The 72,089-nt window shown below is 44.9% G+C and overlaps 1 long non-coding RNA gene across 1 annotated transcript; it reads left to right on the plus strand.

Moving 5' to 3' along the window:
- The first annotated feature begins 402 nt into the window (after positions 1-402).
- Positions 403-45,855, plus strand: LOC123362888. Its single transcript, XR_006576624.1, has 3 exons — positions 403-518; positions 25,754-25,901; positions 45,659-45,855. It is a non-coding gene; the product is annotated as an uncharacterized LOC123362888 (long non-coding RNA).
- Positions 45,856-72,089: the final 26,234 nt, after the last annotated feature.

The raw sequence follows: 72,089 nt of genomic DNA on the forward strand, positions 1-72,089 counted from the left end.
CAGAGGAAGAGATTCAGGGTTGCTGAGTCAGCTGTACCAATCAGAATGATGATGCTTATGATACTCCCACTAAAGCCACAAATGCCAGTAGGGGGAGGCACTGAACCACAGCTCCACAGGAGGAGGATAGGAAGGCATTGTGACCTGGGAGGCACAGTCTCTTCACAAGCTATCCAAGATGCACGGCAGGGCATGCATCTGCCCTGCCCTCACCTGCTTCCTTGAGGGCACGTTTTGTGTCCACAATTGCACAGAGGGAGAAATCCCTGTACCTTTTCCTTGCCCTTTTGCCTGTGCTAGAGGGGGAGACACACAATATGCATAACTGCTCTACTATACTTCTTTCTTGATCGTTCACCATTGCAAGCTACGTTGGTGGGGGGACCTGACCTTTCCATGCTGAGCGTACCAGCCGAATGAGCCATATTATGTGAGAAAGGATGAGCTTGTGGTTGAAGCACTAAACTGGGACTCAGGAGATTGGCACTGTCGGGCTATCTGGGTGACTTTGAGTCACGGTAAGCTCTTTGGGGTGACGACTATCTCCTGCTGTGTGTGTGTACAGCACTTTGCACAGTGGGATGCAGACATTGGCTAGAAGGCTTCTATGTACCCACAGCCTGCCCAGAAGTGTGGGGACCAGGCGCCCCGCCCTGCCTCTTCTGCCTGAGGCCCTGCCCCGGCCAAGCCGGAAGCTGGAGTGGGCTGGGAGCTGCGGACCCTCCACCTACCTGAGGTGCGGGGGGGGGGGGGGGGGCGCGAGAGCAGCTCCCGGCCCATTTTCCCACCTTGCAGGCCCCCTGCCCAGGGCAGGAGGAGGGTTCATGGTGCAGCTCCTCACAGCTGCCTGTGCAGCTCTCACCATGCGCAGGCTGCGGCCTCCCAGCTAGGTCCAGGTAAGAGCCGCGCACAGGCAGCTGTGGGAAGCTGCAGACCCTCCTGCCCTGGGCGGCGGGGAGCCTGCGGGGTGGGAAAATGGGCTGGGGCTGCTCTGATCCCCCCCCCCCCCCCCAGCCTGGGCAGGTAGAGGGTCTGCAGTAATAAAAAAAAAAAAAGGTAATAATTGGAGATAGAACTGGAAGGGACCTTGAAAGGTCATTGAGTCCAGCCCCCTGCCTTCACTAGCAGGACCAATTTTTGCCCCAGATCCCTAAGTGGCCCCCTCAAGGATTGAACTCAAAAGCCTGGGTTTAGCAGGCCAATGCTCAAACCACTGAGCTATCCCTCCCCCTTGCCCCACAGCTGCCTGGGCTCCCTGGCCAGTCTTCAGCTACCAGCCTGACCAGGGTGGGGGCAGGGCCTCGGGGAGAAGAGGAGGGTCAGGGGCCCTGCTGAAAAATGGGAGAGCCATGGCCCCCCACCCCCCATATTCCCCTTATTCCAGAGCCACTGTTCCTGGTAATACAAATAATAAAGAAAAAAATGGTGTTGCCCCTCGCTCAAAGTTAGCTGATGGTTGGGCCCAACTGATGTGCTTTTGCCCTCCATTCAAAGAAATATTTTACATCCTTCTCATTCCAGGGGCCTGGTACGAGAAGAAAATAATTAGAGAAAGCAAAGGATGGTTAGTATTTATAAAATAACACGGTATGTGTGATATCGTAGCCTCTCTCTCCCTCCCCTGCAATCCCCCACCATGAATGCGCTGCTATTGAAATATTTAAACTTAATACTAAAAAGAATGGGGGGGGGAACAGGTGAAAGGATTTCTCATTCCACTAAATTCACCCTTCCCAGAACCAACTTTATATGCAAACAGACTGGCATTTTCTTGACCCTTCTACATCTTAGCGAAAGCTGGCTTCCCAACTGGGGTCTTGGCTAGTCAAGCTGCTTTGTTGAAGTGCTAATGACTCGCAAAGACAGAGCGTAAGGTCTGTGGTAATCTCGCTGCGCCATACAATAGGACTAAGGCATTTGATAAAACTCTCTACCTCCACCAATGTTATTATTAGATATCCCAAGCTAAAGCAGTTCACAGGAACCAAACATCTGCCCTGTCAGGAATAAGTTTTCTTCGGACTCTAAGTCATAGCAAAGTGGCCACAACACGTAATAAAAATCTCTCTGCTTTTTTAAAATCCCAGAGATGGATCACGTTATTTTATCTCAGTGTTTTGTTTCCTGGCAGCTCTGATTCCAAAAGCTCCAAATCCCTTCAACCAGGCTTCAATCTGACTCCCACGAAAGCTCTGGCTTTTGATACATTGATCAGAAGATAAGACTACAACAAAGTGGATTTCTCACACGTTTGCATGGTAAGCACCATGCAATCAAGCAAACACAATCTCTCTAAAAAGGCAGAGGAGAGTGGAAGGGAAGCAGAGTGCCATCATGTCTGGAGCTTTGTCCTTCAAATGCATTCTACTCCAGGAGACAGGTTGGGTATTGTTCCTGAAGTGAAATACAATTAGCAATACAGAATATTTATACCATTATAAGGATCTATATTTTTCATGTATATAGGTCCTTCCATCCCAATGTATACATATGTACAGCATCAGTGACATGCAGCCAGAGTGGAACTACCCCCCCAAGCAGGAAATTGCACAGCAAATATTTTAATATCCACACACAAGGACATTTTTAAAGTTTTCTCTGAAAGTGCTCATGGAACACAGCGGCAAAGTGTGTGTGTCATGTCACCCCTCCTTCAGAGGCTCATTTACTACAGAATAATTGCCTACTACTGTTGCCAGCCAATGGAGTTATTCCTTTAGCTCAAGTGGTAGAGCTGTGTCCTGTGGTGCGGAAAGTCCTTGGCCGAAACCCTGCTGCTGCTGACTTATGGTAGAGGAGAAATCATAGAAATGCAGGGCTTGAAGGAACCTCAAGTCATCTTGTCCATCCTCCTGTACTGAAGCAAGATTGAGTAAAGATCCCTGACTGATATTCAAAAGCCTCCATGGATGGGGATTCCACAACTTCCCTTGGTAACCTGTTTGAGTGCTTAAATATTCTTTTAGTTAGAACATTTTTCTAATATCCAGCCTAAATCTCCCTTGCTGCAAACTAGCCAGATTACTTCTTGACCTGCGCTTGGTAGACTTGGAGAACAATTGGTCACCATCCTTTTTATAACCACCTTTTCCATATTTGATGACTTATGTTGCTACTCAGCCTTCCCTTCTCTAGAAAAAACACGCCTAATTCTTCCAGCCTTCCTTCATAGCTCATGTTGTCTTATCCTCTGATCATGTTTTGTTGCCCTCTTCTGAACTCTCTCCAATTTGTACAAATCTTTCTTAATGTGCAGCACCCAAAACTGAACACAGTACTCCAGCTGAGGCCTCACTCATGCGGAGTAGAGTGGACCAATTACCTCCTATGCATGTAATGTCATTACACGGAAGCATCCGGCACGAAACACATGCTCCTCACGCAGCTGTTGTTGACACACCATTGAGAGAAGTACAAGGGTCTATAGGCTTCTTGGAAGAAGTCCATGTTGAGGTGGTATGTTAACAGAGAGGGTAGACGGCGGGCACAAAGAGGAGTGCAAGACCAGGGCCCACGTGAAGCCAAGAGTGACAAGTGGCAAGAGGACTCAAAGGCATGGCATGTTGTGTCGCTTGGGCAGAATGAAGGGGACAAGATGAAGAAACACCGTTTGGGCTGGTGGCGAGCCACCCCTGGATGGACTCTTCACTCCCACTGCCTTCACCACTGGTTGAGGATGTTCATCTTTGCATCAGAGCTCAGCCCTGGGTTAGGTAAGTAATGTCACCCCCTTGTCTTTACTCCTAGACTGAAAAATATCTTCCTAAAGATGGGTGAGTGGGGGCTGGGCTATGTGAGAGGAATTGCACTGCTCATACAAAACACGGAGAGATCCAGAACCTCAGCTGGTGTAAATTGGAGTAGTTCTGTGGACTGGAAGAGAGCATGGGATTGCACAGCTCTGTGGACTGTAATGGAGCTGTGCTGATCTCCACCTATTGACCAGTTCCTTTCCTCCTTCTCCTGAATGTGCAGGTCCACAGGCAGACTCTTGAGCTGAAGAAGTATGTTGTTTATTTGCTGCTTCAGTGAGTGATCAATCCACTGAGACAGGGCACAGCATAGCGTTAAATACAAGCACAACCCCACATTCAGGTGCTCGCCTTAAATACACTGTTACCAAGATTCATTCAATATTCTAGAAAACTTTTTCTGCCTAGCACTAAGATTAGTTTGCTAACTCAGTTGTTTATCTGATTGGATGGCTGACCAAGTTGTGTACCTGATCAGGTTGCTGGCTCAGCTTTTTACCTGGTTGTTCTCTTTCCCTGCCAGGAATCTTTTTACATGTTCCAATACCTAAAATATACATTCTACATATTACATCCCACACCGCCAGCTGAATATCTGACCCAGAATGGCTGTCAACCTTGCTTCCTCATCATTAGACCAATACACCCAGGCATTGCACATCCCATTTTGTCTGCTCTCTACCCTTCATTTTACTCTCAGTCCTGCTTTATTCTTGTAGTCTCGATGTCGTATGAAATCAATTTCACAAGGCTGTAAAAAGAAGTTAAAACGTGCAACATAATTGTTTTTTTCCCTACATGAAGGCGAGTAACTGGACAATACAATTTCTTGGTAACGATCCTTTCAGTCTCGGAGTGCTAGTGCCCTTCCCTTGCCTATGCTGAATATTGTGAACAAATTGGGTTTTATTTATATTTGGTAATAAACGCCAGTCTAAATACTCCTAATTAATGTCCTACTAGCGGTCTGTAAGTTCACTTTCAGCAGCTCTTGCCCCAAGATAGAACTAGACAACCTGATGGAACTAGGAGATGGTGCAATTCTTGCCCTTGAAGATCATCCTTAGTTTGATTGCAAAATCATATAAGGCAGTGATACAAAAGAGATATTAGACTTCCCTTTTCACTCCCCTACCTGCAAAAGATTGTTCGCTACAGTATATTTTCTGATTCTTTCTCCAGTGTAATTTTAAGGGTAAAATTTCCAGAATAACCTCAACTCAGCTTCTAAGGTTGCATGCTCAGGTTTTTGTGCGTTTGATTTTGGTTGCCTTCCTTTTTTACATGCTAAAAAATCTGACATGTAGTGCTGGCAATAGCAGAGGCAAATAATTGTAGTCCATTCATGAACTCAAAGCAGCATGAGCAGGCCTGTGAAGCTTGAAGATGGTCATCCAAGTTCTGGGGAGGGAAAAGAACTTGGACATCCACAATGTGCTCAGAAAATTAGAATATGGAAATGTACAGGCTGCTTTTGAAAATTTGAATAAAAATGTCTCTAGTGATGGAGCTTCCACCACTTCCCTCAGGGCAGGGGCGGCTCCAGGCACCAGTGCTCCAAGCGCGTTCCTGGGGCGGCATGCCGTGGGGGGCACTCTGCCGGTCGCCGCTAGGGCGGCAGGCAGGGTGCCTTCGGCGGCTTGCCTGCGGAGGGTCCGCTGGTCCCATGGCTTCGGCGGACCCTCCGTGATTGGGGCGGCAAAATGTCTAGAGCCATCCCTGCCTCAGGGATTGTTAAAGACTCATAAGATCTCACTGTTAGGAAGTTTCCTCTTAATATTCAACCCAAAATTACCTTTTGTCTGTTTTGCATGATATTTAGCATTTGTATTGCACTTTACAGACTAATACCTTGTATCTACATAGAGCCTGGCCATCCATGGATCTCCAAGAGTGCAAAAGAGTGGGTGTTATTCCCATTTCACAGATGGGTAAACAGTGAAGTTGAGGCCACACTTCAAACTTGAGTGCACCAGAGGGTAGGCAGTTACATCCAATATATAGGCACCTGTCCAATTTTCATGGGCCCTGAGCATTAGCAGTCCCCATTGTATTCAGTGCAAGGCATGAGTGGTCAGCGTCTCTGCAATGATTTAATGCTGTAAAGCCTTTTTGAGATTGAGAGCAACATTTTCACTGATGTTGGATGCCTCCATTTTGGGTGCATCTTGGCACCCAAAATCAATGGCCACTTTTGGAGACTTTGGCTTTTGTTCAACAGAGCATTGTTTGGTGTCTCTCGATAGATCTTGCTTGTCACATCAGTTAGCTCAATCACACTTTGGGTTTCTTTCCAAAACAAAAAGGCTAATGTTAAAAACTGCATTAAAAATATGGAACCTTGAACCTCTAGGATCACAAGTTCAACTCCAGCACGTTTAAGTAGCTACAGAAGGTTGTAACCATACAGTGGCACATGTGAACGGAGTTGGTAGACTCTGTCCAGTTCAAAGTATACAAGTGGCCACATCATGACAAGCAGTCACCTCACTAGCTGAATCAGCTGAGAGCCAAAAGATTCAATGAGCAGTGAAATCGGAACTCCTAGGGCTGAGGTGGGGGTGACAACACAGGGGAGTTTGCATTGTTCTTGCCTCTGTTCTGCAGATGAAGAAAGGACTTCAGCCACCAAGGTTGTCAATCTAAAACTAAATCCACGTCCCTCTTCAAATCTCTTTATAAACTCTCTGTGTTTTTAAGTAATAACATTAACAAAGTTGGCTTGGCTGAATGCTTCCTGTCAGGATAGATATTCTGCATCTGCTGTAAACTGATGATGACACACAGATGTGCATCACATTAGGAGATAGCAGTTTGCCAGCTCTCCGAATTGCCGTTAGTTTATCCAGGACATCAGATTCTCAATGATGATTGCATGAAACATTTAAGCGTGGCAATAATCAGAATAGGCATTTTTAAAATGACACCTGGACACCTTCTGTCTCCTCCCTGTGCATGTGTCTTTGAGATGGAGCCGCTTATTTTACTGGCAAGAACTAGTTTTCTATCCTATTAGAGTGCAGTGCTCATGCAGCCATGGGAGAGTGAGATGGAGTCTCTTCTGCCTTGTCCATCATCTGCAAAAACATCAGCTAATCTCTGATTGCTGGGTCTTTATTTCCTTCATGAATGGGAGAGGTAGAAAGCGGTGCCAGATTGGTGGATCCCAGGTTTGGATTTGACTTGTAAATGAACTGCAATTTGAATACTTGCTTGATTGAGTTTTTCCAGCCCCCTTGCCTTTGGACAACAGGTTCCTAGTGCCATGAAGATGCAACTGGAGATGGGCCTGGGAAGAAGTGCACTGGCCCTGCAAGAGTGGAAGTCGGCCACATGGGCCTAATCAGCCTATTAGGCTGCAGAGCGGGGAGATTTAGGCTGGAGGAAGTTAATTGGAGGGAGGCTCACCTGTGAGAGAACAGGCAGGGCTTCTACAAAGCCAGGAGGAGGCTGCAGTCACTCCCTGGAGGAAGGGAGGTGTGCTTGGAGGCTACCGAGGCAGGTAGCCCACAGTTACTCCCTGGGAGGATGGAGCTGGCAAACCTGGGGGCAGGGGGGGGGAAACCCAGCCAGGTAGGAAAGGCTCAGGGAAGGTTCAAGAGGGAATAGAGCTTGGCTATTGGTTTGAGGGTCCCTGAGCTGGAGTGTGGTCCCAGGTTCCACTGCCAGCCACAGGGGAAATGGCACTGGCTGGGCAGGGAATGGGAAGGTTGCCTAAACCTGTTCATAAGAAGGGACTTTGATACTCCCCCAGAAGGGGAAGCCACTTAGTGACCTGGCCCGAGGCTGCAGTCCCCGAAATGAGAGACGGGCCACAGAGAAAGAAAGAGACTGAGTACAAGAGCCAGAAGGGACATCTGCCTGGCCAAGCTAATCCCCAGAACCACCAGGAGGTGGCACCGTCCAGCGGTGAGTAGAGCACCCCAACCACGACCCAGCTCCAAGCGTGCCTGAACTTTGTGGCAGTTGGGATCTGGATCCATTTATCGCATCGCAGGCCCTTATGTCTATCATGGGCTGAATCCAGACCTGATCAAACCAGAACTCTGGAGGAATTAAAATCCAGATCCAAACCCTAAGCCTTATTCCCTCTCAAATGCTTTACCGGTACCCAAACCCAAGTGGCAAGAAGTCCTACCTAACACTGATTACAGGCAGAGGACTGTTCCATATTGACAGATATGCGAATGCGGGTTGGGGAAATTGTTCTGCATATTTAAATAAAAATGATTTTTCTCCACTTCAGTGTCATTTTCACTGTTAATTTGTGATGCTTCGTAATGCAGGTAGAAAAGGCTCCAACATTCAGTCCTCCTGGAGTTAGAGGAAGACCTGTTTCATAGGCCAGATTTACAATAGAAACTTTTGACAGTATAATAGTGTTGCGTAGGGGTGTGACTTTTGTGTTGTGACTTCTCTATATGGGCAAAAGCCATAGTGCAGGCACATGTAACCCCTTGGGGCCATGCTCTCTAAACCCCTTTAAATCTTTTTCCTAAGGGGAGAGGGGGAGCAGTGAGAGAAAGGAGGGAAACTCCAGGGGGTGGCTCTGGAGAAGGAGGGAGAGAGAGGGGCAGCCGGCAGGCCCTTGCAAAGGAAGCAGAGAGAACCTGCCTGAGGCCTGAGGAGGACAGGGCCGATCGGGGACAGCCCAGGACAGGAGCCAGGAGCAGCACTGTGCCAGGGGGAAATCGCCCGAGAAGGACAGGCCGGAGCCGGACCCAGTATCACGGCTGCCCAGGGCTGCGTGGGGCTGTGAGTACTGGGGCTGGTGACTCTGCACTGGGAACAAGGAGGGAGGCTGTAGCCAGTTAAGTGGGGAGGGGGTCGCTCTGTGGGGCTTTGCAGAGAGCGGCAGAAGAGGGCACCCGAGGGGTTTGCTGGGGAGAGTTCACTGGCGCCGAAGACGACCAGGAGCCCCCAAGACTCACCACTGGACTGGAACTTTGCTCAGGCCTCCTGAACTCTGTGTGCAGACACATTGCTCAGTGTCTGCCCTTCCAAACTGTGCTACCACTGGGCCTGTGGGGCCTTGGCTTGGGTGCAGCCCTGTTTTCCTGCTCCCCCTATATTTCCCCTTGTTGTTTTTCTCCTCTCATCCCTCTGTAAATAAATATCTCCCTTTCTTATATAGACTGTGCTTTTCCTGTGGGTGGGTGTGTTCACTCTGGGGGGTTGGAACAGGTGCCCCTGGGGGGGAAGGGATTTCTCCTGCTGCGTTCCTGCGTGCGCTGTCTCTTGGCCAGGGCTGCCTGCAGAACAGACTCCATCTTGGCCACAGGGGCACTAAAGTTACACACAGTTATACTGCCATGAAGTGCTTTTGCTGATATAGCTTACGTTAGCTGGGGAGAGCAGTATAAACTATAAGGCAAAAATACTTTTTTGCTGGTAAGCTGCATCTACAACAGGAGAGCTCGCTGATCTTGCTCTACCCATAAACCTTTTCTAGTGCAGAGTAGGCTACAGATCCATAGCCTTTTAAGTCCAGAATCAGCTCGTCTGACCTCCTGCATTACTGCAAAAACAGCCAGTGACTGAAGCTGGCAGGAACAGCTGCAGAAGAGTTTAAGCAGGGACCATGATGTCGTCATATTGCTGTACAGAGTTTTCACTCTGGACATGCTCACCACTGTGCTGGCTGGGTGTTTGCTCCAACCCACTTCCTCCCTCGCTATCTCTTCCCTTCGAGCTCCCCTCCTCCCTCTGTTACCTCTTCTCTTTCCCTCTGCCCTGTCACCCCTCTGTGCCCACACTCCCATCCCTCGTCTTTCTCTTTAGCTGATCCCCACCTGCCAAAACTCCACAGCACAATTTTAGAATAAAACGGTGGCACTACCATGCAGTATACAAGCCATCCCTCTGTAAGCTACACCCCTCTCCTCTACCCTTCATCAGTTTTTTTTTAATTTAGGTTGTAAGCTCTTTGAGGCAGAGATTGTCTTCTGCTCTCTTTATGCCCTGCATAGCATACTGAGTCCCATTCTTTGTAGGCTCCTACGCACTACTGTAATACAAATAAAGCCTGTTCCCATCTGAGTCTTCCACCACCTGTCTCTGTCCACCCGACTGTCTCTGCCTGGGTATTCTGTGCCCTGCCCCTCCGGTCAAGTCTCAAAAAAGACAAAGCCTCTTCCAGGAGTAAAAAAGGCCCAACTGTAAGTCCAAACGTCCTCTTGGGCCATTCTAAAGTCTTCAGGTCCTGCAGAGATTTTCCTACACTCTTTCTTCCCCAGAATATTTTCTGCCCTGGCATCCTTTCCCCCCAAGGACTCCGGCAATTTACTGCAGGGATCTCCCTGTTCCTAGCAGGCCCTATCTCAACCCCACATGAGTCTGATCTGCTCCCTCTTCCAGTGTGGCTTCCCCAAGCCTTTCCCAGAGAGGCAGCTCCTCTTGTTCTTCTCCACTGGGTCTTCTCCCCTTGACTGAGTTCACAGTTCTATTTAAATAGTCTTCATCCTGATCCCCCACAGCTGGGATCTGTCATTATAATTTAGCTCGATCACATCCAACCGGGATCCCTAATTATCAGCTACATCACCAGTGGGACTGAGGGATAGCTGCAAAGTCACACACAAGGCTGACCCCAGCTTGTCTTGAAGTGTCAGTGAGCTTATGAAAGTGTCAGTGAGCGGTTCTCACACCAAGAGAGAACTAAAGCGGAGCAAAGTTGCTAGTTTTGACTCCCAGGGATCCATGACAATCTTTACTTTGGTTTTGGTTCATGTGAGTTTGCATCTCTAGTTTTCCTTTGAGTTTTGGACTTAAGCATTGAGTTTGGGGTTCGGACAAGTCAACTGAAATTGCCAGGTTTCGACAGGCTTGAGGCTGAAACCATAAGGAGCCACAGAGCCCTCCATGGCTTCAGTCTCTGCCATAAACTGCTCTGAGTTTGCTTAAAATTGAGTTCAGATTTGACAGCGAATGTTCACAAACCTAGCCGAAGGTACCAATGATACCAAACTCTTTCTTTTTGCAATGAAATACAATATTTTTCATAATGCTCCAGAGAGTTATTATTGCTATTGATATGGGAGGGTAGTGGTGGAGCTAAGGCATATTAGGTGACTCCTCTGAGGCCACCGAGTGAGCCAGAAGCAGGAAGGGTGAGAATTCAAGAGTCCCTTCTTAGCCCTACAGCGAACCCGCATCCCCAGTCCCACTTGACCAGGCTGAACCTGGTTTCAAGTTCTGTTGCAATAGTCGCGTGCAGCTCTGGACAGAGCTTCACTTCATAATCAGACACACACGCCAGTGCCTGGAATACGCCCAGTGCAGCACCCAGAGGGAATCCGTTGCTTCTGAACTTAGAAAGGAAACTAACTTGCTGCTCAGACTTATTAGAACCATTGTGTCCTTCAGCTGGGATTGTTAAGGACTGATCCTTTCATATGCCAGCATGCCGGAGGTGCCTATGGGGTCCCCCTTACAGTAATACCTGCGCATCTCATAGTCTTTAATGTATTTATCCTCACAACCTTCCTGTGAGGTAGGGCAGTGTGATTATCCCCATTTCACAGATGGGTATGAAAGAACAGAGAGACTAAAGCCCACAGCCTCAAATCAGCGGGCGTTAGATGCCTAAATACCTTTGAGGATCTGATCCTTATTGACTTGCCCAAGGTCACCCAGGAAGTCTGGGAGGGACCAGGGAATTGAGCTCAGGTGTCCTGAATCCAGTGCTATCAGCCTAACCCCTTCACCACTCTTTCTCTCCAGGATGGAGACAATGCACAACAGGTGAATAAACAGACAACCAAGTGAAAAGCAGGAGGACAAGGTAACAGTGGAGGCAGGTTCACTTGCATAGTTTAGTTGTCATGGCGGTCACCGTAGTCCCAATCTAACTAATAACAAGATACCAATAGTGACAGGAATAGAGGAATAGAGTCACAGAGGTCTTTGTCGTCTAGACACAGGCTGACCAGTGCCAGAGGGACATCAGCACAGCAAAGATGGATTTTAAGAAAGAATTTAAAACAGGTTAATTTGGTGGCTTTCCTAATTTGACAAGGGAGTTCTTCCCATCACAAGGTATCATGTAGCCATTAAAGACAATGGAGTTTTTATCATTCAGAGATAGGCCAATGCTGTGTGGTTTCGAAACCCGCCCTTCCTTATTCAAACCATCACTCTGCAAGAGGTCCATCTAGGTGATCATAATGGTCCCTTCTGGCCTAAAAATCTATTAATCGAAGGCCAGTGAAAGTACATTCATGCCCCAAAATGAATGCATGGAGGAAGATGGCCTATGCAGACATAATACATGTGTGAAGACAAATGAGGGAGAAGGCATGAGAAAGCAAGTGTTACTGGTCTGCCATGGAATCTGTTTTGAGGGACTATATCCAGGACATGATTTGGTGTGCTGAAGACTCAAGAGGAAAGTCTGCCGGACTGTGCAACAGGAAGTGCTGCTTGCAGACAGTTCACAGAGACTGAGCATCATCTGTCAATGCAGATGTGGGGGTAGGAGAGGCAGAGATTGGGGGAGTATGAAAGGAGCAGGAGCTAAAGCAAGAAAGTGGCAATAGGATGGAGAGTCCTTTTTTGGAACAATAAACCATCAGGATAACTGGATGGTATGCGCTGCTAACTCTGTATTAACTATGACTTCCTCTGTTGAGTCTAGCTTGGCACACAGCTTTAGGTGCCAGAGTTTCCAAAGAGCTCAGGGAGAGCTTTCCCAATGCTCAGCACCCACAACCGGGACCGGATTTGGTAAGAACTCAGAGCCCAGTGTTGTGCGTTCAACAAGGCCCCTGGTTTTGGAGCTGAACTGGGCCACTGCACTCTTTTAAACTTGCTGGCTATGCTGGGCCATGACCAAAACAGAATAAACAGCCGCTAGAAAGATCCCAGCCCCCTCCCACCCAGCCAGTTCAAACAGTGCCATGCGGGGAATGCAGAAATGTCTCTAACAGAGACATGCTAAGCCACAAACCTTGGAGCTGAACTTCCCCAGAGGTGTTTGCATCCAGCATTTGGGGGTGGGGTTCAGATCTAATCATTTTGCATTGTGCAAGGAGGAAATTGCTGAGATTCAACCACAGATATCAAGGGGGTGGGTGAAGTGGATCCAGACGCCTGGATGAAACCTAGAGCCAGCTGTTGTTCTCTCTGCAAATTGGCCTTAACTAAATGTGAAACAGATTGGGTTTAAGGTTGCTAAATCTTTTATTTTTGTCTAGACTTGACTGCTTTCTAGTAAAGTGCATGCAGGGGCTGTAAGCTGCATAATGTTATTACTGTTTGCCGAAAACAGGCATTTTGCTCTGATAGGATAATTGAAATTCGAGCTGCACTTTATACAATTTGACATTAATTTTGGTTATTTGTGGGATGAAGTTTGCCCCGTGCAATGAGAGCCGACAGTAAAGGAGCACACTGGAAATGGAAATACACAGCGCCATTAGGTGCAAGGCTTGATTTGTAAATCACGCCGATGGGAATAAAACGGGGGATGGGAATAAAAGTGGCAAAGCTCAGCTTTTCACATGTTAAATAATTCAAGAGGGAAAACATTACAAGTTCACCACAAAAGCTGGGAGTGTGAAAACAATGGCACCTGAGCGAATCAGGAATGCCAAGCTTTGATTAAATGTCATTTCAGTTTGATTAAAGCATAACATCAAGGTTGTGCGTTGCTTACATCTGGGATGAAGCATGTCATTTCGGTTTCAAGTTCTGAAAAAGTCAAAGCAACCCCCAAGCCTGGGAAAGACAATCCCCAGAATGATAGTAGAGCACTCTTTAATTAGCAGAGAAAGGAACGGCAAGATCCAATCCCTGGAAATTGAAGCCAGCAAAGCTCAAAGTGGAAAGAAAAGACACTTTTTTTTACCATTGAGGGCAGTTACCCAATGGAACAGATTCCCAAGAGAGATGATGGATTCTCCATCACTTGTGTCTTCACATTGAGAATGGGCGTTTTGTAAAAAGATACGCTCTAGTCCAGCTACTGGGCTCAATGTGGGAATTTCTGAGTGAAATTCGATGGCTGGAGTTTTCCATGAGGTCAGTTTAGATGATCATAACGTGGCCTTAAAGCTATTAATCTAAGGCCAGTGAATTGTACTCATGCCATAAAGTGAATCGAGAGGTACCATGCATATGAGGACAGATGATGTGAGAACTACAGAGAAAGCAAATGTGCTAGGACTGTCCTGTTGTACCTCTGATGGCTACCCTGCCATTATTCTTTCCCCCAGGCTAACAGATGGAGGCTGTGACACCAGTCAGCAGGTTTACCTGGAAAAGGCTCTGAGATAGCTAGAAAAACTGTCACTCTCTCGGGGTGGATCAGCTAAAACTGAGTTTGTTTTGATTAAGTTTGTACAGGGTCTAGCACTTGATTGAGGTTTCTGGGCGCTACCCTATTTAAGTAACAAATTAAGTAATGTTTGTTGTTTGTAATGGTGTGGTAGCTGTGTTGGTCCCAAGATATGAGAGAGACAAGGTAGGTGAGGTAATATCTTTTATTGGGTCAACAGAATAAATATCCATTAATATTTGTTGTTTGTATTACAGTAGCAATAATCATCCAGCTGCAACCATGATCGGAGTCCTAGTCGCTAGGCACTCTACAACCATGTAAAACTTGTCTGCACGGGGACAGCCAGGAAAATTAATCCAAATTAACTAAAGGTGTGAATTTGAAGTGGATTAATTAAACTGCATTAAACCCCTATGTTTACACCCTCATTTAGAATTAAAGTGGCCTTAATTTGGTTTAGTTTAGTTCATTTCCAAAACGAATTAAGCTAAACCATATTAAGGCCACTTTAATTCTGAGTAATTGCACCCACACAGGGATTTAACTAATTCACTTCAAAAATCACACCTTTAGTTAATTCAGATTAATTTTCCTGGGTGTCCCCATATGGAAAAAAAGCCTAAGCTTATTATTATCTGTATTTCATTATTATTTGTATTTCATTAACACTTAACTGAGATCAGGGCTCCATTGTTCTAAACAGGGTACAGACACAGAGTGACAGACGGTCCCTTCTGCAAAAAGCAGAGATGTTAAATATAAAAGACAAAGAAAGGGTAGGGGAAAAAGAGTATTATTGGCCTCTTATTGCATAGGAGGAATTAAGGCACAGAGAGATTAGATCATTAGTTTAGGATCACACAAGAAGTCTGTATCAGAGATAGGACTTGCACTCAGCTTTCCAGAGCCACCATGCAATGCCTTCACCACTTGACCATCCTGCCTCTCTGCTAAATAATAATCCTTGGCAGTGGATATTCTGATGAAGCGCTTTGGACAGTGCAGAGCTTTGAGAGGACCACATCCCACTTCCAGTCTCCATCTGTTCATCCAGTTTCAGTTAAGCCCATTAGAATTAAAGGGACAGTTAACTTGGAAATCATATTCCCATCCGGACAACATAGACCTACTGTTGTTTTACAACTAGCACCTGGGACTTCCATCACTGACAGATTAACGAGAAGACAAAACTTTCTTAACGGGGTTACCTGTAGTCTGATCAGTGTTTGGCCATATATAGTTGGGGTTGGTCCTGCTTTGAGCAGGGGGTTGGACTAGATGACCTCCTGAGGTCTCTTCCAACCCTAATCTTCTATGATTCTATGTGCTGATTCCATGTTTAAACACAGCTGATGGCTTAGCTTCAGGCTCTATAACCCTAGATCTGTGGGTCACTGCCTTATAATTTCCCAGAAGTCCCCCCAAATTTTCTTCCGATGATGACAATAGGACATTGCTTTCACTGTTTTTATTGACGTTTTTCCCTTTCCATCCCCTGTTCATGCTGGTTTGTTGTTGTAGGGTTGCTCGTGAAGACCAGGCAGTGCACACTGGTTGGTTGTTATGGGGTCATTCATGGAGCAGGCATGTTATTTTCAGGTTGCTTATGAGTGCTGGGGTGCACGTGCTGGTTTGTTATTGCAGGATTTCTCTTGAGAACTGGATCACTCATAGTTATTTATTTCTAAATAGCTTTTTGTTTGCAGAAATAAGTATTTTGACTATTCTGTAATTTGAGAACCCTGTCTCCAGCCATAGAAAGGGAGGCCCTCCTAATTTGGATCCTGTCTTTTTAAGGAATTACGAATCTGCTTGTGCGTAGAATAAGAGAAGCATTTTTTTTTCGAGATGGAAACAGGTTTTTAAAAGCCTCAATAAAATATTAACGTTTTTTAAAAGTGCAGGTAATACATATTTTCAATTTCTCATGGCAGCATTCATCTATGTATATTATAGGCAGTATATAATATCCTGAACCGTTTCACTATCAAATGTAGTAGCCGTCACAACAGAGGAAGGTAGATCTCACTGACTAGTAGAATCTGAATGCCTGAAGTCATTTATTGCCTGAAACACACACACACACAATTTCCAAGCCAGTTAAAATATGTACATTTCACTTAAGAAAAGAGTAATGCTAAATTAAGCTTTGCATCTCTGCCAAGGTCAATAGCTCCACAAAAATGCATCTGGATTTCAGGATGGATGCAGAATACACAAAGGGCTAGGCTATATCATCTTCATTCACACTAAGCGGTACCTTGCTCCATGAGTAGTGGAAATCAATCAGCCAATTTGTGAAGGAAAATAATTACCCTATGTCAGTAAGCAGGGCTTAAATTCTCATATACTATTTCCTGGAGCCTCCCCATGCCCCTTCCCATTCAGTGCTTGGAACTTCAGCTTTGTGGAGTGAAAATATTTACCAGAACTTCATTCTGGAGGGCTCTGGCTGAATTTAAACCCCGTTAGTAAGGGTGGTAGATTCAGGTCCATTTATAGAGACTGGATTTCTGAAAGTGTTGGTCCAGATCCATTTATGAGGAAGCAAAAAATAAGAGGGGTAGGAATTCATTTTTATAGCTGTATTACTGTTCCACAGAACTCATGTGAGATAACCTTCTGATAAACTAAAACAGAACAGTGTAAAGGAGAAAATTATTAAACAAAAGAAACTCCCAAGTGAACTCCCAATAAGTTCAGAACAATCAAAAATCCAACGAGTGTTGAAAGGATCACCTAGAACCTCATGGAACCGTATGGGTTCTACAATATCCGGTAGAATAGTTTTTGCTCAGTACTGGGGAAGCAGGGTTTTGTGTTTTAGCTTTGACCTTCTGCAATCCATCTAAAATAAATTGTGATATTCCAAAGTCTTCTTGAACTACTCTGAGAACCCAAACTTTCCCCAATTGTCTTTTCTCAAATATGCTACATAAATGGAAGTCACCCGTATCGGCTTAAACAAGACTGGTTCTGTAAGATAATATCTAGAGGTTATGTATCACTTTGTTTTGGCTACCAATGTTCATGGAATCTCATATTACATTCATGGACGAGCTTGGTGATGCTGCTTGAAGTTCTAAAAGCTTTGGGTGAAGCATTTCACTTCAGCTGAAATGCTTCATCTGAGCTTCCATGGAGAAGGACAATTAGGAAGGCTCATGGTTCCTAGAATTGGTAAAATTAACAGAGCTAATTAATTTGTTTAGTAGCTGAATGGAAAGCAAATGATTGACAGTAATTAGTCTCTGGAGTTGCTAGCAGAGGAGTTAATCAAATCACCCATACCACAATTGATTAGACACATCATTTATCAGTTACTCTGGCTAAATACTTCACTGGCATTACTTTTCTCCTTTACAATGTTAGTCTGGTGCCTTTACAAGGCAGAGAATTACTTAAAATGAGTAAAAAGTCCAGCAGACTGAAGGTTACAACATTGTTGTAACTTGACTTGAAAACATTAATCTCATGGGAGAGACGTGCAAGTGGCTAGAGAAATGGGATAACGGTCAATTGTTGGATGCTACGTTTTGTGGAGTTAAGGGAGTAGCAAATAGCTAACACACAGATAAAAGTGGAAATGAACATGATAGTAAGCTAGAGAAGCCCATGATACCATATGCAATCCAATTCTAGGGTTATTTTCTTACCAATCAAAATATTTTTTTCCATCTACACTATTGCACAACTGGCCAGGTGCATTGTGAGCTTTATTTTATTTCCGCTTTACTTTCTCCAGAGCATTGTCTATTGAAGGTAGGAAACCTGACTAAATGGTCTGGTTCCAGTATGGCAATTCCTATGGGTGACCCAGTTCATATTAAATAACAACCTACAGGCCTTGAGTTTCTTCTTACCTACACAGCTTATTGTTGAATAGGGGAGGATTGAAACACTGAGTCTGCAAGCAGTAGAGAGTAACTTTAGTGCACAGAATGGCAAGTTCCCTATGTAAGGAGTACATTATCCTTCTGCGGGGGGTGTCAGTGCATAGACTCATAGACTTTAAGGTCAGAAGAGACCATCATGGTCATCTAGGACCTCCTGCACATCGCAGACCACAGAACCTCACCCACCCACTCCTGAAATAGGCCCGTAACTAAAGCCACGATTTAGTCATGGGTATTTTAAGTAAAAGTCATAGACAGGTCATGGGCAAGAAACAAAAATTCACAGCCAGTGACCTATCCATGACTTATATCATAAATACCCTTGATTAAATCTTGGGGGAGGGGGCACTGCAAGGAGCCTCGGGGGGTTGGCCTGCTGCGGAGGGGAGCCGTGTGAGGCCAGAAGTGTCTCTGGCCACTGGTGGGGGGGAGCCCTTGGGGGCCAGCGGCTGCTCTGGCCATTGCCAGATGCTGCTACGGCTGCCCTGGGACCACTGCCGGGGACCACCATGCTGCGGCTGCTCCCACTGCCCCAGGACCGCTGCTCAGGCAGTTCCCGGGGCCAGCTGCTTCAGTGGCCCAGGGGTCAGCCACACTGGCCGCTGCAGAAGACACGGAGATCACAGGAAGTCATGGAATCTGTGACTTTTGTGACCTCCATGACAAGACATGGAGCTCTACCCATAACCTCTGGCTGAGTTACTGAAATCCTCAAAGCGTGTTTTAAAGATTTCAAGTTACAGAGAATCCACCATTTACAGTAGTTTAAGCCTGCAAGTGACCCTTGTCCCATGCTGCAGAGGAAGGCAAAAAACCTCCAGGGTCTCTGCCAATCTGACCTGGGCGGGGAAAGCCTTCCTGACCCCAAATATGGTGATCAGTCAGACTCTGAGTACATGGGCGAGACCCACCAGCCAGACATCTGGGAAAGAATTCTGTGTAGTAACTCAGAGCCCTTCTCATCCAGTGTCCCATCACTGGCCATTGGAGATATTTGCTGCTAGCAGTCACAGATCACACGCCATTGTAGGCAGTCGCATCACACCATCCCCTCCAGACACTTATCCAGCTCAGTTTTGAAGCCAGTTAGTTTTTTTTTCCCACAGCTTCCCTTGGAAGGTTGTTCCAGGATTTCATTTCGTCATCTAATTTCTAGCCTAAACTTGTTGATGGCCAGTTTATATACATTTGTTCTTGTGTCCGCATTGGGGCTTAACTTAAATAACTCCTCTCCCTCCCTGGTATTCATCCCTCTGAAGTACTTATAAAGAGCAGGCATCCCTCCCCTCAGCCTTCTTTTGGTTAGGCTTAAACAAGCCAAGCACTTTGAGTGTCCTCTCATAAGGTAGGTTTTTCATTCTTTGGATCATCCTAGTAGCCCTTCTCTGCACCTGCTCCAGTTTCAATTCATTCTTATTACATATGGGAGACAAAAATTGCACACAGTATTCCAGGTGAGGTCTCACCAGTGCCTTGTATAATGGTACTAACACTTCCTAATCTCTACTGGAAATACTTTGCCTGATGCATCCTAGGACTGCATTAGCCTTTTTCACAGAAACATCACATTGGCGGCTCATAGTCATCCTGTGATCAACCAATCCACTCAGGTCTTTCTCCTCCTTTGTCATTTCCAACTGATATGTCCCCAGATTATAGCAAAAATTCTTGTTGTGATTCCTAAGAACATGACCTTGCACATTGCACTATTACATATCATCCCATTTCTATTGCTCCAGTTTACAAAATCCCTGAGGAACTGCACCGGTAACCTCCCTCCAGAATGACAGTTCACCTTTCAGAATGACCTGTTGTAGTCTTCCCTTTAACAAGTTCCTTATCCACCTTTCAATTTTAATATTAATCCCCATCTTCAATTTAACTAATAATTTCCCATGTGGAACTGTAGTAGTAGTAGGCATCGTTCAGTCTCGAGAGACCATGGGTAGGCACCCTGAGATGCAAAGAATTTACTCTATTGGTTTTATGGCAGCTGAAGAGACCCACTCGAGAGAGACAACCTCTGCCACATCTGTCACATTTAAAGGTGATGCTTCGGCCCTTTGGGTTCTGCCTTCTGCCAGATCTTTTTTCCTCTCCTAAGCTGGACGGCTTCCTCTCGGAACTCCAGAGACCTTTGTTCAGCTCTTAGTTCCAAAGGCTGCGGTCCTGAGTGTGATCTTCCCAGTTATCCACATCCACGTCCATTTCTTTGAGGTCTCACTTGCAGACATGCTTGAAATGCAATTTTGGGCATCCTTTGGGTCTTTGTCCAGATGCCAGTTTGCCGTAGAGGATATCCTTTGGGGTGTGCCGTAGAGGATATCCTTTCGGCACACATGCCCAAGCCAGTGGAGGTGTCTCTGTTTGAGGAGTATTTGCATGCTGGGTATGCTGGCCCATTTGGAACTGTATCAAATGCCTTACTGAAATCCAGGTAGATTAGTTCTACTGCATTTCCTTTGTCAAAAAAGTCAGTTATCCTCTCAAAGAAGGAGATCACGTTTTTTTGTAAAACCATGTTGTATTTTATCCCAATTACTGTTAACCTCTATGTCTTTAACTACTTTCTCTTTCAAAATTTATTCCAAGACCTTGCATACAATTAAAGTCAAACAGGCCTGTGGTTTTCCAGATCATTCCCCTCTTCCCCCCCTTCTTAAAAATAGGAACCATATTAGCAATTCTCCAGTCTCAGGGTACAACCCCTGAATTTACAGATTAATTAAAAAATCTTGCTATTGGGTTTGCAATTTCATGTGCCAGTTCCTTTAATATTCTTGGATGGAGATTATCCAGACCCCCGGTTTAGTCCCTTAAAGGTTTTTGAGTTTGACTTCCACCTCCGATGTGGTAAATTCTATCTCCATGTCTTTGTTCCCATTTGTCACCCTGCCACTACCCCAAGCTCTTAATTAGTCTAATTAAAAACGGAGGCAAAGTATTTGTTCAGGTGTTGGGCCATGCCTAGATTATCTTTAACCTCCACCCCATTCTCGCTGTCCCACTTCCTCTTTCCTTGCTTTCTTTTTATTGATATGGCTATAGAACCTTTTACTATTGGTTTTAATTCCCTTTGCAGGGCCCAACTCTGTTTGGCTTTTGGCAGTTCTCACTTTACCCCTACGCTTTCTGACCCACCAAGAGGTAGCTTTCCTTGCTGATCCATCCCATCTTCCATTCCTTGTAGGCTTTCTGCTTTCTCTTAGGGCATATCTACTCTGCCACTCTAGTCGATCTAATTTATGTCACTCAGGGGTGTGAAAAAGACAGAGAGCTGTCCGCCCTGGCCATCTGTCAGTGAAAAATGTTCTCCTGCTGACATAGCTTCCGTCTTGCGGGTGGAGTAATTATGCAGCTGTGCCAATGTAGCGCTTCTAGGGTAGACCTGCCCTCAATCACCTGTTTGAGATGCTTGCTCATCCAGATTGGTCTGGAACCCTTCCCTATGATTTTTTCCCTTGGCTTGGGAGGCAGGCTTCTGATAGTTTCTGCAACTTTGACTTAAAGTAATTCCAAGCCTCCTCCACATTCAGATCCTTGAGTTCTTCAGTTCAGTCCACTTCCCTAACTAATTATCTTTATTTCTTAAAGTTTGGCCTTTTGAAATCTAGGAGCCTAGTTGCAAGATCTATTTTTGTTTATCCTTCCATTTAGTTTACACCGAATTAGCTCATGATCACTCAGTCCAAGGTTTTCCCCTACAACCAGTTCTTCTATGAGGTCCTCACTACTCACTAATGTCAAATCTAAAATGGCATCCCCTCTTGTTGGTTCAGTGACTACTTAGTGAAGAAATCTGTCAGCTAGCAAATCCAGGAAAATCTGGGCCCTACTATTATTAGTAGCACTTATCCTCCAATTTATATCTTTGAAGTTAAAGTCCCCCATAATCACCCACTCCCCAATAGTATTAATTCCATTGAAAACATTAAAGAGGTCTCTATCCATATCCAAATTGGATCCTGGTGGTTTGTAGCACACCCCAAGCACCATCCCAGGGGAGCATCTAGTAGCTTTCTTCCCCAAAATGATTTTGACCGAAACAGACTCTGTCTTATCCATTCCATCACTTCTGATTTATTTACAGTCTATCACATCATCAGTACACAATGCTACTCCACCACATTCTTTCTTTCTTTCCACATTCCATTCAATACCTGTACTCCAGTCATGACTATTATTCCACCATGTTTCTTTTATCCCTACTCTAGTGTAAATTAAAAAAAGCTGGGAAGAGGCAGTGATGTGATGGACCATGAAAGCAGAAAAGTGTCTTGATTTTTAGAACTAGCAGCCACCCAGGGGATATTGACTGATCAGAAAGGATGAGGTTGGGCTGAAATTCAGGATCTTTTGCATCAGCCCAAATGTGAATTTTTTTTAAGCTGGAGGAAAAAAGACCTATTGAGCCATTTTTCACCTATCAAAGAAAAAAGACCTACAATATCCTTTGCTTAGAAAAACTAAAGGTTCTTTTTCTTAATTGGCCTAAATAATTCAAAACCAGCTGAACACCACAAAATTGGTAAAATAGTATCTGACGTGTTGTGGGCTGATGCCCTTGGCTCTCTCTATGGGGCAGTGCTGGAGAGAAGACCGAAGTCAAGACTTCCTCTCATCCCAAGCTCAGCCCATAGTGGGGCCACATGGATTGAAGCCCCACATGGCTCAGGAACTGTTTGGAGATTTGTTTCCTTCCGAGGAGCTGTGGGCGCTGTCCGGGGTTCTCTGCTCGGTGTCCCCGTCAGGCTCCCTTCTTATGACCCTTTGACTGCATTCCTGTCCCTGTTCTTTTATTAGTTGTCCCCTGCAATTAGTGGGTTTCTGAGGCCCTGTGGAACCTCCCCTTAGGCTGGGGGGGGATCCGTTAGCATGGGGTGGGCTTCGCCTGCCCCGTTTCCCGGAAACCCAATAGATACAGTAACCTGTTCCAGACCTTCCCCTCTCTGAGCCAGTCAGCAGAGCTGGCTACCCTGATGGGAAGGAAGGTGGTCTGTGTGTACTGGATCCTGGAAAGGGGTCTCCCTTCCTGACACCACAGGGAATCATGGGAGGAATTGAGCCCCAATGCCTCCAGTGTTCTCCATGGTACAGTTTGGCTTCCAGAGCTCTCGTTATCAGTGGCTGTGTCTAAAGGTCACATCTAATTATGTACTGAGGGCTAGAAACAGCCATTCAGAGGATCTCAAAGAGGTTAGAGAAGTACTGTACCTCCTTCCCCCCCCCCCCATGCATTGGCATGATTGCATTGCAATAAATGGAAATAATAGCCTAGAATGCCACTCCTGGTGCTTTGCGCCCGGCCTGTGGCCTTGATGCGTTTTGGCTTCTGTCGTGCCTGATTGCTTCCTTCCCTTGAAAAAGGGACACTCATCAAGGTGAGGTCGCTCTTTTGTGACTGCCCTTCATTCCACATTTTCCCTGTCTGCTTCTGCCTTCTGCACAGACCCTGCCTTCACATTTGTTGAGGGACGACTGACCAGAAAGAAAAGCAGAACATTAAACTTCTTGTTGGAGGGCTGCGTGTGTGTGTGTGTGTGTGTGTGTGTGTGTAGGGGAAAAGGTTATTCCCTCCCATTTTAAAATTGTGAACGTTCTTGTATAAAAATGACAAACAAGTGAGAGCAATTAAACGTGTGGGTAGGGTCGGAGCTGGTTGGGCTCCTATGACCCCGGCTATGATTCTGTCATGGAGGTCACAGATTCTGTTATTTTAAGAGATGGCTGCGAATGCTTTGGCTTCCGCTACAGCCTCTGGCGGTGGGGCTCAGGCTTCCTTACCGTGTTGTTCATGAGGTTTCCATGATTGTTTATTGCCCGCGACTTTTAATCAAAATACCTGTGCCAAAATCGTAGCCTCGCCTGTGAATAGGTTATTGCATAACTATCCATGAGGGAATTTCTCGCACCTTCCTCTGAAGCATCTCATTTTGACCACTTGCTCTTTGTTGTAGCACAACTGCAGTTGCACAGACTCAGGTCTGTCTATGCGGCAGCTGGGAGTGTGCTTCCCGGCGTGGGCAGACAGACTCACACCAACACTGCTCCAATTAGCGTGCTAAAAATAGCGGGGTGGCCTCGGCAGGACCAGCAGCAGCTGACCCCCCGCCCCGAGTACATACCTAGGAGGCTGGATGGGATTGTACAGCCTGGGCTGCTGTGACCACATGGCTCTTTTTAGTGCATTAGCTGGAGCAGAGCTAGCACACATCCATCTGCTCACGCTGGGAAACATGCTCCCAGCTGCAGTGTACACGTACCTGTAGAGGCTCCATCATGCTAGGCATGGCCATGAAGCATAGGCACCAACTTTCCCCGACTCCATCCTTTCCCCGCCCCTGCTCTGCCCCCATTCCAACCCCTTCCCCAAAGTCCCCACCCCAACTCCACCCCCTCCCTGCTCCTATTGGACCCCTTCCCCAAATCTCCGCCCTGCCCCCCCCTTCCCCGAGCGTGCCACGTTCCCTCGCCCCCCCAGCACTCGCTGGGCAAATCAGCTGTTTCGCAGCAGAAAGCGCTGGGAGCTAGGGGGAGAAGCAGGATGCGTTGCATCCAGGGGAGGAGGCAGAGCAGAGGTGGAGGTGAGCTGGGACTGGAGGCAGGGCAGGGAGCTGCCGGTGGGTGATAAGCACCCACCAATTTTTCCCCATGCGTGCTCCAGCCCTGGAGCACCCACGGAGTCGGCGCCTATGCCATGAAGTGCTTACAAATGGGGCAGGCAAGGCAGAGAAAGGATGGCAGGGATAGATCCTGGCCAAAGCTCACCCATCGGATGTGTGGCAAATGGGGGAATGGAACCCAGGGTGTTCCCCTGCATCCCAGTTCAGCAAGTATCAGACTGTCGACTAGAAGGAAGACTGTTCTGCTCTGCTCTGGCAATCCCTATGCAGATCGTGTTCAAAATTAGACTAAACTAGCTGCCCCATTGCTCCTGGGAAGTGGCTGCCTAATGTAAATAGAATTTAATAGCATCAGGAGTTGTAATTCAAGCAAAGCAGACAATCCCAAAGCCCTGGCTGTAATGCATTCCTGGTAATTACCCACGTGAGCTCTGGAGAGCGACTCTGCAAGTCATCTGGGGTTAGTAACTTCACATCCAACTAAACGCGGCACAAGTCACCCACAATGGATGGCTCTTGTTTTCCGGCTGGGTGCTGTGGTGAACGTGATAGAATTGGAGTCTGACATGCTTTGCAATTCCACTCACAGCTGTCTAGAACTGGGTCTGAAGGGGAAAGTAATAGGAGGTTTAAGTAACTGAAGGGTTAATGTCATTTTCATTTAAAACTTCTAATGTCTTTAAATTACACTGTAAAGAGGTGAGACAACCCCATGGGCTATGGAGAGAATTCTAGCTGTAGAATTGCAGGGCTGCCTTTTTAATTGAAAGCTGTGCATCTTGCTGTCACCTCCTCCTACTGGAAGATCTTGGGCGTGACTTCACAGCCCTATAATTGTGGTATCACATTCATTAGGACTGTCCTGGGAGACACTTACTCAGCAGAATGTTTTTATTTCAGGATCACTTGACATCTATTGTTGTTCTATGGCACACATTCCTTCATCAATTAGCTACAAAAGTACTGCAGGTTCAGGAAAGACAGGGGATTGCATGGGGCCATTAGACTGGTGTGTACAAGGGATATGTCAAAACCCCATAATAGAATCATAGAATATCAGGGTTGGAAGGACCTCAGGAGCTCATCTAGTCCAACCCCCTGCTCAAAGCAGGACCAATTCCCAACTAAATCAAATCATTATTAAATCATTATTATCTTCCATGTATATATTTAATCCTAAAAGGCAGCAATGCACCTTTACAGAAATCAGTTCATTAGCCAGCAAGAAAATGCAGCCACCTCTGTGATGGGACACATCGCCTGTTGAACAGAAAACAGAAGTGCTACATCACAGCTGGGGAGGAAAAATGAAGGCTGCTGGACCCAGCTGAAATTGCAGAAGGAATTTAAGGTAGGTGGAATGTAGAACTAGACATTGGCAAAGATATTGTGGGAAACACCTCTTGGGGCTGGTCTACAGAACAGGTGACCGCAGAGTAACCTACAGTGGTGTAGCACTATCTACATGGGACATTGGTGTGTGGCAAGCTGGTGGGCCGTAGTAACTTGCTATGTAGGCAAGCCCCTTTTCTAGCAAAGAGCAATATGGGATGTTATTATTTATTGTGTTATTACAGGAGCACCTAGAGGTTCTAAACCCACATCTCTCAATCCCAAGTCTAGTGCTGTACCCACCAGCCCCTCTTTCTGTTCTTTTTATGGGCAAACATGGTCAAGAGCTCAATTGCATGTTTCAACCGTGTTGTCAAACACCACCGGTGTGGTGCTCTGCTCTGTTCAATGCTGCGTGTGTGTGTTCCCTCTGTGTGCTGCCCCGGCTCTGCAAATCACTGCCTGAGCAGTCCCAGAGAGAACCCCCAATGACCACAGACTCCGATAAGGTACGAAGGCACCTGGCCAGGTTTATCGTCAAACGAAGCACAGTAATTGTTTCTCGCAGACACTACAGGACATACTACGAATATGTGTCCCCTGATGATGGACACAGCTCAGTCAGTGGCAGGACACTCCATTGCCCCCCTAGGCAGGACAAAGACACCGCCCCAGGGATGTATTCTTATACACAGGGACAAACAAGTTACACATCACTCCTGACGTATTGAGGTGCAACCCCTCTACGTAGCAAGGTGCCGCTTCTCACCTTGTACATGTTGGCTCGAACAAAACAACTCTATCCATCATATTTCCCTTTTGCCCCTGTCTTTAGGATGGGTCAGCTTTTTCCTTGTTATGTGTGTGGAGTGTGCAAGTATTGGAGTGTTCTGATATCTGGTGTCCAGTACCTTTTAGGTAGGTATCTTTTTGCAGCATCAGGCCTTTCCTTGTCAGCTTCTGTGAGCAGGGCGTGCCTCTGGCTCACAGCTTAACTTTGCTTTATGTTAACAAAGTCTTGACTGTTACTTTAGTTCAGGCCTTAGGCCTCATACTGGGCCCCTGATACAAAGGTTTATGTTTCAGGGCCTCATCTTACTACAAGCCAAAAGATGCTGCCCACCAGCAGCCCAGGGGCTCTTGAAATCATGTTGGGGCATTGTTTCAGTATGAAATCTAACTACTGCATTATCAACCTCTCTTAATGCACCATGTCATAAACTGAGAGACAGGGTAGTACATCTCCTTAGATACTCTAAAGAACAAGAACTAGGACCATTTGCTTGTGTTGTTTATCTCTTCAGGGTCAGGACTGTCTCATATTATGTGTTTTTACAGAATATAGAAAATCAGGGCCTAGATCTCATTTGGAGAGGGGGTGTGGAGGCATATACATAGCTCTCCAAGTTCTAAACTTTCCTTTGAAAATCTCCAGCTGTGCGGCTCCAAAGAAGTTTTGAAAAACATGACTTGTGTAACTGCTGCTGAGTTGCCTGAGTTTGCAAAGAGCCTGAAACAATAGCTCTGAGTGTGAACTACCCTGTGCTTCTCCATGGGTAGTAACTCAGATCCCAGTGATGACACGATAAATGTCAAGAGTATTTACTATTTCACTGCTCCTCAAAAAGTGTGTAAGAAAGGAGAGGATGCATCACATAATGAAGATCTACACAACCTATTCTGTTCACTCAGGGTAGGCCTTTAATAACACACAATAAGTAAAATGGGGGAATGACCAGTTTCATTTTCCTGAAGGAGGGCTCAGCTTTCAAAAGTTTGGGAACTGTTGTCTTAATCCAATAGTTGTAGGTCAAACCATTGGACTGATTTATTGTGAAATTATTTCATTCCAATCTCAACCTCTATTGTAATCTGGAAAAAAAAAAACATCAATCAGAAATGCCCTAGCTTGGCTACAATATTACAAATAGTTTGTTTTCTCCCTCTCCTGTTCGGCTGTCTGCAGATGACTAGAAAACGCCTCTTGAATTTGTTCCTGGCATTGCACGATGCATGCTGAACGGCATTTTGTTCCAATTGGCTCTGAGGAAATCTATATATTTTTAGCCTGATTGGTCAGCAAAATGGAATGCATGGAGAAACAGCACAGCATTTATATATAACCTGAGAAGAAAAAAAGGTAGAGTTCTATTTTGCATGCAACAAAGACCCAGTGAATGGAGAAAAACCTTGAAATAGAAATGACTCTGAAAGCGATCCCTTGCGGTTTGTAAGTAAGTTCGCTCACTACTTGGTGAGCCTCTGTGGCCAGCAGGGTCGGCTCCAGACCACAGCGCGCCACGCGCGCGCGTGGGGCGGCATTTTCCGGGTAGGGCGGCAGGCGGCTCCGGTGGACCTTCTGCAGTCATGCCTGCAGGAGGTCCAGCAGAGCCGTGGGACCAGCAGACCTCCCGCAGGCATGACTGCGGAGGGTTCGCTGGTCCTGCGGCTCGGGTGGACCTCCCGCAGGCATGACTGCGGATGCTCCACTGGAGCCGTGGGACCAGCGAACCCTCCGCAGCTGCAGGAGGTCCACTGGAGCCGCGGGACCACCAGACCCTCCGCAGTCATGCCAGCGGGAGTCCGCTGGTCCCGTGGCTCCGGTGCACCTCCCGCAGGCATGACTGCTTGGGGCGGCCGAATTCCTAGAGCCGCCCCTGGTGGCCAGCCATGGCCTCGCAGCTCTCTTGCCGGGCTAACACCCCACGTTTTTGTGCCTGGTGACTCAGCCCTCCAGCTGGGTCCCCGTCTTTAGTTCACTCTTTCTGAGGTCCCCATTGTCCCAGACAGAGTTCAAAAGTGTCTTAAATACAAACCAAAACCTTTCCTCCTTCGCTGGGGTGCCGCCTCAGCCAGTTTTCGGCTCAGCCTGCTGCCCCCTTACAATGGGCTCATGAGCCCCCTTCTTAGGGGGGGCAGCAGGGGCACTCACTCCCATCCTTGACTTTGGGTTCAGCCCAGGGCCCTGTACTGCACAGTTACACCAACTCCTTTATCCGTATTCCTGTTTTCCCTGGGCCACTTCCTACCTCACCTCTTTACTTCCCCTTTCGCTCTCCCAGTCTCTTCCCTGTATGAGGAGGATCTCGGCTTCCCTGCCTAGAGAGCCTTCCTTACTGACTCTCTTCCCTACAGCTTCCTTTCCTGCTCTGAGCTTTTCCCTACAGATTCAGGACCCTACCAGAGCAGTCTTACTCCCCATCTAACTTTTCCCTCCAGCTATTTCCCCAACCTGAGCTCTGTCAGCACTCAAACCAGGCTCCTTTTATACAAGAATCACCTGGTTTCTCACAGGCCAGGCTCATCCTGCAATCAGGTTTGACTTAGTCCCAGGTTCTCCAGCCCAAGGGCAAGTCACCCTGTTACACAGTTATTCAGAGAAGGACCTTCACCCACTTGGAATAAGAGAGAACATTAATAGAAACACATCTGCTTGGCTGATCGCTCTTCTGTGTCCCTCAGCTCTTGTCTTCTGCACTTCAGGCCTTGTTGACATGGGGAAGTTATACCAGTATAAACTAAAGTATGAATTTAAATGGATAGAGTTATGCCAGTATAAAGATATTGGCTTAACTAACTGGTAAACACTTTTCTGTGAAGATAAACCCTCAATCCAGCTTCTCATAGGAACGTAGGAACTGCCATACTGTGAGGGCTGACAGGAAATTTCCTATAAAAACTGTTGTTTGCAGATGCATCACAGTCATATGAGTAGGGTGACCATATTTTCCTAATGGGAAAACAGGTAATAATTGGAGATATACCAATCTCCTAGAACTGGAAGGGACCTTGAAAGGTCATCAAGTCCAGCCCCCTGCCTTCACTAGCAGGACCAATTTTTGCCCCAGATCCCTAAGTGGCCTTCTCAAGGATTAAGCTCACAACCCTGGGTTTAACAGGCCAATGCTCAAACCACTGAGCTATCCCTCCCCCTGCTGAATGGTGCCAGCCCTGGGCCCCCTGCCACCCACCCACCTGGGGCTGGCCCAGCCTGAGCTACTCTCCTGAGTCCTCCCTCCTGCACAGCTGATGACAAGAGAAAACGGGACAAATGCCCAGTTTTGCCAAAAAAAGTCGGGATGGCCGGGACAGGGCTTAAAAAAGGGACTGTCCAGGGCAAAATGGGACTTATGTGTGATGGGCTGGGTCACAGAAACCCTCTTGGGACTGTCACCTGATGTGCTGAGACTACCTCTAAGCCTGTTTTCTCTGCCAGTTTGGGACTTCAGAACACTGCCTGCTTGAGCCAGACACACTAGCCTGCTGCAAACACAGGCCCAGGTCTGAACCACATCCCACAAAAGCAGAAGACTTAACTGAAAACAGCTTAAGAAGTTCTCCTGTCTCTAGCACCCAGACACCCGGCTTCCATTGGGATCCAAACCCCAAATAAATCCATTTTACTCTGTATAAAGCTTATACCGGGTAAACTCATAAATTGTCTGCCCTCTATAACACTGATAGAGAGATATGCACAGCTGTTTGCTCCCCCAGGAATTAATTTCTTACTCTGGGTTAATTTATAACCACAAGTGATTTTATTAAATATAAAAAGTAGGATTTAAGTGGAGCCAAATAATAACAGACAGAACAAAGTAAGTTATCTCTCCTCCCAAAGTTAGTTAGGCGAAGAGAGAGCTCAGTGGTTTGAGCATTAGTTTGCTAACTCCAGGGTTGTAAGCTCAATCCTTGAAGGAGCCATTTAGTGATCCAGGGCAAAAATCTGTCAGGGATGGTACTTGGTCCTACTGTGAAGGTAGGGGGGTGGACTCAAGGTCCTTTCCAGCTCATTTTTTTTGTTAACCAAGCAAAATAAAACAAAACTCGCAAGTCTAAGCCTAATACATTAAGAAACTGATTAAAGATGTCTTGCATCCGAAGAAGTGGGTATTCACCCACGAAAGCTCATGCTGCAAAACGTCTGTTAGTCTATAAGGTGCCACAGGATTCTTTGCTGCTTCTACAGAACCAGACTAACACGGCTACCCCTCTGATACTTGATTAAAGATGAAATCTCATCCCCAGAGATGTTCCAATAAGCTTCTTTAACAGACTTAACTCCTTCCCAGTCTGGGTCCAGCAATTGCTCACATCCCCGTGGTTACTGTCCTTTATTCCAGTTTCTTTCAGGCATCTCTTTGGGGTGAAGAGGCTATCTCTTAAGTCAGCTGAAGACAAAATGGAGGGGTTTCCAGGGCCTTTTATATTCTTACTCTTGTGGACAGAAACCCCTTTGTTCTCCTGTGCAAAATCACAGCAACAAGATGGAGTTTGTAAACACCTGGGCAATTCACATCTCTTTGAATGATTCAGCTTTTTGCAGACTAACACCATTATTTACATGTTAGTTTGATCATTCCCAGGAAAGCTCAGATGTGGATTGGCATCTCCCAAAGTCCATTGTCAGTTAAGTGTTTCTTGATTGGGCACTTACTGAGAATAGTCCTTTCTCCAGAAGCTGACCAAATGCTTCACTGAGGCTACTTAGAATCAAACACATTGAGATACAAGTACATAGACAATATTCATAACTTCAAATACCAAAATGATACACACATACAGAAAGCATAATCATAACCAGCAAACTACAACCTTTCCATAGACACCCCACTTGACCTCCTCTGTACAAGACCTGATGCAATTACAGGACCCTGGTTGCAACAATGATCTATACGGTCACAGTTCGTATCAATAACGTCACAGTATGGTCACCCTACATATGACTCACATGATGCACTGTGGAGGTGCAGCAAAAGGGGAAACCATAGTGCGTCATGGGAAATATAGTCCAGTCAGGGAGCACAGCCCATAGAAGGGAGTGGGAACATAAGCACCTGAACTACAGCTCCCATGTGGTGCCACAGAAGCATTTCAGAATAGAAAATTGTAGTTTTCAACAGAAAGTTCCAGATTTTTGATTTTTTCCATGGGGGGGTGGGGATCAAATTCCAACCAGCTCTACATATCATATCAGACCAGTCCAGCATCCTGTCTCTGCATTAACCAGCACCTGCTGTTTCAGTCCCCTAATATCATGACTGCGTCATGGGTCATCTAACCTAGTGGTCAGAACAGGAGACAGGAGTCAGGCTGGGTCCAATACCAGGAAGTCAGAGTCCAAGACAGGTCAGAGGACAAACCAGGGGTCAGGAGACAGGCAGGGTCAGGTTACCAGGAGATCAGCAGCAGGCAATAGGAGCAGGTATCCAGGAGCGCCGCCAGCTTTTTTGCCGCCCTAGGCGGTGGAAGGTCCCAACCCTGAAATGGCATCCCCGACAGAGGTGGCAGAAGGTCCGGCCGCCGCGGTCGCCGCCCCCCAAATGTTAGCAGCCTAGGCGACCGCCAAGGTCGCCTAATGAATTGCGCTGGCCCTGCAGGTATCACAGGGGAAGTAGTCCAGAGAAGGGAGAACCCACTGGCATGGACAACTTTCTCTTCCTATTCTGGGTTTATATAGGAGCTGTGAACCAATCAGGATGCCCAGCATTCTGCCAATCACATTCCAGGACCGGGTCCTCTGTCAGAATTCAGCTCCTATTCTGATGATAGCTAGGGTGGCAGGTTGGAGTGTACTAATGTCAAAGCGCCCTGTGGACCAGCATTCAAGACCCGTGGTTCCTGACACCTAGAAGCTTAACATCTTATGTGTTTCATGAGATAGAAGAAAGCGATTGAGCCTTATGGGATTCTGTAGCTGTGTCTTTGAGACAGAGCTGCAACTTCCTGTCACGTCCAAGCACAGTGAAAGTCTGTTCACCCTTGTTTACATAATAACCCCCCACTAATAGTGCTGAGCAGGATGTGAATTCAGAACCACAGCACAGACCAACACAACCCGTGCTAAGTTAGTGATTCCATTGGCTGGCAGCAGTAGAAGGCTGTTATCCACTAAGTGGACTAGCTACTAGAATAGGACAATACACATTAGATCTCTGAGTTGATTCAGTTATGCCTCATTCAGTGACGAATGCCGTGGGCAGATCTCAAAAGGTGAGCATGGGTGTTTTTTTCTTTGCCATCACTTAAGTTAGAATATCCACCAACACAACCAAGCATGTCTTAGGGCTATATTCTCACCTGAGACAGTGAGGGGTCTAGACTTAGTTACTATTGGGAACAGTAGTTTGTCAAATTCTCAGGCACATTGTTCAGGAATGGTAGATTTGAGACTGAATGGTAATTGCTGTGATTGTTCCCGCTGAGTGAAGATTTTCTTGAGTACTAATGAACTGTAACACATTTCTAGAGTGGCCAATAGAAAACCCTTACACGAGCCATTCATTTTCATGATCAGAAACTATAATTTCTACCCCACTCTGTCAATATTAGAATTGAGTCAAGAGTGGATTTGTAAATTGTGAATGGCTTTTCAATTTGTTTGCATCCCCACCTCGTTTTCCTCGCTTATCTGTGAATGTTTACAGAAATGATTCTTTATTTCCATGACTATTTGAGGAATGGTTGTTCTCTATGCACATACCTATATTTACATGTCCATAAGGTTATTTACACAGAAATATTTGCACTTAAAGGGCTTTCTAACCTAGCTGGCAAAAGCATAATAAGATCCAATGGCTGAAAGTGCACATTGGACAATTCAACCTGGAAATAAGATGCACATTTTTAATAAACATGAGAATATCTTCCTAAGGGATACTATAAATTCTCCATTATTTTAAGTCTTTACAGAGGCTCCCTGACTTACATAAGCATTCTGACCAGAACGCCTTGCATAACTCGAATTTTGCGTAAGTCAGAAATGTATACCTGACAATTACGCAAACAACAACAACAACAAAACAAACGAAAAAAAACCCAACCCCTCCTATTTCTAGCTTACGGAACTTTTTCCATAAGTGCAGATTTGCTTAAGGTAGGTTTGCTTAACCCGGGGGGCATCTGTAAATCAAGATCAAATGTTTTTCTAAAGATCTGCTAGAGCCCAACCAGAAGTTCTTGAATCACTTTGTGAAATTACATAGCTGTGATTATAACAGTCCATCTCCTAGTGGCATTATGATCTATCAGGTGTTTTCCATCTCTGGATTTCTATAATAAGTGAAAATTATTACTTACCATACTTAGAATCATAGAAGATTAGGGTTGGAAGGGACCTCAGGAGATCATCTAGTCCAACCCCTTGCTCAAAGCAGGACCAATCCCCAACTAAATCATCCCAGCCAGGGCTTTGTCAAGCCTGACCTTAAAAACCTCTAAGGATGGAGATTCCACCACCTCCCTAGGTAACCCATTCCAGTGCTTCACCATTCTCCGAGTGAAAAAGTTTTTCCTAATATCCAACCTAAACCTCCCCCACTGCAACTTGAGACCATTGTTCCTTGTTCTGTCATCTGCCACCACTGAGAATAGCAGAGCTCCATCCTCTTTGGAACCCCCCTTCACATAGTTGAAGGCTGTTCTCAAATCCCCCACATTCTTCTATTCTGCAGACTAAATAAGCTCAGTTCCCTCAGCCTCTCCTCGTAAGGCATGTGCCCCAGCCCCCTAATCATTTTCATTGCCCTCCGCTGGACTCTCTCCAATTTGTTCAAATCTCTTCTGTAGTGGGGGGCCCAAAAATGGATGCAATACTCCAGATGTGGCCTCACCAGTGCCAAACAGAGGGGAATAATCACTGACTTATTGTAAGCCATATAATTTTTTCCCCTTATGCAGTGAAAAAATCAAGTCATCTTCCACCTCCAGCGCTGTCAAAAGGTGAATTAATTTAATTGTTCACATTAGTCTCTTTATTCAATGGGGAGGCAACGCTGAAGGTAGAGCACCGGAGTAAAGCAAATGTTACTAAACCCATGTTATCAGTGTGTTAAACATGTAGTGTGTTGTCTTGCTTTGCTCTGCTGTATCAACAATTTAGTCTCCCATACTTTATTCATACAAAAACTCATCTGGGTGAAGAGAATTTGACCGAGATCTAATGCAAACCAAACTGTGTCAAATAGATTTCTTGGACACTTCTGCGGATACACTGTGTGTGTGAGACCCAGCGTAGCTAGGCTATGAAGCCTAAATGTGAAGCCTGAAGCTATTTGTAAATAAATGGTTTATCTAAAAAAAAAAAGAAAGAGAGACTGCATCAAGATTTTCTGTTGAAAACGACATATGTGTGGAATGTAAACAGACGAATGTGTGGAATGTTCAACAGTGCCGATAGGCAGAGAGGCCGTGACTTACATTTATATATCACCTTTCATCCAGAAGGATCCCAAAGTGCTTTGCAAGCAAAATTATATTTAGGAACCCACTACTGAAATGGAATCGCTTCCAGGGTGGAGCATGGCATTTAGGAACACTGAACAATCTGCTAGCACAGGAAGGGAAGAAGAATTCTGTACTGCGGGGAAATTTTAGGTAGCATGGGCATTGTGGGCCTGTGATGGAGTACGTACCCCCCACAGGCCCTGAAAGGGTTAGTGTGGGCCTGAGGGGCCAGTTAGGGTACTTGGCTGCACCTGGAGGGAAAGCCAGGATTAAATGAACAAAATGCTCAGCTGGGCCAGAGTAGGTTGGATTATAAAGACAGGAAGCTGCAGGGAGAGAGTCTGCAGCCACTGTCTGGGAGCAAAGAGAAGGGGAGGGGAAAACCAAAGAGGGAGAATAAATCCTGGGGTTCTAGCCCAGGAAAAAGGGTCAGCCCCAGAGGAGCTGTGGGGAAAGGAAGCCTGAGAGAGCTGGATCGGAAGGAGCCCAGGGAAACAGCAGCAAGGGGTGGAACTGTGCAGATCGTGGCTGCTTGTTATAGGGTCCCTGGGCTGGAACCTAGTGTAGAGGGTGGGGCTGGGGCTGGGTTCCCCCCACTAGTGTCACAGGAGCGTTGGGGACACCAACCGGACAGCTGGTCCAGAGACTCTGTTACCCGAGAAGGGGAGGAGTATAATGACCTGGCCAGAGGGCTAAGTCATGAAGAGGGAAGCCCCTGAGTCTTGGGGAGAGAGAGAGGGGCCACTGTGCGAGGAAGGGGGCGTCAGACCTGAGTGGAGCTAATTCCCAGATGTAACTACAAGGAGGCGCCCCTAGTGGTGAGTGAACCCCATGACAGGGCCACATTCCCATGGGATGTATATTAGCATAGATCCACTGAAGTCAATGGAGCAATGTTGATTTACACTAGCCGAGGATTTAGACCATCATTTCTTTTTTATCTTTATGTTATTTAAAAACAAAATACAAATAAAATGTCATGAAGGTGATTTTTTTTCTCTCTAAATCTTTCCAGTTTTAAGGTATTGCAGCTTTTTCTACCAGTTGGTAAAAACGATCCAGTATGTTGGCAGAGGATAGCGCTACATTCCTCTCCTATTGACTGTTTAAAAATAGTTCTTCTTTTCTTTATCCTGGGGGCAAAACAATCATTTAGATAATTGAGGATATAAAAGTGATTTTCTCTGAAATAACTACAGTTTAAACCACTTCCAGATAAGAGTGAGGTCACAGAGAGCATCTGGTAAAAGGCTCCCACAAAAGCTTGCAGGGGGAAGCTGAGCAGCTCAGAGACTTTCTGACCTGGTTAAAACACTCTCTGAAACTAGGTTCTTTTGTGTTTCCCAAGCTTAGGAATGAGCATTATTTTCATAGAATATCAGGGATCAAAGGGACCTCAGAAAGTCATCTAATCCAACCCCTTATTCAAGGGAGAACCAATCCCCAACTAGACCCCCTAAAGAATTGAACTCACAACCCTGGGTTTAGCAGGCCAATGCTCAAACCACTGAGCTATCCCTCCTTATGGAGAAAGAAAGGAGTGGTCTTCCTTGAAGCTGATGGAGTTTTGCTATTGACTTCCATGGGGCCAGGGTTTAATCTGTTTGAACTTCAAAGTGCTGGTGAAAGGTATTAGTTCAACAACCCTGTGGCTCATATTGCCCAGTCCTAGAATCATAGAAGATCAGGAGGTCCATCTAGCAAGTTTGCAGATGACACTAAACTGGGAGGAGTGGTAGATACGCTGGAGGGTAGGGATAGGATACAGAGGGACCTAGACAAATTAGAGGATTGGGCAAAAAGAAACTTGATGAGGTTCAACAAGGAGAAATGCAGAGTCCTGCACATAGGACAGAAGAATCCCATGCACTGCTACAGACAAGGGACCGAGTGGCTAGGCAGCAGTTCTGCAGAAAAGGACCTAGGGGTTACAGTGGATGAGAAGCTGGATATGAGTCGACAGAGTGCCCTTGTTGCCAAGAAGGCTAACGGCATTTTGTGCTGTATAAGTAGGGGCATTGCCAGCAGATCAAGGGACGTGATCATTCCCCTCTATCTGGCATTGGTGAGGTCTCATCTGGAGTACTGTGTCCAGTTTTGGGCCCCGCACTACAAGAAGGATGTGGAAAAATTGGAAAGAGTCCAGTGGAGGGCAACAAAAATGATTAGGGGGCTGGAGCACATGACTTATGAGGCGAGGCTGAGGGAACTGGGATTGTTTAGTCTGCAGAAGAGAAGAATGAGGGGGGATTTGATAGCTGCTTTCAACTACCTGAAAGGGGGTTCCAAAGAGGATGGATCTAGACTGTTCTCAGTGGTACCTGATGACAGAACAAGGAGTAATGGTCTCAAGTTGCAGTGGGGGAGGTTTAGGTTGGATATTAGGAAAAACTTTTTCACTAGGAGGGTGGTGAAGCACTAGAATGGGTTACCTAGGGAGGTGGTTGAATCTCCTTAATTAGAGGTTTTTAAGGTCAGGCTTGACAAAGCCCTGGCTGGGATGATTTAGTTGGGGATTGGTCCTGTTTTGAGCAGGGGGTTGGACTAGATGACCTTCTGAGGTCCCTTCCAACCCTGATATTCTATGAAAATAATGCAAAATGCTCATTCCTAAGCTTGAGAAACACAAAAGAACCCAATTCAGAGAGTGTTTTAATCAGGTCAGAAAGACCCCAAACAACAATTCAAAGTTGAATTCTTTAACCGGGTGCTAGATTGTGCGATAGAGTCAGTTGAAGAATGTTTCATGCAGCTCAAGAAACACAGCAGTATATTTGGGATGTTGTACGATATTCCAAAAGTCCTCACTATACCTGAAGAAGACCTAAACCAGCAATGCAGGGCACTAGAGACAGTGTTGACACATGATGACATGCGCGATATTAATGCGAGTGATTTAGATGATGAACTGAAAGCCCTTTTAAGATACATTTCAGCAGGATCAACTCCAAAGGCTGTTCTGGAATATATGTGCACAAATAAGATGATCACCCTCTTTCCAAATGCTTTTGTTGTTCCATGCATACTTCTAACATTTCCTGTAACAGTTGCCAGTGGAGAACACAGCTTCTCCAAGCTGAAGTTAATAAAAACACATCTACGCTCCGCAATGACACAGGAGAGGCTGGTCGGCCTTGCAACCATCTCAACAGAGCATGAGCTGGCCCAGATTGTGGACCTTCAGCAGGAAGCAGTTCAAACCTTTGCAACCAAGAAGGCACGGAAAGCACCACTTTGATTATTCAAACAGATAAAAATGCCAGTGTTTACTACGCAGACAAGAAAAGTTACATTTACTGTTCAGGCGTTTGAAAGTTAAGTGTTACTTAAAATTTTAAATAGCTAAAAGTAGCCACTTTGACCAATTTCTCAACACAAGGAGGCAAAAAATAAAATGATGGTTATTTATCACACAGCTGTCATGGAACATATAAGACATAGCCCCTGCCTGGAGCATCTTCTGGTCTGAAATGTTGTGGGTATCTTCAGGTGCCAAAATGTTGTGGGCTGACCCTGCATGAGGCAGGCATTATTATTAATTATTGTTATTATTATTCAAATTTTACAGATTTGGAAAACTGAGCCATGCAAAGCTAAGTGACATGCCAAGTCACACATGAAGTTTGGGGGTAAAGCTGGGATTAGATCACAGAATTAGCCCTCCATTTCTGTTAAGTACAAGTATGTGTACACTTTGTCTTGAATGACCCTAGTAGTAATACTAATTACAGTACTGCTCAGTGCAGGAAGTTGCCTCTTGGATTACACTACACAGAATCTTCAAGAGGAAGATGAGTGTATACGTATTTATACAGGAAAAAAATACAGTATGCTGCATTATTAGCAATAAACCTCATGGTTCTGTGGAATTCCTTAGAGGAACAAAATTCTAAGCCTACAACATAAACCACGGCCTTCATTAAAGATTCATATAGCTCCGAAGGACAAGAAAAGAAATCAAAAGGGATAATAATAGTTAATTAATCTTTCTGAGAACATGTAGAGATCTTTTAATTATCAGGATGCAGCAAACTATGTCCATTGTGAAAATCCCCTGGCTTTTAAAGCAGTCGATTCGGAGCCTGCAGCTTTTACAGCAACGCCTCGCCAGAGAGATTAAATGTTTAGTGCCAACAATGTATTATTGATGCTCTTTTGACAGCACTTCATGCCTCATTTGCTACCAAAGTTATCAGATTTTAGTCAGTGGCCAAAGACTAAATTGACTCTAAAAGGGCTGCTTTAAGGTGTTGATACATGAGATTAGAACAATTCAGAAATAATCGTGAGCTTTTCTTCACCCAGTGCTTAAAGTAGTGGTTCCCAACCTTCTCTAGTGAACTCACTGCTCATTTAAAAAGAAACACTTGAAGTAACTATACCCTTGAAACTATTTCCATTTGCGTCTGGCTCATAGCAGGTAAATCATCTTAAAAGGTGCCATCAAGTGGTTGCAGGACTGCATTTAAATTGGATGTAACTATATAAATAAATGAACATGAATTAAATGGAGGAATGGGGAGATTATGGAATCTGATATTAACAGACACATTTTCCTGATTTATTTTAATTATAATGAAAACTCTCTTTAAAGTGTATTGAAACACACCAGCCTTGTGCTTCTGCCTGGGAACCAGAAAGTGAAGCTGAGTAACTTCTGTATAAAGTCTATCCCAAAGTCACCAGCATTGTGATAGGTACCATGTTAAAAGACTGTCCCTACCCCAAGGAGTTTACAAAGTGAGCAGAAAAGACAGTGGGGAAAAAAGGGAAATATGATCAGCCCCATTTTTAAATGATTGACAAAGTGGGTCACAAAGAAACTGAATGACATCCTGAAGATCAGTGAGAGACCTGGGTATTGAATCTAGGATGTTGAGGGTCACAGATACTAGAATAGGTCACCTGAATCCCAGTCTTGTTCCTTAACTCCCAGATCATCTGTCCTCTCCACTGTAAGCCACTTCAGTAGGACATGCACTGCATAATGCAGGACATTCCATCTAAAATGGTGGATTGCCACATCAAGCAGTCGCAGCTTCAGTTCCTTCAGGTCCCGACAGTGGGAGAATCCTCCGTGTCGGTATATTTTCAGTAGAACTGGTGTATACACTCAAACCCACTAACCCTTTGGTCCAGAGTTTCCCCCTGCAGATGACAAGCTGGGTTGTCCACTCACACATACTAGGAGTGAGGCTCAGGCTGTCACATTTCCCCGTCCCCTGTTCCCCCTCTGAAAGAGGCTCAGTCATTACCTATGTTTGGAAGGGTTACAGAAGCTGCATGCTGGCTCCCAACAAACAAGGGAGAATCACTGGTGTAAAAATGCATAAACAAGAGTAGAGTTTGGTCACCGTCTCCTCTCTAAATCCCCAAAATACATTCTATTTCACAGAAGAATTCCTGTATCCCAGGGCATTTTAAGCTGTGTCAGCAGCAAAAGACTCTCAACTCCAATGCCTAAGATCATGGGAAGCTGGACGTGCAAGGCTAGGTTACCTTAAAATATTGGGATGCCTAACTTCAGCCTGAGCCATGGATTTTTCTTTTATCTCACCATACTGGACTGGTGACAGAGGACATCATAACAGGCCAACCCATAACAGAGTGGTTTGCCTACTAAACAGACTTTCATGGCTAGTACAGTGCATACCTTATGGTTTATTGATGGCAACATTTCCTTTGATATAGTCCTTAAAAGGCCCCCTGTTGACCTGCTAATTTTGTATCTTGGCATTTGGAAACCCTTGTTATTAAATAAAAAGCCCCACCCCCCCTTTCCTCTTTGCATCTGAGTTTCAGGAAGCTAAATCAATTGCCAGTAATTAGAGTGCTATTTCTAACTGTGCCTAAATCATATTTGATTGGGGCTATTGTGTTAGCTCTTACCATGGACTATATTTCACTGCATCTGAATTATTCCAAGTGTTCCTCTCATCCTCTCACTTTCCTTGAATTCAAAGATGAATGTCTTGGTTTTACACAACGGTATTATGAAAACCTCCATCTCAAGACTAATATGTCTGCAAGAATCATTTTTCATGTAATGTGTGGCCTGATGAAGAATTATTATAATGTTTTAGGGAGATTAGTTCATTTTCACTCAATTTCTGCATTCCCATTCATCACTCCAACACTGCCAGGACTTCCAAAATAGTCTATGGGGGGCAGAAAACTTGGGCATGATATTTTCTGTCTTGTTATCTATCCCTTTCCTAATGGGTTCCTAACATTCTGTTAGCTTTTTTGACTGCCGCTGAACATTGAGTGGATGTTTTCAGAGATGTTTTCCACCAAAAGCAGTAGGTCCTGAGAGGTAGGTGGTCTAGTGAGTACCCATGTATGTGTGCTGGCATTTGTTGTGCATTCAGTGCTATTTCATTGTCACTTTAGAGACAACCACTGAGGTAGCACATCCTCCTTTTTCACCACTCTCAGTACCTGTGTATAGTTATTGAGCATGTTGTCAATTCTCAGCCATTTTTGAGTCTTCATTCATTTTAATTCTCTCCTTGTGCATTAATTTATATCTCAGAAAAAGCTGAATGGAATGTAATGGAACAAAGAAAAGGCACTTCTTTAGCCTGAGGGCTATTCCCTGCTGACTAGCACAAGCCTGCTGCAAATGCCCTTCTGGCATTAAAATCTATGAAAAATGAAGCTTTCTCTGAGGCAACACCTACACTTCAAACCGTTGTGTGTAGGGTACATGTAGCTACACACCACAGTGAAAAGCAAGCAGCATCCGTGCTGTGGTGTGTAGCTAAACGTGCCAGTGAAAGGCTCTGGCAGAGGAAGGGAGCAGGGAAAGGCTCCAGCAATAGGTAGCTGGCAGAGCCTTTCCCCGCTGCCTCTCCTCTGCCAGAGCCTTTCTCCACTCCCAGTCTTTTCCTGTGGTAACAAAAAGGCAGCAGACCTGCTAAAACTAGCAGTTCAGACCTGGAGGCACAGCTTGTGTGGGTGGAGAGTTGTGTCAGGTATATACTAAGGTACACACCCTTCTTCTTTACTCACCTACATTTTGCCTTACCATCAACACTGCTATTTATACCTGTGCTCGGGGGGCAACCCATCCTTGTACTCTACACACCTAAGTAAACATTTCCAAGAATACTTTGTAACAGACCGTGTCAGACAACCGCAATGCTGGGGCTGCTGCCAGCTCTCATCTAGGCTGTTTCTGATTTCTTACATTCTGCCTTTTTTATAAGAACCATGCCTCCATCTCTCCTAATGGTTTAGCAGCCTTTTCCGGTACTAAAGTCTCCCAGATTCTGAGAATTACCAGTCAGTACAGGCACCTGAGTGCTGCTCATTTCCCTCAGTCTGCTTCCAAACTTGCCACCTGTCGTACTACTTGCTCCAGTGGTTTGGACACGATATTGTCATCTTTGATTAAGGTGTTTCATGTCTCTGAGGACAAGCTATTTATAAGCTGGCCGAGAAGAATGGAATCTTTTATAACAGTGCACTGTTCATATTTCCCAACTTGCTGTTAACCCTACCGATCTCATCACCACAATATCCTGGTCTTTTTCTCTTTGGTGGAGCTAAGAAAGCCCTGCCAAAGTTAACCTACTGCAATGATGCTGATGCATGCACAGACTTCTTTTGGAGCTAGATATGGGCTCGCCCTTCAATTCTGCTGTGCAAAATAGCCCGGCCTTCCTCATGACTTTGCCAAAGTTTTTCATTTAAGAACTCTGTCGGAATTCTTCACTGATGGATCTTCACTGGCAGCTTGCTGAAAGAACACTTTTGTATCAGCATCTAGGAAGCATCCAGAATCTTGCTACTTTTTCATCAGTCCATTCACTTACCTTTACATTAGCTGATGTTTTCTCATAACATCTTCAAACTTGCAATCTGGAAGGGTATCCACAGATGTTATTGCCACCAGCTGTAATCAGAGGCCAGGAGAACACTTAACAATCCAACTTAAATAGCAGGGAGGGAGACTTCTACTACAAGTTTCAGTGCTCAAGGTGAGTGGTCTCACAAATTATCCCTTCCAGCCATGCTACAGACCTATACATAGTACAGAGAAAGCCCTGATGGGTGATCTCTTTATGTCACTGGACAGGGGCCAGATGACCATATCTATCCTTCAGTGGCATTTAATGCGGTGACTCGTGAGGTACTGTTCACCTGCCTACATGGGTTGGTGGATGAACATGGAGTCACTAGAGGCTGAGTCTGCTCATTCCTGTTAGATGGATCCCAGACAATACAGAGAGATGTCCAAATGGCCCTTACATGCAGAGACCCACAGAGATCCACTTTTAAGGAAGGCCACCATGAAACACCATGACATCCGGCTTTATAGCACCTTATCCCATGCAAGCTCTGTGGTCCTTCAGCGATGCAGTGAAATGCCTGGATACACAAGCAGACAGACTGGCCTGGGTAAAGAGCTCCTATCTAATGTTTAACCCAGGCAAGACAGTGGTGGGCAGAATTTTAAGAAATTGCTGAAAGGGCAACATCACTCATTAAAGATATCCGCTCTCCCTGCTGGTCCAGCTGGTGTGCAAACTCAAGGGTCCTACTCGCTGCTCCGACATACCCAGGAGCAACTGTGGCTAGAAATATGTTCTTTCACTTAGGGCTGGCCATCACCTAGGGCTGGCCAAGCAGTTATCTCTGTTCCTTTCTGACAAGCAGCTCACCAGGCATCCGCTGTAAAGGTCTGGTTCCAGGCAGTCAGGCCTGGTGGTTGGAGCAATTGTTGAAGCTGGATGTAGGGTTGGGATTGGGCCGGGGTCTGCACTGAAACCGGGGCCCAGGGACAGCCATGGGTCAAAACTAAGGTCAGAGTCCATAGGCAAGCCAATCAGTGTCGGAGTCAGAGTCCAGATTCAGGCCAAGGCTGAAGCTGGGTTGGAGTCAGTCCGAGAGCCTGAGGGTCAGGAGGTGGATGGGAGGCTGGTGTGGGTCAGTAACAGGGCTGGAGCAAGGTCAGAGTTGGGCACGGACGAGGCTGGAACAGGCGGGAACAAGGATTGGGCAAGGCCAGGGCAGGAACAGGAGCCAATCAACAGCAGGCTGGAAGCCTGGGGAGTCTGTTACACTGCAAGATAGCAGGAGGGGTCCTGGCTCGGGAGAAGGGTCCATGAAATATCTGTGCCTGAGAGTCATCCGACACCAGCCCTGCCTATGGACAGGCTGCTGCAGCATGTCTGAGGGCTGGGTCACTGCAGGCTGTGCTGGAGGGGTGAGTAATGGCAGCTGAGTGAGCAGCCCTGGTCTGGCTGTGGGTTTGCTTCACATCCGCTACTTCCTTCCTGGGCTACTGCGGCTCCCTGGAGCTTGGGCTGAACCGAGGCGAGGCAGGCCATTCGTCCGGTTTTAAGTGGGATAGTCTTGGTTTTGTGCGGTTTGACCCCGATATAAAACCAGACATAGGTTACACAGAGGACGCCATTTTGAAGAGTTTGCCATCCTGCCCCCACCAGCATGACCTCACACACGCAGTGTGTAAGATTGCAAGACGGTGCCACACGGAAGCCGCCATTTTGAAGGACGAGGTCATGCCAGCAGGGGCAGAGTGGCACACTCTTCAAAATGGTGCCTCTGTGAAGCGTGACCTTGGAGATACGATGTGTGCACGATCAACCAGCTGGGGTGAGGTCAAACAGGCAGAGGTGGGGTCTCGCGGGCAAGGGTGGACCCACTCCGTTTTCAGAAGCACTGGAACGTCTGGTATTCTGGGATGCATCAGTGGCTTCCTTAGCCAAAGAACCTAATGCAGCAGGCCGAAGCCCACCTTCTAAGCCAAGCAAACCAATGTGAACAAACTATGCCAGTGCTCCACACTCTGCTTTGGCACCAACTAGATTCACGTCCATTTCAAGGTCCTTGACCTCCTCTCTAAACTCCGAAAGGTCGAGGGCCAAGTTATCTCTCGGACTGCCATCCTCCTTGCAATTTACAACAACTAGAGCTAGGGGTTTCTCACAGAAGAGCCTGCTTGCACAATCGATCTGGCTCAGCCTGAATCTCACTAACTTGGAAAATACTGAAAGATGCATCCTGTTTGAATGAGATTTCCCCCAAACAATTGTGTTGTAGGACCTCCAAACAACCATCAGACCGCTATCACTGCAAGAAACTATCTTAAAGATTTGGGGAGGAAAAGTTCTACCTTCTAGATAAAAGTTACATATCTGGCATCCCAGTGAGAGCTCTGATACTGTAGTAATTAGTGCTAGAAAAATACCCATAAATAACTAAGTCTCAGCTCTGTAGATAAGCTGTGATAACAGCAACAGGTAGTGAAACTCTTACCTTGTCCACTCTGGTCAGAACGGTCCAGACTCATTTATCACAATAGTCACAAGTCTCAAAGTAAAATGAAAAGTCACTTTTCATTGTACAAGCAGGGAGACATGCACCATTAGACAAACAGGAAGAGTCAAGAGTGGAAAGTACCCTGGAATTTTAAAATGCTGTTTGTTGTAATAAATGTAAGGTGTTATATTATCCAAGGTTATTTTATCCCAGGTATTAAATATATGAGTCTTAATCTTAGTGTTATTATTTGTATTACCACAGGGGACTTAGTCGTGGACTAGCACCCTATTGCGCTAGGGGCTGTACTAAAACAGAAGAAGAAGAGGGCCCACGCACCAAAGAGTTTACAATCTAAGAGTAAGATAAGCCACAACAGGTGGCTACAGACAAACCGCCAGCGGAGGACAAGGAAACAATGAGACAGTACTGGTCAGCATGACAGGCTGTGGTCTCAGCACACCACCAGCCTAACGGTTGTTAAGTTTTTTGTAAGCATTGTGGAATATGAGAGTGTTCCTGTAATTTGGGACTATGAGAATCATCTGTGTGTCATGTAATATTTAATATCTATTAATATGACAGTAGCCCAGAGGCCCATTCTGCTAGCCAGTGTACATACACATAGAGACAACGGGTGCCCCAAAGAGTTCACTGTCTAAAGAGACAAGACAGATAAAGGGTGGCAGAAAGGAGGCGTTACTATCCCAATTTACAGATGGGACCTGAGGCACCAGAAGGGTAAATGACTTGCCCAAGGTCTGTGACAGACCCAGGAACTACATCCAGATTTTGTTGAGTCGTAATCCAGTGCCTGAACCACAAGATTGTTCTTACTGTCTGTAGAAAAGAATGCAGGCTCTAGCCACTACTTCCCGGGATCGGAAAGGAAGTGATGTCATAGTCAGTGCTTGGGCGAAGGAGTGAGCAGACGAATGAGGCCGTCTCTCCTGTTAAGAACCTCATGAGGTTGAATACCATATCTTCTGCTGGTTTACCCTGAAGCTGCGTCCCTTGTTTCCACTAAGCATATAAGGCTAAGATTTTGTCATGGATATTTTTAGTAAAAGTCACGGACAGATCACAGGCAAAAAAGAAAAATTCACAGGAAGCCATGACCTGTCCGTGACTTTTACTAAAAATATACTTGACAAAATGGGGATCTGCGGATCCCGACACTGCCTGAAGCAGGACAGCTGCATAGGGGCTAGGAGCTGCCTGCAGCAGCTGGGGGCTGCAGGGTACCCCTGCCGCCTGCAACTCCAGTGGTCCTCAACTGCCCATGCAGGCTGGGAGCTGTGGGGTGTCCCTGCCTCCCATGTCAGCCGGGAGCTGCGGGGCTGTGGGGTTCCCCCACGGCAGGGAGCTGCAGGGATCCTGCTACCCCGCAGCTCCCTGCCTGCTTTGGCGGAGGGGGAGCCTGCTGCTCCTGACCACTGCAGGCTGAAGTCACAGAGGTTGCTGGAAGTCATGGATTCCGTTTCTTCCACGACCTCCGTGACTAAATCTTAGCCTTAAGCATAACCTAATGAGATAGAAACCCAGCTCAGAGTTCACTGTGGTCTGACAGTCAAAGTATCCAGGTCAAATTATGCTGGGCTAAAACAACAATCAAGGAAGATTTATTAAATCTGCATCAGGCCATGGAGCCAAAAGCTTTAATGGAGATGAGCCTCTGAAATAAGCTAATCTGGGGCACGTCTAATGTCCAGACCCAAGGCCCAGCAGAGCTCCCAGCTGTAAAATACAGACAGGCTCTGCTTTGCACCATCGTGAACAGAAGCCAGGAACTCTCCTGTCCCTGGGACAGTACAGTTGTAAGTAAGGTTTCGGAGGCTCGTAACTGATTGCTCTCCACCCTGCTGCTTCCCCCACACGGGGCTGTGCCACACGAAGCACAGAAATGATGCCATGCAGCCTGGCAGCTGGAAACGGCCCTATCGGTTCAGATCGCAGTCTCTGCCTGCTGATAGAGAGCGGCAGAGTTTACAGATGGAACGTTTGTGGCAGCGATGCTTTCCTTCTCCCCAGCTAATGGTGGCTGATCAGATGAGAACACAAACAGAAGAGAGGCAGCACGTCTCGTTCGACCTTGTCATTCTAAATGGCTGTGGCATTGCCAAGAACACTTGCCATCCTCTGTCTCTTTCTTTCTAGCCTCTTTCTGTTTCCCGGGTACAAAGTTCCACCCGCAATAAACAAGGGGGAAAACTACAGGAGGATGGGGGGAAAAATGTCAGGATTAGCCCTATTGACTCTGCCCTGATGCATCTTCACTGCTAACTTCTCCCTGCGATGTAGGAACACACTTCACTGCCTGCTGTTAATTAGAGTTCTTTGGAGCTAGGAGGAAGGAGGTTAGTAGGTAAGGAAAGGACTAGGAATGACAACTGGGTGCTCTTCTCAGTTCTGTATCAGGAGGTAGCCGTGTTAGGCTGTATCCACAAAAACAACAAGGAGTCTGGTGGCACCTTAAAGACTTTTTCACTCCATGCATCTGAAGAAGTGAGGTTTTTTTACCCATGAAAGCTTATGCCCAAATAAATCTGTTAGTCTTTAAGGTGCCACCAGACTCCTTGCTGTGATTCTCAGCTCTGCTTCTCAATGCACTGGGTGACTTGGACAAGTCACTGCTCAGTGTCTCACTTTAACCACCTGTAAAATGGGTATAATGCCTAGCTATATGGAGGAGGGGTGAGGATTTATTAATTGACTAGTACTTTCTTTGTAGGCCTTACATATCAGGCAGTGCAATGTACTGTCTTGGGAACACTTTCATATAAAGGTAATAATTTTAGGGTTAATTTCCTTTTTGTTTGGAGAGACGAAATTGATAGGAAGAATTCTACTTTCCATGGCATAGGAAAGGGTTGCAGTGAGGAGTCCTCATCCTGTCTGATGTACCCTAGCCAGGACACGAAGGGACCGAGCTGGATAGATTAGGGCTTCTGAGGGGCAGCACCCTTGCAGCCGCTTGAATGGTGTGGGGTTGAATTCATGGGGGATGTTAGAAGAGTGGCATGTGTGCTGTGACCAAACAGAAAAGGTGTCTTCACAGCTGAAGCTCCCAGCATTGATGCTGTTAAATGAAGACACTTGGCTCCATTTTGTCTTTGCTAAACTGCATTTTTAATTTATTTTAACCCTTGCACTGCTGTTTCCCACTGCATCCTCTGTGGGAGAACAGAAGCCAGCGTAATCCTCATTGCAGGGTTGTGAATCCCTTTTCTACCCATTTCTGAGTCTTCCTTTTCAAGGTTTTCCCACTGTTTACCTTGAACACTAGCTAGAGAGAGCTGCATGGCTCTGCCCATAAGGGGGGCCTATGACCCCTGCTGGCATAGTGAACTCTACTACCTAGGGGTGTGATAATTTTTACTAATGCTGGGGTCTGGCATGAAACAAGGTGCTTGAACAATAGGAAGCCTGCAGCAGAAAGCCATTTGCTTTGGCCAGAGGTTTCACACTCTTTCCCTCTCTTCCTAAATGATCCAGTCACCTTTAAAAAACAACTAGAATAATCCACAGAGCCCTATCCTGCTATTATTATAACCTTGAAAATCACTAAGGCACTGGGGTGTATAGCCGTTAACAACTATTACTCCAGACACCTTTGACAGCAGTGAAAGTGCGGGCACCAGCATTCCAGTCATTGCAGACTCCTTTGCAAGGCTGACCTTTGAGCTTTCACCAGCTGGTGCTGGAAATAAACAAGTTTTTGTGTTATTTATATGATTATTCCTTGACCTCTGAAGGTGTCTCTGCCTTTTCTGCTAGCCTGGTTATTAAAATAAAAATATGGTAGGTAACTGGCCTGATCCCTTCCCCCTCCCCTTGTCATTCTGGCAGCTGTCCTCAGGGAAAGCACTGTTTCCTGGAGACACCCCTCCGTAGGCAGCAAGATCCCGCTGGGCTAGATCAGAGCAAGTGTAACTTGGCACCGTTTCATTGACTTCATTGGTGCTATCCCCATTTACACCCGTTGATGATCTGGCCCTCCAGAGCGAATGGCACTGAAGTCATTCCTGGCACTGAAGACAATGGTGCTGTCCCCATGGACACCAGCTGACCCGTGTCCTAGAGGAGTAGGTTTATTTCAACCACATTTATTGCCCAAAGCAGAAAATGTAGGGAAGGGAGAAGTGGGGAGAAAAGTGGGACAGATTCCAGCCTCAAAAGAAGAAAAGGAAAGTTATCTGTAGATAATACATAGAACCCAAGCCTTTCTGATTTCCCAGTGAAACATTAAAATAATTAAGGTTGATGAGCAGGGTAAATTTCCCAAGAGTAATGCCTATTAGAAAATGAAACTGTCTCTCCATGGAGGTGATTTTAATCTTGTTCCTTGAACCATTTGAAATGAGATAGAACAAAGCTCCAGAGACCACCTTGTAGGGAATGATCTATATTGGCATCATGGATGGCCTAGCGGTAATCCAGTTCCAATTTCTCTGCTTCTACTCAATATAATGTTTGAATTAAAAAAAAAAAAAGTTGGTTCTATCCCAGGTCTCTGCATGCAATATACAAAGTGATTCAGCAGCAACGAGTCCTGTGGCACCTTATAGGCTAACAGACGTATTGGAGCATGAGCTTTCGTGCGTGAATACCCACTTCGTTGGATGCATGTGATTCAGTTTCACTGTAAGTGACTGCATGAAATGAGCCCTGATTTGAAGTCAATAAAAGGCCTCCCATTGACTTCAGTGGTCTTTGGATCAAGCCCTTAGTGGATTGAGCATAGGGATGGGAGACTTGGGGCAGTATTTTCAAAGTTGCCTAAGGGATTTAGGTGCCTCATGACCACTAAAATGAATAAGAAACGGGCATTTAAATTCCTTAGGAAGCTTTGAACAATTTTCATTGTTGGATTCTAATCCCAGGTCTATCACTAGTGCACGAGGTAGCACTAAGTAAGTTATTGTCCCTCTCTGCCTCAGTTTCACCAGTTGTAAACTAGTTTACTTACTGCACAGCTAGAGCTAGGTGAATAATACAGTGCAAATAGTTTATTTGATAAATTTCACCTTTTCTTTCCTGCTCACAAATTGCCTGCAAGCAGATTTCGATTTTCTCAAATGCATTCCATATTTGACATTATTCACTTGAATAATTTCTGCAAATAATTTCTGGGCCGTAGCTTATTCATGAGCAAGTTTGCTGCGAGTATTTGACATTTGAAGTTTGAATCTTGGGATTTTTGACTGGACAAAGGTCACACACTACTTTCCCATTCCTCCGTTAGACATGTGCAACTTTTACGATTGGATTTTGTGCAAGAAGATTTGTGATTGTGAATTTCAAATGCGCTTCCTATTCATAGGCTGCAATAATCACTTAACACTTACTGCTTTGATGAACACGTGATTATTATGATTATTTGGGATTTGTATTACTGTAGCAACTAGGAAGCAGGTTGTAGGCCTGGACCCCGTTCTGCTGGGTGCAGTACAAACACAGTCTTACTAGAAAACTAGAATAGTCACTGAAAGCAGCATGAGGCCATTCAAAGAGAATCAGATCAAAACTTTCAGAGCACACGTATGCAGTGTTTTCTGCCTTTTTCCACCCAGCTGTACTCGTAAGTGTCATGTGGCTTTATAATGTATGCAAAGCGCTTTGAACGCATCAGGTTCTATATAAATGCCAATTGTTGTTTGTCTCATTACGTTTGGTTAATATTTAATACTAAAATGCTAATGAGGCTTACTATAAAATAGTGCTGACAAGTGCTAATTATTATTAAAGAGTCTCCTCTAGAATTCTTTGTCCATCTTTCCATGGTTGTATGAATTGCAAACTCAGTTTTTGGTATTTCCTGTATGCCCGGAAACCCCCTGTCCCCCAAAAAGCTGTAAGATGACACTGATTCAGGTTTTGGTTAATAATAAAGACACTGAAGTGGTTATATCCCTTAAATGCAGATTCTATATATGCTCCCCCCCATTCCTTTTATATCTCTATCATCCCATTTGGCTGGAAATTAGCATTATAGGGCAATTTCTGAAAGATGGGAAAAGCAGATGAGAAGAAGAAAGTGAGTTTGGTAAGGCCACATGGTTCCTGTGGTGAATAACCTGCATAGTTAGAGTTTCATTTCTGTTGTGTCAGTTTCCATTTCTCACCCATGTTTAATTTTGAATGCTGTTCAATTGGCCGGCACTGTGCCCCAAATATTTATTCTTTGCTCATCTGCGTGGTTTTGTACTGAGAGTGGAAATCTAAGTTTGGTTCAGGAATTGCTTGTCACTTGTTTTTTAAAAAAAAACAACGGCCCAGTTTCCATGCTCCATTACCCTGATGGAAACCTGGAGAAACACCATTAACATCAATTCTATAACACCAGCTTTGCACCTGGGTACCTGGGAACAAGAGCTGATTCGATGCTGATTGCTATAATCGATGTCAAAGGGACAAGATCAGAGATATCACTAGAGGTTTATATGGGCATTAGACCAGTTTATATTATCAGAGAAAATCTGTCTGCACTTTGGTTAAAATGCATAAGAAGAAATTATATTAAATTGATAACAAATATTAAAAAAATAAAATCTATTGTGTATAGTGTCATTACTCTGAGGGATTCCCTGCGTAATTTACAAACTATGGTGTCAATTCAGAAAAACACTTAAACTAATGCTTAAGCCCTAGGGACCTGAATGGGACTTATGTGTGTGCTTAAAGCTAAGTATGTGCTTAAGTACTGCCCAGAAGGATGAGAGATGCTTTCCTGAATCAGAGCCCATATGTGCCATCCTAGTCATACTGAACTCACTGGGAGTTTTGCCTATGGATGCTTCACTGCGGGAGAAGATGGGCTTGTAGTTAAAACTCTGGACTGGAGCTCAGGAGATGTAAAGCAAAGCAAGCAGGGCACTGCATTTGGTACTTGCTGGCGATTCCAAATGGCCTTCAGATGTAGCCCTATGCAGCACACATGTTGGAGGCATAGCATGTGCTACCGAATGACTGGAAGGGATGTGTGGGCATGGCCCTCAGCAGCCCCATCTTGCTGCTTCACGGTGTCTAGCATCACTGGCAATGCCATCTTGCCTCATGCTTGCATTTAAGGAGCTCAGTTAAATGGATCTGTAGGGATTCTGCCCTCAGTGGTTTCCTGAATTAAATTGCAACCCGCTAACCTCAAGCTATTGTCCACAATATAGAGAGAACCATCATTACACCACTGGACCACATTGCCTCCTTAGATATGTCTCATGGTACATGAGATAGTTGTGAATGTCTAGCAGAAAAAGGGAGTTTGAATCTAATAGATCAGCAATACAAACATGTTAATTTCCAACCCTACTGATACTCATATAGGATCTTGCAAGGTGCTGAGAGCTGATTTCAATGGAAGTAGTGGGTATCCAGGACTCCAAGGAGGCACGCAGCACCCTGCAGGACTGGGCTGTGACCAGGGTTCCGGGGCGGGTGGACAGTGAGATTGCTCAATTAGGGCAAACAGCAAAGAATGGGGCAAACAATCCCAAAAAACTGGTGGTTATTCTAATACTTAGATTCACCAAACCAGCAACAAAACAGCTTCTTCAATACCTTACTTGTTACCCAGAAGCCAGAAATGCAGTTCCCTTAAAGCAACCCAGCCTTGAGCTCTCACCCAGACAGCCAAGTCAATTATGATGAGGATTACTGAAAATCTTATTAATAATATAAAATGTTCTACCAATCCCAAAGGATCGCACACATGACTCGCCAGGTCAATGAATATTTCAGATCCTACCCAAATACACGCTTACAGCCAATTCTTAGTAACTAAACTGAGATTTATTTAAAAAGAAGAGAGAGAGAGTACAGGCTAAAAGGTCAGTATATATACAGGTATGAATAGAGTTCTTAGGTCAGTTTCATTGTATAGATGGTGAGCTTCAGAGTTGCCAAAAAGTTATTTCAGAATTAGTTCCATGGGTCACAGTCCAATGTCCAATATCAGGGTGGCCCAGACTGGAGCTGGGGACCTCAGTCTTGCGATTCAAACTTCCCCTGATGAAGCTTAAGCAGATCTGAGATAACAGGATCAGAGCCCTAGAGTTCTTTTTATAGTTCTTTGGCAGTCTCTTGACGGCAGGCATTCCTTGAGCTCAGCATTGTGGCTTTGAAGTAGAATCACCTATTTCTTCTGTATACACAGGTAACTGGTTGCATTTATCAGCATAAGGTAATTATTCATTAAGCACTTCATAGACAGTTTACTACCGACTTCAAAGAGAAACATAGACAATGATGTTATTACATTCAGGTTTCATCTTAATGTTAATATTTCCTTTTTGATCCCTGAAACAATAGACTAGAATAACAGACAGGAACGGTCTGTTTACATGGTTAACATCTAACAAGATATAGGTAAACACATACAACTAGTATTTACCTCTAATTCTTTAACAATACAGGTTTGCATTTCAAAGCTCTAGTCTATCTAACGTGAAATAGCCCTAATTACCATTTATATACTTTTCTATCATGTCTCTAAAGGTAGAATTTGGGTCATTTAGCCCGCTAGATGCTTAACCCTTTCTGGCTTAATGTCACAGTTGCCAAAATGCTGTTATTCCAATGCAGCACACAGACCATGAAGATGAGGGGAACAATGAAGAAAGAGGTTTAGTAGTGATGGCCCTAACCTGGGACTTGTGAGACCAGGTTCCGTTCCCTGCTCCACTACAGTCTTCCTGTGTACCAATGGGCAAGTCGTTTAGTCTTTCCACGACCTTGTTCCTCATCTGTAAAATGGGGTTAATTGCATTGCCTTACCCCACAGGGCACATTCAAGATTGTGAGGTGCTCAGATACTAACAGTGATGGGCACCATCTGAGAGAGAAATAGTCACCGTTGTCTTACATGCTTCATTGCGTTTTCATGCACAGGCTGTAAATTACAATACCAGAGAGATCTGGACATATTAACAGCTAGGGACTGATTCTGATTAAACTGGGAAGGAGTTTATTATTTCATAGATGCAAAAGGACCTATTTTCCCCTGAAGCATTTAGAGGGATGTATTCTTGTCAGGGCACCCTATGTCATTTCAGAACGCCTTATGCCATCTGGAAGAACCAGCTCAAGGTATCTGTGTCACAGCATGCTAAATTACAGGAAGGTTTTAAGCTTCTAAATAATTGCTTTTGCAGAGGGAAAACCAATGTTCTCTGGCCTGTTTTAATTTCCCTTCCCCATTTGTATGGCTGATGTATGCCTAAAGTGTCACATTAAAAGGCACTGTACTTTCTGCCCCAGTGCCATTTTAACAGTCTTAATCCTGGCAAAATCAATGACTGTTCAACAGACTCAGCATCAGGGAGAGCTTGAAAACTCTATTTGTTTGTTATAAACCAACAGGCTGGAAATCATGAGAGCAACAAATCAGGATTGATACGCTGTGCGGTCTGGCACGGAAGAACAGTGCCTTGCAGCAAGAAGGGGATTGCTTGGAAAGCAACGGCACAGCAGAGGGAGGCAGACTTTATGGCAGTTTTGGAACAGAAGCACGTTGTTGTGTTCCCACCAGTGGAAATTTGGGGGGGAATTCAAAATTCTGCTGAAACGTTTTCATCGTTGTTATTTTTCTGCAAAGATTTTTTTAACAAAGAAAACCCTGATTGCCCCCCTTCCTCCTAAAATACTGAAGGTTTTTTTTTCCATAAGACATGTCCACCATTTTTGGCCAACTCTAGTTCAGAGATTTGGCCTTGCCTGGATAAGCACTGAGGGTCTGGATATTTCTGTAATCCATACCTGAACATCTCGGTTCTTGGCACGTCTCCTAAAAACAGACTTTCCTGCCAGATTTCTAGTAACTGGATTGTCAGCCTAGCACTGGATTGGAAAGCCCTCCTGGGATTGTATTAGCATTCTAAACACAGTTACTTGCTGTAAGGGACTGAGCTGTGTGGGACTCTTGAGGGGCATGAAAAGTTACAGCTACTAGAAGTGAAAGATGTGTGTAATGCAAATGGCTTAGATAACTGGTTAGGTCATTTTGTATCTTCAGAGATACAAAAAAGTTGACAATAATAAGAATGAGTGAAGCTCACAATGATTGGAGGTTCAATTGATTCCCTCAGAGATACTTATGTCTCTGAATCTCCTGGCTCTTCAAAACTGGGATGGAAGTCTAGTAAGAACAGGTTTACGTGAAAGATTTCTTGTATCTCCTACTTTGTCCAGGCTGAAGGACAGCCATTCTTGGAGATCGTTCTGCTCTTCTGCATCCTATCCCAGTCGGAAACAAGAGCAGAGGTAGGTGAAAATGAAAACAATTGGTGAAGTCCTGACTCCACTGAAGACAATGGGAGTTTTGCCAGGATTTTGGCCAGTGTATCCAAATCTTTCCTAAACTTCAAAACCGATTCAGTTCAAGTTTAGAACAAATTAAGTTTGGGGATGTTATTATTTGACCCAGTCAACTCTGAATGAAAGGACCTTTTATTTTAAAATCAAGGAAAAGCAACAAAAAAGGTAAAAAGCCAAGTCTTCATGAGGGAGCACATTGTGTCTCTCTCTTTCGTCTTTAATAAGCTACAGCAACTCAGAGAACAAAATGGCCACTATCATTGCAATTCCTAGAAAGTTAAAGGTGCAGTACACACACAATAAGGGCATGCCAGGTTCATAGCTATGCCACATGTATCGGAATCTACACATGAACTCAGCAAATCCTGTGGAGTCAAAGGAAAATGTACTCCTTGAGGAACGAAAGCAGTGGAAACGCCATCACCCCGCTAATCCCGATAGAGTGACTAGCAAAGCCATCTTTATAACATGCCATTGCGGAATACTGTAGCACTGAAAAGAGCTTCTTAATAGGTCATAGATCATATGGACATGCAGTGACAGACCACCTGCCATCAGTAGGCATTGAGGGACCTTGCAGGATCAGCAAAAATTGATAAGGAAATTCTACTTACACAAATGAGAAGAAGTGAGAGATCCCCAGGCTCAGTAAACCCTTTCTGCTTAGAGATCACCTGCCCTTCTCAGTCCCGGTTTGCAAGATTTCTATGCCCAGTTAGAAATAAAGACAGTGCCAATTTCTGCTGTTAAACACATTCTCTTTTTTAAAAAACACACTTAGGCACAAAGCCATGGATCTTGCTTAGTGGGTGGTTATACTTGTATGTAAAGAGTGGAGATTAAATTAAGCATCGCGGAAGGTAGTGCATCTTTTCTGGGCAATTACACATACCTTGTATAATCTAATGAGCTGTTACTGGGCTCTAATGTAACATTTAAAGAGGGTTATTGTCTTTTTTCACAGTTTGCTGGTTTGTAGATGTTAATTGATTTCCCAGGGAAAGTTCTCCCCCCTCACCCCATCCCTAAAGCCTTCCACCTCCTTTAAAAAAATACGGAAATAGAAATGTAGGCAAGAAAGAGACTACAGTCATCAGTGATTAAATACTGCACCTTTAAAGGAAAGCTTAGCTCAGAAATATCTTCCCGTCGTAATCTCCAATAATAATAATACTTAACTCTTATATCCACAGAGCTCAAAGGACGACAGTATCAAATAATATGAATAGGTTTTCTTTTCTTTCAAAAACTGTCAGTATTAAAAATACTGCAATTTTCTGCTACAATGGCCCCCCAAAGTCTGTGAATTACAGTGGGACTCATACAGTTGTTTAGGCCGCAGAAGACTGCAGTAGGGTTGTGAAGTAGATTAATTTCCCCAAATCTTCCCTCTCCTGTGTGCCTGAAAATTACAACAGGTCCCCAGAGACAGGGACCATGGCTTTGATGAAAGGGGTGGTTTGGACTTGTTCCTGTTTCCATAGAACATACATTAAAAAGAAAGACATTCCTCACAATAGACATCAACACATTGATCTCACATCTCAGCCCTGCACCGTACCCTGTATGTTAGCACACCTGACTCCTCTTGGTTTCACGGAGGATGCGAATTCTGGACACCCACCCAGTGTCTGCAGAACTCTGTTAAATTGAGTAGGGATTCTGTGAGCGGACCACTTACCTGGGCCCAGAGAATGTAAGCTTGACAGTCCCAGTTTGTATGGGGGCTCCTGGAGGGTTGGGCTTGGAGACTGGGCTATGATCTCCAGCCTCAAGAAGTCCCTTCCAGCATAGGGCTAACGCATATCATTGGGAATGGTCCAAGTGCCACTACCATGATGTACCTGTTCTGTGGGTAAATAAATGATGGCGCTTTCAGGGCTGTCAGCCCAGCACTTTTCCTCAGCTGGATTCCCCTATCCAGATCATTCCTTCCAGCACTTCCTTCATTAACATATCTTAAAAGGGCACTGTAGCTGACTAGGTTGGCTGAACTTCAGATGGATGGCTGGAGAGTATATTTTTCAGCTCTCCATGTGCTAAGATGAACAGTACCAGTTTTGGTGGTGCTAAGCGGGTAGTTATACAGAGAAATGCCTGCTTTGGATTCCCCGCCATCTAAAAACAAACCTAGTACAGACGACTTGCATGCCCGTGCAGTGTAGATTATAGGACTAGAGAGTTTGGAGAGACAATTGTACTGAGCAGCAAATGAAGATCATAAGAGTAGGGAGCTAGTAGGCAAGGTGTATCATTCTAGCTCCTGTTTCTTTTGGTTCAATAAGTGACAACAAATGGATATTGGGAGTTCTTTAAAGTGTGCGTTACAGGAGTTATAGGTGGGACTGGTAGCACTGCCTATTATTGATGTTGCTTGTCATGTTCTATTATAAGTCTCTGTTTTTCAGTTGTTTATAACTCTGGCAAATTTTAATCATTCAGGCTGAAATGTTTCACGATGGGGGTCTGTAGACTATGTCTAAGGGGTCCACAAATGTTTGTCGTTACCATAGAACAGTGGTTTTCAAACTGTGGTCCGTGGACCTCTGGGGTGTGTGCAGACTACATCTAAGATTTCCAAAGGGGTCCACACACCTCCATTCAACAGTTTTTTTAGGGGTTCACACATGAAAAAGGTTGAAGACCATTGGTCTAGTTAATACTTAGTCCTGCCTCAGTGCAGGAGACTGGACTAGCCTATCAAAGTCCTTTCCAGTCCTACATCTCTATGATTCTATAGGGTAGACTGAGATTGGATGAGAAGTCCAGAGAGGGAAACTAGGACTGGGAGCCAATGGATGGATAGGGGCAGGCAAAGATCAGAAGATGAGCCAGGATTGGGGAACTGCAACTGGATGGGCAAGGAAACTAGGACAGACACGATAAGACTGAGGAGCGGAGGCTGGGACTGGGTAGGCAAGGAGAATGGGATTGGGACAAGGAGCCTTGTGTGGGGAAGAGACAGGACAGAGACAGGTGGATGCAGATGGGGCAGAAGTGGGCACACTTGGAGGAAATGGTCAGAAGACTCTGCCACTGGAGCCCACACCCCTCCAGAGTGTGGAATGGAACTTAAGATTCCCGAGTGTCCCCATTGCTGTTAGGAAATAATTGTGGAACCCACTGGCGGATGTATGTCTGCTCTCTATCTAGTGCTGGTCCAAATAGAGGATGACAACCTACTGCTCCTATCAGTTACTTTGTTAGCTCAAGTGGTAGAGGTCTGTGTGGTGGATCTAAAGGTTCCTTCCCTGATGATGAAGGGTGTAGCTGTCAATATGAGGCCACATGATGGAATTTATGTTTTTTCAGCTTGCTTTTTTAAACACTTAGGTCATTACCCACACAAAGCTATGTTAAAAGAACACTATTAAGGTTGCAAGTTAAGCACCCTGTGAAGGGGGGGTTACTCCAAAAAGGTGGTGAAATGGTTAATACGGGCCTGAGAGGCCAATTAACACACCTGCTTGTGTTTGGAGGGTGGGCCAGGCCCAATTAAAGATGAGTCCCAGCTGGGGGAGGAGCTGGTTGGTTTCTATAATGGGAGAAAGCCCAGAGTAGAAGAGACTTCAGCGACAGAGGGGGAAAATACTGTAGCTCCTCTTTGGGTAGTAGCGAGCAGAGAAATTGGGAGGGAGTTTACACCCTAGCCATGACAGCAGAGGGTTGCAAGAATGAAGGGGATTCTTGAAATGGGCCTGAGAAAAGGACAACCCATGGGCATGTGGTGGACTGGAGCTGAGGATCTAGACAAGGACAAGACTCCAGGGAGGTAGTTCCTGAGAGTCAGTGGAATAGAGACCTGGGAGGCCCCAGGATGCGTTAAAAGTTCAATCCATGAGAAGGGGCCAAAGTTGCTTTAATTGTGGCTGATGTTTGAGTTTGGTTAAAAGACTCCAAGGAGAAGCCCTGGGGTTGCAGCTCTGATAGGACAGTGGAACAAAAGAGGCGCCCAAGAGGTCAGAAGATAGCAAACGGGATGACACAGTATCGTGTAGAACACTGTCCATGTGGCATAATGATACCCCAGAAGGGGAGTGACTTTAAAATGACCTGGCCGTAGGGCCAGGTCTCAAGAAGAGAGACCATGGCAGGGCCGGAGCAGCTGTCATTGGTGAGGCGCTATATAACGAACAAGCTGCTGTGTCAAGCCCAGCCACCAGGGGCACACCCGCGGTGAGTGCAGTCTTTTACACATCCCCCAGTTAGGACATGTCAGAACTGAGGTCGCCTGTGCAAGTCAGCCCTCTGGTGTGCATGCATTATATACAGTCTTTAATTTCATGATCGGATCTTATTTTTAACACAGGACGTCTGCCTCCTTCAGTGCACAGATTGGACCTGCTCTCAGGATGAATCAGGGTTGTGGATTAAAAGAGGTTCTGTCTGTAGGACTACTGGCTCCTCTGTTGCAGAAATTGGAAGGTGTGTGGTGAATGAGACGGGATCGCAGGAAAAGAAAAAACAGTCTCATGGTTAAGGCACTTGAATGCTGCCTTGGAGAATTGGATTCTCTCCCTGCCTCTGCAAGTCACTTAAACCAAACTTTTAAGATATGCTCACTAATTTTCTGTTCCTCATTTTCTGGGTTCCTGATTTAAGAACCCGAGGGTCTGATCTGTAGAAGTGCTGAGCACTCATAGCGATAATTGAAGTCAATGGGAGCGGTGGCTATAAATGTCAAAAACAAGAGCTGCTGAGCACTTGAAAACCTGCCCTCTGGTCATTTAGCATGTGCTAAAAGGCTTGAAATCCCAAATTCAGAGCACTGTACAGAAACAGCCATTCACTGTTCCTTGCTCAACAGCCAGTAAAATAGAGAGAGAGAGAGAGAGAGAGTCAGATATCAATCATCTGCTAATAGCACTTATCCTTTAGATATGGGTATATCAGTGCATCAGATGGATGCTTTAGTGTTGGTGGCAGTTTCCGCTTGGGTGAGAGGCAAACATTTTCACATCCACCAGCATGAACAAGGTCAGTTTGCAAATAGAAACTGGTAACCCAAGGTGATGCCAGCGCTGCTGTCAGCAGAGAGCATGTGTTTCCAACTGTTATAATTCAGTCCAAGCCTGTCACACAACCAAGCGTGGGAATGTCTGAATTCCTGACAATACCTGACCCCACATGGCAGACCCCTGCTCGGGGGACTGTCCATCACTTTAATACATGGAACAAATGGCAGGGAGTTTCCCTGAAACTGTCATATGCTGGCATCTGGCAAAGGAATCATCCCGTGCCCCCCCTACCACTGACCCCTGGCTTGGCACACAAAGGAGCTCACATTTGCATAAGCAATAAAAGTGTAATTAAAATCACCAACACATTAAACTCACAATGAAATCATTAGGAATGTTGCTGCCCTTGGGCAAAAAGGAAAAGCTATAACAAGCCATCGGTAGTTAGAATCCAATTAAACATGCCTATTAAGTTGTCCATTATCGGCACTGACCATTGTAAATAAAAAATATTTATAGCTATTGGCCATGGTGTTAACTGCTAAATAAATACATAAATATTCCTTCTACACTTAATGATGGCTAGGTATACAGATCGTCTATTTGCTCCGTACAAAGAGCTTCCAGGTATTTTGAGCATGAAAAGCATTACAGAAAACCAGAGTCAGTTCTCTCCTAAGCATTCATTTCTGCTCTTTTTCATGTAAGTACACTTTTCTGGACCTGAACAAGTGTTTGTCTGTTATTGAAATCTAGTTCTGAAATAATCTTCCCTGCAATTATTAATCCTTTGTAATTAAACTGGATATTTCTGGAAATATCTGTGTGTCTCTTCGGTGAATAGGACCAAGATTTTCAAAAGGGATGAGTGATTTTTGGGTACCTTAAATGTTTTGGGGTGCCCAACTTGTGACAGCTTAAAGTGGCCTGATTTTCAGAGGGTGGGTGGTCAAGTATCTTCAAGACTCAAAAATGAAGGCACCCAAAATCACTAAGGGCCTAGATTGTCAAAGGAATATAGGTGCCTAACTCCAATTGAGTTCAATGGGAGTTAGGCGCCTATCTCTCTCTAAAGATCTGAGCCTAATCACTTTTGAAAATCTTGGCCTGGGTGTCTAAAATTAGGATCCTAAGGCCATCTTTTGGCACCAAAATAAATGGCTGGATTTTCACATATGTTGAGAAATCAGCAGCTCCCACTCATTTCAGATAGAGCAACACTTTTGAAAACATAACGAATGTTCATCAACATGAGTTTATGGAAAATAGATCCTGTTAAGCTAATTTGATATAATTTATTATGAGATTACAAGTTTGGTTGATAAAGGTAATAGAGTTGATATAATATACTTAGACTTCTCTAAGGTGTTTGACTTCGTACCATATAGCAGTTTGATTAAAAAATATAAAATTAACATGGCACATATTAAATGGATTAAAAGCTGGCTATCTTAATATTGTAAACAGGGAACAATCATTGAGTGGGTGTGTTTCTAGTGGGGTCTCGCAGGGATCCCTTCTTGGCCCTATACTATTTAACATTTTTATCAATGACCTGGAAGAAAATATAAAGTTATCCCTGATAAAGTTGGCAGATGCCACAAAAATTGGAGGAGAGGTAAATAATGAAGAGGACATGTCATGAATACAGAGTGATCTGGATCTCTTGGTAAAATTGGGTGCAAGCAAACAATATATATTTTAATACAGTGAAATGTAAATATATACATCTAGGAACAAAGAATGGAGGCCATACTTACAGAATGGGGGACTCTACCCTGGGAAGCAGTGACTCTGAAAAACATTCAGCGGATAATCAGCTGAACAAGAGCTTCCAGTGAGACTTTGTGGCCAAAAGGACTAATACGATCCATGGATGCATAAACAGGTGAAGCTCGAGTAGGAATAGAGATGTTATTTTACCTTTGTATTTGGCACTGGTGAGACTGCTGCTGGAATACGGTGTCCAGTTCTGGTGTCCACAATTCAAGAAGGATGTTGAAATATTCGAGACGGTTCAGAGAAGAGTCACAAGAATGATTAAAGGATTGGAAAACATGCCTGATTGTGATTGAACTTCTTGAGTCTATCATCTTAACAAAGAAAATGTGATGTGATTATTGTCTATAAGGGCTTTTCGATGGGCTTTTCAATCCAGCATAACAATATCCAATGGCTGGAGTTGGAGCTAGACAAATTCAGACTGGAAATGAAGTGCAAATTTTAAAGGGGGAAGGTAATTAACCATAGAATCATAGGACTGGAAGGGACCTTGAGAGGTCATCTAGTCCAGTCCCCTGCAGTCATGGCAACACTAAGTATTATCTAGACCATCCCGGACAGGTGTCTAACCTGCTCTTAAAAATCTCCAATGATGGAGATTCCACAACCTCCCTAGGCAATTTATTCCAGTGCGTAACCACTCTGACAGTTAGGACGTTTTTCTTAATGTCCAAACTAAACCTCTCTTGCTGCAGTTTAAGCACATTGCTTCAGAGGTTAAGAAAAACAATGTTTCTCCCTCCTCCTTGAAACAATCTTTTATGTACTGTTATCATGTCCCCTCCCAGTCTTCTCTATTCCAGACTAAACAAACCAAATTTTTTCAATATTCTCTCATAGGTCATATTTTCCAGACCTTTAATCATTTTTGTTGCTCTTCTCTGGACTCCAATTTGTCCACATCCCTCCTGAAATGTTGCACCCAGAACTGGACACAATACTCCAGTTGAGGCCTAATCAGCACAGAGCAGAGGGGAAGAATTATTTCTCTTTTCTTGCTTACAACACTCCTGCTAATACATCCCAGAATGATGTTCACTTCTTTTGCAACAGCGTTACACTGTTGACTCATATTTAGCTTGTCGTCCACTATGATCCCCAGATTCCTTTCTACAATACTCCTTCCCAGGTAGTCATTTCCCATTTTGTATGTGTGCAACTGACTGTTCCTTCCTAAGTGGAGTACTTTGCATTTGTCCTTATTGAATTTCATCCTATTTACTTCAGATCATTTCTCCAGTTTGTCCAGATCATTTTGAATTTTAATCCTACCCTCCAAAGCACTTGCAACCCCTCCCAGCTTGGTATCGTCCACAGACTTTATAAGTGAACTCTTTATGCCATTATCTAAATCATTTATTAAGATATTGAACAGAACCGGACCCAGAATTGATCCCTGTGGGATCGTACTCGTTATGCCCTTCTGGCATGACTGTGAACCACTGATAACTACTGTCTGTTAATGGCTTTCCAACCAGTTATGTACCCACCTTATAGTAGCTTCATCTAGGTTGCATTTCCCTAGTTTGTTTATGAGAAGGTCATATGAGACAGTATCAAAAGCTTTACTAAAGTCAAGATATACCACATCTATCACTTCCCCCCTATCCACAAGGCTTGTTACCCTGTCAAAGAAAACTATCAGGTTGGTTTGACATGATTGGTTCTTGACAAATCCACACTGACTGTTACTTATCACCTTATTATCTTCTAGATGTTTGCAAACTGATTGCTTAATTATTTGCTCCATTATCTTTCCGGGTACAGAAGTTAAGCTGAATGATCTGTAATTCCCTGGGTTGTCCTTATTTCCCTTTTTATAGATGGGCACTATATTTGCCCTTTTCCAGTCTTCTGGAATCACTCCCATCTTCCATGACTTTTCAAAGATAATTGCTAATGGCTCAGGTATCTCGTCAGTCAGTTCCTTGAGTATTCTAGGATGCATTTCATCAGGCCCTGGTGACTTGAAGACATCTAATTCGTCTAAATAATTTTTAACTTGTTCTTTCCCAATTTTAGCTTCTTCTGATCCTACCTCATTTTCCCTGGTATTCACTATGTTAGATGTCCACTCACCACCAACCTTCTTGGTGAAAATCGAAACAAAGAAGTCATTAAGCACCTCTGCCATTTCCACATTTTCTGTTATTGTTTTCCTCCTCTCATTGAGTAACGGGATTCTTGGTCTTCCTCTTGATTCTAATGTATCTGTAGAATATTTTCTTGTTACCCTTTAAGTCTCTAACTAGTTTGATCTCGTTTTGTGCCTTGGCCTTTCTAATTTTGTCCTTACATACTTGTGTTATTTGTTTATATTCATCCTTTGTAATTTGACCTAGTTTCCACTTTTTGTGGGACTCTTTTTTGATTTTTCGATAATTGAAGATCTCCTGGTTAAGACAGGGTGGTCTCTTGCCATAGTTCCTATCTTTCCTACGTGGTGGGATAGTTTGATCTTGTGCCCTTAACAATATCCCAAGGGTTATCCATCATGGCCATTTAAAAATCAAAATGGGATTGTTGGATTGTTTTGCATAAGAGTGTGAGAAACTGACATGCAAGTTTCAAGGATGAAGCTAGTTCTTATCTGCTGGGAGGCAATAACAGGATAATGAATTAGAGGGTTGGCCAGGATGTTAAATAGCCAATAAAGTTACAGCTGTGCCTGTCTGCACCTTATTAACCAATTAGCAATTGCTTGATTGCCTGCATTAATTGTATAAATAAAAGCATGCTGGAAATAAATAAAAAACTCTCTGCTTATAATCACATGGGTTGTCAAACTCTGTCCATGCTCCTCTGCGATGCAACATGGGATGTTATTCTAAAAGATCTGCTCTCAGAAATGTTTTGGGGGAGTACTATGCCCTGTATTACACAGGCGGTCAGACTAGATTGTCACAATGGTCCCTTCTGGTCCTATGAATCTATGAAAATCAGGCCTCTTTTTAACGTCTCTAAATATGAACCTGGGAACCTAACTTTTGGCACCCACTTTTGACAATCTTGGCCAAGGTCTACTGATTCCTGAAGTAGCAATTCCTATGAATGTTCTAGAGTGCCAGTGAACTCGTACCACCTCCTGGTTTTGGTACTTTTGGGAACAAGAGTAAAGAATATTGTTTCATCTCTATGGCTAATAATAATGTAGCCTACCTATGCAGCCCTTTTCATCCATAGCTTTCAAAGTGCTTTGCAAAGACAGGCAAATTTTATCCCTTTTCTATTGTTGAGGAAAAGGAGGCACAGAGAGGCTAAGTGAAAGGTGATACAGTAACTTGGGTCCAGATCCTCAAAGGTATTTAGGCACTTGACTTAAATATGTGTGTCCAAGCCAGCACTGGAACTTGGGCTCTCTGATTCCTGTGCTTGTTCTGATAGATTATGGTGTCAATTGATAGCTAAAAAATCTTTGCTGTCCATAAATTGGCAGTTACCTACCCCCACCATTGCCCCAGTGTTCAGATGCCTTTGGATCCTTGCATGGGTAACTTAAAAGTTCTCTAATTACAATACAACAGCAAGACCTCTTCAAATTGAGTGGAGCACTATCCATGGTGGTAAAATATTACCTTGTGGTTCCCTTAATCTGAGCTGCTCTGTTCACTGTCATAGGCTTCACTGATCTGTCTAGTATGTCTATTTAGCTTGTTTAATTTTCATGCAACTGCTTTATCAGTCTAACTGCATGATGTCTGAAATGACAACATCATCATGTGTATATGATATTAGTGAACTTGCAAACCCAGAACCAGGTTTAACCAGTGTTTTTAGAGACTCCCAAGGCATCTGAGCCATCAACCATTGCACAAATCAATCTGGATGAGATGCCTATGAAAATCACTTAGCAGTAGCTATCTGAAAACAGTTTCAAGCAGTTTCCTTATTTGGAGATAGCTCCTTTAAGACTCAGTTTAGTTTAATTCTTAAAGCAAATTTACAATGAGGGAAAGAACAGATTACACTCTGTTTTCAGGGTGTGGAGCAGACTGTAGACCTGGTTGTCCCACCTGCTGTGTGTGGACCACCCTTCCCCAAATTTAGTAAGTTCCACAAAGGAGCAGCTGCTGTGGGGCTCCCTGCAGCCTTGTGCAGAAGCAGCTAGGGTTCACAGTGACCAGGAGGGCTGGCCATTGGGTTAGTAGGTGGGAACAGAGCACAGCCGCAGAATCCAGCCCAGCATGGCTTGGTTCTCTCCAAAGTCTTGTGGCACAAAGAGGACTAAAAAGTGAAGTGGTCACAGGGAACTTTAAAGTAGGCATCTTGGTGCTTTAAGCAGCTGTGTACTGCCAAGTGGTGGGCCTGTGCCGTGCATCTTTATTGGCTTGGACATGGGTAGCAGGCTGTTACTGTATTCCTGCTGGGTGCTTACCAGTACATCCCTGCTCCACTCAGTTGTCTGTGTCATTTCATTGATCGTTCCCTGGTTGGAGCAGTCATATTTCTATGATCAAGCCCAGCTCACGTGTGCTTTTTGGCTGATACCCAGAGAGAGGAAAGACAGATTGTGATTCCCAATATCATAATGAGCCTGATCCTGCAGCCATTAAAGTCAATGGTAAAAAAAACCTCTCATGGTCTTCAGTGGGCAAGAATCAGGTACTAAGCCAGTTTACACTCAGCAGAATCCAGTATGAAGTTAGCCTGGTATGTTTTATGCATTTAGGCCCTGATTCTACAGATGGAAATCAATGAGGTAGGCACAGGGGTCACACTGCAGAATTGGGGTTTCATTTGTCTCTATAATTGAGTCTTCTTCAGCTTAAGGTGTGCCTAAGAGATCCTCAAGAAGTGCAAACAGGCTGGCCTATAACAGCATAACATGCTATATAAGTTTTCAGGGGGAAAAAACCCCATGACCTTTGATTAAAAATGGAGCTATTTGGCAGGGACAACACACTCGCACATATTTTGAACAATGAAAATCCGATGGCCTTCTTCTTGACTAATTAATGCAGAATGTCAAATCAGAAATCAGCAAGTTAGGCAGAATAACAAAACAAAAAAATTAATTAGCTTTTCGTAAAGATCATAAAGTGCAAGAGAATCCGGCGGAAGGAAAATGTTAATAATTACACACTGTTCTTTGAACTCTAATTAAAATGTTGAATTAAAAAGTTACAAAGAAAATATTAACAGCCATGTTACGCACAGGAAAATCAGTCAGAGCAATAACAGGAGAAAAGAAAAAGGGTGGAAAACATTTGGAATTTGAAAAAGTATGTTGAGACACATTTTCACCTGTCAAAGGTCCTGATTTGGGCAGGTGTGTTCCTGATTAGGAAGGGTGGGTACTTAACTTTAAACACGTATTAAAGTCCCAAGGAAGCCAATGGGGACCTAAGCACATGCTTAACTTTAATTGAGAAGTGCTGGATTTTGGCACATGCTTAATTGCTTTCCTGAATCAGGCCTTAGCTTTCTTTGACAGGCTAACAAGCCTTGTGGATATGGGGAAGCGGTAGATGTGGCATATCTTGATTTAGTAAAGCTTTTGATACTGTCTCACATGACCTTCACAGAAACAAACTAGGGAACTGCAACCTAAATGGAGCTACTATAAGGTGGGTGCAAAACTGGTTGGAAAGCCATTATGAGAAATTAGTTATTAGTGGTTCACAGTCATGCCAAAAGGGCATAATGAGTGCGATCCCACGCCAAGCACATGCTTGGGGCGGCATGCTGCGGGGGGCGCTCTGCCGGTCTCCTGCGGGAGGTCCACCGGAGCCACCCGCCGCCCTCCCGGTGGCCGGCAGAGCGCCACTCGCGGCATGTCGCTGTGCTTGGGGCGACGAAATGTCTAGAGCCGCCCCTGCCCACAGGGATCAATTCTGGGTCTGGCTCTGTTCAATATCTTCATCAGGGATTTAGATAATGGCATAGAGAGTACACTTATAAAGTTTGCAGATGATACCAAGCTGGAAGGGGTTGCAAGTGCTTTGAAGGATAGGATTAAAATTCAAAATGATCTGGACAAAATGGAGAAATGATCTGATGTAAATAGGATGAAATTCAATAAAGGCAAATGCAAAGTATTCCACTTAGGAAGGAACGATCCATTGAACACATATAACATGGGAAATGACTGCCTAGGAAGGAGTACTGCACAAAAGGATCTCGGGGTCATAGTGGATCACAAGCTAAATATGAGTCAACAGTGTAACGCTGTTGCAAAAAAAGCGCACATCATTCTAGGATGTTTTAGCAGGAGTGTTGTAAGCAAGACACGAGAAGTAATTCTTCCACACTACTCTGCGCTGATTAGGCTTCAGCTGGAGTTTTGTGCCCAGTTCTGGGCACCACATTTCGGGAAAGATGTGGACAAATTGGAGTAAGTCCAGAGAAGAGCAACAAAAATGATTAAAGGTCTAGAAAACATGACCTATGAGGGAAGATTGAAAAAATTGGGTTTGTGTAGTCTGGAGAAGAGAAGATGGAAAGGGGACATGATAACAGTTTTCAAATACATAAAAGGTTGTTACAAGGTGGAGGGAGAAAAATTGTTTTTCTTAACCTCTGAGGCTAGGACAAGAAGCAAAGGGCTTAAATTGCAGCAAGGGAGGTTTCGGCTGGACATTAGGAGAAACTTCCTAGCTGTCAGGGTAGTTAATAAATTGCCTAGGGAGGTTGTGGAATCTCCATCATTGGAGATTTTTAAGAGCAGGTTAGACAAACACCTGTCAGGGATGGTCTAGCTAATACTCAGTCCTGCCATGAGTGCAGGGGACTGGACTAGATGACCTCTCAAGGTCCCTTACAGTTCTATGATTCTAATATAATTCTGGAGTGCATTAACAGGATCATCATATGTAAAGACATTGAATGTAAATGGTTCCACTCTACTTGGCAATGGTGAGGTCTCAGTTGGAGTACTGTGTCCAGTTTTGGGCACCACACTTTAAGAAACATGTGGACAAACAGAGAACGTCCAGAGGAGAGCTACAAAAATGATAGAAAAGAACATAACCTATGAGGTAAGTTTTTTAAAAACGTAGGCATGTTTAGCCTAGAGAAGGCTAAGGGGGGACCTGATTACAAATATGAGAAGTGCTGTGATAAAGAGGAGACAATAATCAATTGTGTTCTCCATGTTCGCTGCAGGTAGGACAAGAAGTAATCAGATTAATCTGCACCACGAAGATTTAGGTTGGATATTAGGAGGGTATTTATGTGTTGGTACAGGTTTCCAAGAGAGGTTTTTAAGAAGTTAGATGAATGCTTGCCAGGAATGCTCTAGGTTTACTTGGTCCTGCTTAGCACGAGGGTTGGACTAGGTGACCTCTTGAAATCCCTTCCAGTCCTACTTTTCTATGGCTCTATGATTCATACTCCATACAGTAAATATGCATTTTGGGGGCTCAGCTGTATGTAATAGAGGAGCTTTGCTTCTGTTCTCATTGGTATGCTAGTAGATTGTGTCTGTACATGCTATTACTGTTCTGTTGCTATTACAGTAAAAGCTCTTTTGTCTGGCAATTCACCAACCAGAAAGTTCTATAAACCGGCATTTCTGATCTTCATTGAAATTCTGGTTTACAGTCTGGTTAGCGTGAGGCTGACAGGGGGTTGGGGCGTGGGAGGGAGCCTGGAGTGCAGGCTCTGGGAGGGAGTTTGGGTGCGGGAGGGGGCTTGTGTTGAGTGCCAGATCCCGGGGCCACTCACCTCAGGCGGCACTCCGCAAGTGGTGACCTGTCCCAGCTGCTCCTAGGTAGACGTGGCTCTGCGTGCTACCCCTGCCCCGCCTCGAGCAATGGCTCCATGGCTCCCATTGGCTGGAAACCAGGGCCAACGGGAGCTGTGGAAGCTGCGCCTGTGGGCAGAGGCAGCGCACAGAGCTGCCCGCAGCACCTCCGCTTAGGAAGAGCTGGGACAGGACGCCACTTGTGGGAAGCCGCCCGAGGTGAGCGGCCCCCGGATCTGGCACCCCGCACCCCCTCCCATGCCCCAACCCCCTTCCCCGAGCCGCCTCCTGCCCCCAAAATCCCTTCCAGGACCCATGCCCAGCACCCTGTCCCGCATCCAAACTCCCTCCTTCTTAGTTAGCCGGCATTTTTCTCTTACCAGCACCCTCCATTCTCTAATCATGCCGATAAAACAGATTTTACTGTATTATTATTAATATTATTATTTACTTATTTTATAGCAGTGCCCAGAGGTCTCAATGGTAATCAGGGTCCCACTGTGATAGGTGAAGTACAAACACATAGCAAGAAACTCTCCCTGCCCTGAAGAGTTTAGAATCTAACTCGACAAGACCTACAAAGATTGGGGATGAAGGGAAGTATCATTATCCCTAGTTTGCAGCTGGAGAGCTGAGACACACGGAGATGCTCAAAGTCACACAGTCCGGAGCAGTGCCTGGAATTAAACTCAGTTTTCCTGTCTCCTGTTTCAGTGCCTGCACCACTAGACCAGCCTTCCTGGCTTTAGAATTCTTCTACGGCCTCTCTCAGAAGAAAATAAATCCTTTCAGAAAGTAAGTAAAAGAGTCACAATGATGAACATTATTCGCATGTGGAATGTTACAGCAGGGAGTATAATTATGGTACCATCTTTAGATTAATTATATTATTATATCAGCTCATAGGCGCTCAGATACCATGGAGATAAGCGTGGGGTACATTATCTGAATTTATTTCGAGCTGGATAATAACATATTTATAGTGCACCTTTCATCCTGATGGATCCCAATGAGATTCAGAAAATAATCTATCCCCTTCCTTGCCAACATGCTGGTGAATTGGCTTAGGTGGGAGAGATTTCCACCTCAATATCACTTTTTGCTGCACTTTTTGATCAATGTGGGGGTCTCCCATCCAAACACTCACCAGACGCCACCCTCCGTGTCTCCTTGAGCCTGGGAGATGGTAGGATGCTTCCAGTCCAAGAGGACATAGGCAGTTTGGAAGGTGAAACAAAGCCAAGCCCGAGGAATGGAACAAAAGCAGTAGGGAATTCAGAGAGAATAGATGGGATTGGCTCATCTGGGGAGAGGTCCCAGCAGGTGCAGGAAACACTAGGGGAGATCTGGGATTTGGGAATAGGGGCGGGGGAATGAAGAGGGAGAAGGGAACTGGATGACAGGGAAGGAAGGCAACACCCAGGAGAGGGGAGCGAGTAGGAGATGTCTATGAGTTGGGGCTTTGAATGGAAGGCATAAGTGGGAGCAGGACCCCTCAGAGAGGAAAGAGTTTGAGCGGGAATAATTCCAAAGCAAACCGACTCTTAAGGGTGGGGAGGGAGCAGGGGAGCAAAGGAAACTCTCATTTATCTTCTGAACGATACCAGACGCCAACTTTGCACTATACAGACCAGTTTCAGGGAAGCACTTAAGCCCCAGAGTCAATGGGACTTAAACACATGCTTGAAGTTAAGCACTAGATTAAGCACTTTTCTGTCATTGGGTCTAGGAGCTGATCTGAAGCCCGCTGAGGCTGGAGCTTTTCAGTTGATTTTGGGCTTCAGATCAGGCCCTATGTGATACATAAGGAAACCTCCAACACCAGTGTCACTTTTGTACAGTAAGATGCTTTATAGCGTTCCACAGTTACCTTCTGTTAATGACATACTATGAGACTCTTTGTTTTAGCAGTCAAACATCATCTCAGCTAACTTGGACAAAGTCTAACACAGACCAGGCA

The sequence above is a fragment of the Mauremys mutica genome, chromosome 2, assembly GCF_020497125.1.
Source record: "Mauremys mutica isolate MM-2020 ecotype Southern chromosome 2, ASM2049712v1, whole genome shotgun sequence".
In the NCBI taxonomy this organism is placed as follows: domain Eukaryota; kingdom Metazoa; phylum Chordata; order Testudines; family Geoemydidae; genus Mauremys; species Mauremys mutica.